General features: G+C 45.8%; 2 protein-coding genes across 2 annotated transcripts; one reads left to right on the forward strand and one right to left on the reverse strand.

Moving 5' to 3' along the window:
* Positions 1 to 4,335: 4,335 nt before the first annotated feature.
* RAD23B (RAD23 homolog B, nucleotide excision repair protein) lies at positions 4,336 to 51,123 on the reverse strand. The gene is made up of 10 exons (XM_044273689.1): positions 50,753 to 51,123; positions 30,948 to 31,029; positions 27,699 to 27,778; positions 21,310 to 21,578; positions 20,741 to 20,796; positions 10,517 to 10,644; positions 9,059 to 9,206; positions 8,739 to 8,866; positions 8,176 to 8,364; positions 4,336 to 5,747 (listed from the first exon to the last, which is right to left on the reverse strand). Exons 1-10 carry the CDS (start codon positions 50,816 to 50,818, stop codon positions 5,634 to 5,636), a joined length of 1,260 nt encoding a protein of 419 aa, XP_044129624.1. The 5' UTR covers positions 50,819 to 51,123; the 3' UTR covers positions 4,336 to 5,633.
* A 17,860-nt stretch (positions 51,124 to 68,983) lies between these two features.
* On the forward strand, positions 68,984 to 71,582 carry LOC122922921. The gene has a single exon (XM_044273690.1). It carries the CDS (start codon positions 69,566 to 69,568, stop codon positions 71,447 to 71,449), a length of 1,884 nt encoding a protein of 627 aa, XP_044129625.1. The 5' UTR covers positions 68,984 to 69,565; the 3' UTR covers positions 71,450 to 71,582.
* The last annotated feature ends 507 nt before the right edge of the window (positions 71,583 to 72,089 follow it).

Raw genomic sequence — 72,089 nt, forward strand, 5'->3', positions numbered from 1 at the left:
ATCAAAAATATTTTTACACACATTTGGCTGTATGTATTATTAAATCAACAATACTAAGGCACATGTACTTAATTTGGGGTGGGAGATAAAGCCAAGTTATATCTGTCCTAGCAATTCCCATTACCTACCTGGCTAACACATTTGGACCCCTAACAATACATTGTGTCCGGTGACGCATGAGTCCATCTAACTGGGTGTTTCAATTCGCAGAATAGGTACTGGCCCATGAAAAATTCTCACACGCTGCACCAACAGCCACTTCTTGATCCAAATATCAGCATCTGTTACAGTTAGGAACTAAAACTACAAACTGAAGTATCGAATGTGTGGTGTTCCTGAATACAAGCCACACAAAGGAAACAAGGTTCGTGGCCCACTCTGTACTATGGAATGGCAATGGTGAATGAAGTGATCTCTAATGCTACAGTTCTGCAGAACCTTTTGAAATGTGTCTCTGCAGGTCAGCCCTAGATGCATGCAACTTTACATCTATACAGGATACATCAGCCACTGAAAGAATCATTTTTTGTAAAGTTATACTGAAAAGTGTAATTGGCTATGCTGTTCAATAATGTTGAGGCAAAGGTACACAGACATATACATGCTAAATGCATGCCAGAACGAAATTTTTTTCCATATAACCATGGACAAAGATTTAGGGCTGATTCAATGTCAGATTGTCTGTAGCTACCTTAACCCAAACAGACTGCATAAACTATGTCTGGGGGATGCAACCGTCAAGTGGACTGCGTTTACTGGACCAAGCACGGTCGTGTGAATCAGCCCTTACACAACTGCGTATACGCCAAACCTGCAGGCAAAATGGTATGTGGAAAAACAAAAGCATTATTTAAGTTTCTACCAGAAAAAGACCCCAATTAGACTGGTAATTCTGTTTCCTTGAATCCACCATGATGGCAACGGAAGAGATTGACCCCCCTTGACCTCTGCAGGAAATACACACAGATAGCATTTAAAAGCCCCCACCCACTCTCACCCCTCAGTGTTTACCAATTACCAAAAGTGGATAGATATAGATTTTTTTTTTTTTTTTTTATAGTATTAGTTTCATAAAACAGAATTACCGGTAAGTGCTTGCCACACTTTTAGGCTAAAAGGCCAAATCCGCGGAAGCAAAAATATTCAGGCGACAGTGTCTTAGAAAAGTATTGATACTAGACCAAGTCGTCGCCTTGCATATCTGGTCAAGAGACAACCTGACTTTCTCTGCCCATGAAGAAGCAATAGCTCTAGTGGAATGGGTCTTTATTCCAGTAGGACAATTTTGACCCATTAGGGAGTAGCAGCAAGAAACAGTTTTTATCCAACGCCCTATGGATGCTTTGGAGAGCTTCTTCCCTTTATTTTTTCCCGCAAACTGTATTAAAAAGGTTATCATCCTTCCTGAAAATTTCTGTGGCCTTTAAGAACTGAATAATTGTCTCCCTTACATCTAGGAGATTACATTTTTCTTCCGTGGGATCTTTTGGGTCACTAGAGAAGGATGGCAATATAATTTCCTAGTCTCTGAAAATTTGAAACTACCTTCGGGAGGAAGCCTGGGTCTAATTCTAATACAATTCTGTCAGGAAAAATGGACAGATAAGGTTCTCTACATGAAAAAGCTTGGATCTCTCCTATGCGTCTAGCAGATGTTATTAAGAAGGCCATCTTAAGAGGTGTTTTAAGGAGATGTCGGTCATTGGGGCAAATGGAGATTTTGTCAACCCATTAAGGACTAAGTTTAGGTCCCATTGAGAAATATTATGTTTTAGTGACCGTCTAAGTCCGGACACAGCTTTTATAAACCTTCTAACCCATCTGTGGCCAGCTAGGTTGGTATCGAAGAAGGCCCCCAGAGCTGATATCTGCACTTCCAAAGTACTTGGCCTAAGGCTAGTCCTCTTTGCAAGAATTCTAAGATCTTTTGTATGCATGGAGAGGTGCATATCTATATCTTCTCCCAACCACGAACAGTACTTTTTCCAGATCTTTAGATAGATGGCAGCAGTAACTTGGCTTTTAAAGTATTGATAACCTTGTCTGAGAGAACTTTACTTTTTAAGATCTCGCTTTCAGGATCCAGGCATAGTTTAAAGAGACCTGTGTTTTTATGTAGGATTGGCCCCTGTGAAAGAATGTCCTCCTGAAAAGGTATCTGCCATGGATCTTCCAGAGCTAAGTTCTTTAGGATGGAGAACCAGCTTCTCTTGGGCCAATATGGGGCTATCAATACTACTGTCTGTTAAGATCTTCTGCAGAACCCTGGGAATTAACACCCAAGGAGGGAACGCATATGCCAGGTTCCAAGTCCATTTTACTGAGAAGGCATCTACTGCCCTAGTATTTTCCCTGGGATCTAGGGAACAAGTGTTTGACCTTTGTTTATTTCTTTTTGAGGCAAATAGGTCTATTTGTGGTTGGCCCATCTGGTTACTATTTTTTTTTTTTAATACCACTGGATTTAATGACCATTCCCTTGAGTCCAGATCTTTTTGTTCAGAAAATCTGCCTCTGAATTTTCTGCTCCTTTCAGATGAATGGCTGTAATAGATAGGACATTTCCTTCTGCCCAAGAAAATATTTCTGTTGCTAGGGATCTCAACTTTTGGGACCTTGTGCCCGCCTTGACGTTTTAGGTAAGCGACAGCTGTCGTGTTGTCAGAGAATATTTTCTGATGTTTTTTGTTTAATACTGATTTAATTTTAAAGTTTCCCAGACCGCTCTTAATTCTTTGCAATTTGATGACTCGTTCCTTATTTCTTCTGGCCACTTTCCTACCAAATTTGAGGAGGCCACTTTTGCTCCCCATCCTTTCGCGCTTGCATGTTACTATTTGTATTTCTGGTTCTTATTGCCAAACCTCTGGCTAGGTTTCTTTCCTTCTTCCACCAATTTAAATCCGATTTTATCAGGAGTGGAATTTTTATTACCTTTTCTAAGGATGACTGTTACTTGTTCCAACTGCTTTATATCCAGGTTTGCATAGCTCTGGTGTGAGCCTGGCGCCATGCAACTGCTGTTATGCAACTGCTAGAATGCTCATGCCGTTCCTGATCGAGCAGCTGTCCTGAGCTTGGAATTTTTCCCTCAATGTCTCTTATTTTTTCCTGAGGCAGCGATGACATTTGTGCTACAGCGTCTAATATCACACTAAGGAATCTCCTGTTGGGTGACGGAATTAGGTACTTTTTTTTTTATTTATCAGCCAACCCAGATCCGAAATCTTTTGTAGGAAGTAATGTGTTTGTGTGGCTGTCTCTGCTTCCGAATTTCCTACTAGGAAGAAATAGTCTAGGTATGGAAATATTACTAGACCTTCTTGCCTGAGGGAAGACAAATTTAATGAAGACTCTTGGTGCCGAGGAAATGCCAAATGGAAGGGCGCAGAAATGAAAATGATGCAATATGTGTTCTGGGCCTTCTAGTGCAAACCAAAGATATTTTAGCGAATTCTGATGGATAGGTACAGGGTAGTAGGCGTCCTTGAGATCCACGGAGATCATGTAGGCCTGCTTTTTTTATTAGGGGAACAATGGACGAGATTGATTCCATTTAGAATTTTTTGTACACAATAGATTTGTTTAGGTCTCTTAGGTTTATGATGGTTCGAGAAGAGCCATCTGGTTTTTGTACCAGGAAAAGCCTTGAGTAATAGCAGTGTCTTTTCTCTGATTCTGGGACCTCTTATTATGCCTGAGATTCTTAAATCCTGTACCCCTTGCCATATCTTTGAAAGAGTGGTGGGACTGTGTGAAGTTATTTAAAACCAGGCCCCCCTGATGTACAGGGACGAGATTCACACGGGACTCCTCAGCCCAGCTTTGGCATAAGCTGCGGGAAGGCTGAGGAAAAGATTGGTAAGCCAATCTTTTACATAATAAACGAAACAAAAATAAGTTTAAAAGAAAAAAATGAAAAGGCATCAGGGAGTCCTCTCTGTGTAGTGCCCAATAGGGACAGGAAAACACTCAGGGGTGAGGGCTTTTAAACTCTGTATTTCCTGTCCCTGCAGAGGTCAAGTGGCCAATCTCATCCGTTGCAGTCATGGTGGATGAAATGGAAATAAGGATTAAAAATAGACAATATGGAGAACACTACTGGAAAATGCTGGCCTGTTTATACTAATGACACTCAAATGTAAAGAGCAATATACTACCACTCTGTAAAGTCCTACCGACAGCCCTTTATAGCATACCCCAATCAAAAAAAAAATCTCAACGCTAATATAGGAAATGCTGAAAGAAGACTTCAAGCTCACAATAACCTCGGTATGTTGTCATTCCACATGATCATACGAAACAAACATCAATGAAAAAGGTGCAAATAAGAAACACTATACAAGGAGTTTTTAATGTTTTGTGCATAACTTTGGGTTATACGTTTGTTTCCGCTGATTGTTCATCTGTCCATTTATCCAATGTATAAGCAGTACATACACAGATATTCTTACAATTCACTTATATGTCATGCCTTCTCTGAAAATAACAGAGGATGTGTTGACCTCTCAAGCCCTGTCATGCCAGCTTCTTCCAAGCATAGAGACTCAATAGTTGAATATTAATTGAATATTATGTTATTGGGGGGATAAATCAAAGTTTAGAGTGCAAAAAAAGAAAAGAAAAAAATCTTGCAATTTGCCTGTCAAGATGCAGCTTGTAATGATCACTGACTGGTTTACAAAGGTTTAAGGGGTGTTAAAATTTGCCAGACAGGTAGAGGAGGGGGGAGAAGGGGGGCTGCTGCACATTCTCAGCCGACATGGAAAACAAGTAATTACTGGGGGGAGAAAATGTTACTTAACACACCAAGTGGGTTTCATCAAAACCAAAAAACATGCAACAATTGTTTTAAAACCTTTACTGCAATGTAAAATTGAAGTAAATGAGCAATTAGAAAGCTATCCGTTTAATTTCCCTAAACGGCAAGGAAACAGAAAAATAAACCTCCTGTGTGCATACGGTTTTCTAAGTCAGAACAGAAAGTGCCCACTTCACACTTATTGATCAGGGTCTCCTTAAATATCACTAAATGTGATTTAATGGAAAGAAAAAAAGAGCTTCAAAAATTCATGTTCACAGCATTTACCAGGCTCCTGTGCACTAATTTACTTTTAATTACTCGTTGAAGCAGCAAATCACCTATTTTTATTTTGGCATTTACATCTCACATATTTCCTCAAGGTTATAATCCAGTGTTACCGGGAAATAAAGGGAAAAAAAATATAATCTCCAGGTAGCACAGGCTATTTGCTATTGCAATGTTTGTTAGACGGAGAATGAAACACAGGGCATTACACTAAATTTCTGGATCTAAGTTTACTAGTGAAGAAGAAATAGTATCTAGAGAAGTCTGCAGAAGGGAATAAATGGCTGCTGAAGCTGGATTTTTGGTTGTAATTTGCTTTCTTTTAGCTTTACCGCAACACACGCTGAACGCTGTAACTGCTTAATTATAGCAGATTGATGCTTTATGTCCTAGCTTGTCTGATATTTCCCTAACCCACCCCACCCTCGACTACCATACACCAAATATTGTGGATATGAGCCCAAATTCATCCCAGTAAATCCAGTGAGCAAAGTTAGTGTAATGCACTGGTGTGAAGTGAGATAAAAAATACAGTCTCTTCTTTTCAATCGTCATCAAAATTCTGTTGTAGGAGAAAGTTGGCCGCAAGATTTTCGTTCTTCTCACATGCAAAATAAGCCTGTACCACAAGTCCTTCAGGGAATCCTAGTGCTTTTAGCTGGAGAGCAAAAACAGAGTGAACGTCAGTTTCAAGCATATGAATATGCATATCCAGTGTGGTGCACAAGTCACAATGTGAAAATATATGTATACATACACACACCAAGTAAAACTGCAACACTATATTAAGGTGTAAGGCAGGGCCTAAGTGGACACTGCATGACTTGGCTATTCAAGATGTTGTCCAAGACTTGACAAAGGTTCTTAGGGGGCTGCTCATTGGGTACAATGAAAAAAAAATACTGAATCCTTCATCTTGTCAAATAATCCTAGTGCAAGCGTTGTGGATCTACAGGCAAGTGAATGCTACTGGCCAATCGAATACCTCAGCAGAGACATTCCACGTAGGAACGCCTCATGACCGCTGGAACCAGGATGCTCTGACAAGGTGTTTCTCTTGTAGACTATGTCCAGTCCCTTGAGAATTTTCTTCTCTGAATCCTTGTGCCATGTCTCTGAGGACCTGTCCTCAATGTTGGATCAATATGGAGAGCCACCCATAAGGACACTTGTTGTGCCTGTATAAACAATGAAGCAGATATGGCTACAGCCTGTTCACTGTGCTCCAATTGGCAAAGGCCTCATTGGTAGGATCCCTCTAGTCAAACTAAAATGGACTATTTACTCTAAAGATATGAATGGTCAATGTATCTGACAGAAGAGGGTACCACCACTCTGACAACCAACTCCGTTTTGCAGTTGCTCTGAATGTAGAGGTGGTCGCATTTGCACAGATCTCTCCGTTTACTTCTCTGGGATTGCAGAAACAGCCAAGCAGATCTTTGGATCCTCATCTTGAACAGACTGTTTTAGTTTCTCCTGACATAACCCCCCTAAGGAAACCTTAAAGGGACACTTTTGTCAAGCTTCAAGCACCTGGGTAGCACTGTCTAATGTCAGTGCACCGGTACTTTCTAGTATTCCTGCACACAAAGGAGGAGGTTTTGTAAGAAGCTGCTAGGTTTTGTAGTGTCAGTGCACCGATACCGTCTAGTATTCCTGCACACACAGGGGGAGGTTTTGTAGCGTCAGTGTACCGGTACGGTCTAGTATTCCTGCACACACAGGGGGAGGTTTGTAAGAAGCTGCTAGGTTTTGTAGTGTCAGTGCACCGGTACCGTCTAGTATTCCTGCACACACAGGAGGAGGTTTTGTAGTGTCAGTGCACCGGTACGGTCTAGTATTCCTGCACACACAGGGGGAGGTTTGTAAGAAGCTCTAGGTTTTGTAGTGTCATTGTACCGGTACTGTCTAGTATTCCTGCACACACAGGAGGAGGTTTTGTAGTGTCTGTGCACTGGTACGGTCTAGTATTCCTGCACACACAGGAGGAGGTTTTGTAGTGTCTGTGCACTGGTACGGTCTAGTATTCCTGCACACACAGGAGGAGGTTTTGTAGTGTCTGTGCACTGGTACTGTCTAGTATTCCTGCACACACAGGAGGAGGTTTTGTAGTGTCGGTGCACTGGTACGGTCTAGTATTCCTGCACACACAGGAGGAGGTTTTGTAGTGTCGGTGCACTGGTACGGTCTAGTATTCCTGCACACACAGGAGGAGGTTTTGTAGTGTCTGTGCACTGGTACTGTCTAGTATTCCTGCACACACAGGAGGAGGTTTTGTAGTGTCGGTGCACTGGTACGGTCTAGTATTCCTGCACACACAGGAGGAGGTTTTGTAGTGTCGGTGCACTGGTACGGTCTAGTATTCCTGCACACACAGGAGGAGGTTTTGTAGTGTCTGTGCACTGGTATTGTCTAGTATTCTTGCACACACAGGAGGAGGTTTTGTAGTGTCTGTGCACTGGTACTGTCTAGTATTCCTGCACACACAGGAGGAGGTTTTGTAGTGTCTTGTGCACTGGTACTGTCTAGTATTCCTGCACACACAGGAGGAGGTTTTGTAGTGTCTGTGCACTGGTACGGTCTAGTATTCCTGCACACACAGAAGGAGATTTTGTAACAAGCTGCTAGGTTTTGCAGTTTCAAGCCCTTTCGTATTGATCTAGGTGTCTACTGAAGTGTATGGGAGTTAAGCCCCGTCCCTCTCAAACTTCCTGTGTGACTAAGTGAACATACACCATAACAGCCTGTCCTTAGCCAAAGATAGAGGGGCAAAGCAGAAAGAGGAACTTGTCTGACTGCAGGAAATCTTCTAAAACTGCTTTCTGTACCAGTTTGAAGATGTCCAAGCAGAAAGAGGTAAATAAACTTTCCTTAGTAGCTTATGCTTTTCTCCTGTCAGGCTTTAGTGTCCCTTTAATTAGAATCAGAATAAAGCATTACATTACACCCATGCCAACCTCATAGGACACAGCTTTTTCCCAACAGTTATAAGTTGTACACAAGAACTACAGAATGTAAAGTTATATTAAGGACAGCCAAAGGTCAAAAAGAATCATGGTAGTCATTGTAAATAATTTACTCACCCTTTCTATAGCTTCTTTTTCCTGAGGTGTAACTTGAATGTAGTTCATATGACCACTTCCAGCCTCAGCTGCTACTCCACCTCCGCCTCCTCCTCCTCCTCCTCCTCCTCTTCCACCCCCCTGTCCGCCCGATTCTGGGACTGGATCATTTAACATCTGAATGAACTGTTCCTGATGTTGACTAATTTGCTGTTATCGAAGAAGACAGATTAAAATATATCTAAATCTACACATCTGTAGAAGTCCATGCTGTAAATGCTAGAAATAAATTTTCTTAATAGGCGACATGCACTGGGAGACATTTATCAGGACTGCCGGTACAGATACCCATCTTGATTTAATTCTGTGCTAAAGTGAGATGCACCTAATTTATCAAGAGGCACAGACCTCTGGCCCTTCATGCGCCCGAGTCAAGTCTACACCAGCTATGAGACGTCGTAGATTTCAGCCATCATTTCTGCCAGTTTCTAGTACAGATAATAGTGCATTTGCTGGACCATGAGAGGCCCTGTGTTCTTTGAGGAAAGGATGAGAGGACAGCATAAATGCAATCAGGACATTACCTGCAGTAATGAGGGATTTTCCCGTCCTATCTGCTGAAGAAGCGCCGGTAATAAAGAGGGATTCTGTTGAATAATTTGCCTCATCTGCTGAAACTGAGGCTGGTTCTGCAAGAAATCAAGGGGATTGCCTAGAAATAAAATAAATATATATTGTACACACATTGCACATCCAATGCCACAAAAAACTGCTGCAGTGTTAATAAAGGCAAGAGCAAGAATAAGCAGGGCTTGTGTTCATGACTTGCGCTGAAAGCCGCATTTCTATCTTGCACATGTATAAGACAACTTACTTGTTCCTGTGATTTGATGCTAAATCTTACCTCCAGCAGAAGGCGTAGAAGGTGTAGTAGAAATTGCGCCAGCCCCTGCTCCAGCTATCGCTACCGCTGGGAGAGGCTGGGTGGGAACACTACTGACAACCTGTGGTGGATCAGCAACTGCTTGCCCTTCTCGGTCACTTGGAATTCCCTGAAATAACAAAAATGATATAGTTAACAATGGATAATTTCACACAGACAAATCTGGAATCTCAGATCCCGATTTCAGAGGGGCTTTACAGTCACTACTCAGGTACTTAAAAGGGGCTTTCTGATAGTCTGTCCTATAGGCCAACAACATGAGATCGGCAGGGTACCAAATCCCGGCACCACTGCTATTAAGCTGTTTGAGGAGGCCAGGGAGCTCCAGCTGAACAGAGCTTTAGTGATAGGTTTAGTTCTGAAGACCTCGACCTTCAAGAAGACATTGGTTAAACAGAATAAAACCCATGAAGAGAGACTTAAAGGGAACCTGTCCCCGGGATTTTGTGTATAGAGCTGAGGACATGGGCTGCTAGATGGCCGCTAGCACTTCCGTAATACCCAGTCCCCATAGCTCTGTGTGCTTTTATTGTGTTAAAAAACAAACAAAAAAAAAACAAAAAAAAAAAAAAGATTTTAGAGATATCTAAGGTTAATTTACATGAGTCCTGTCTCCTCCATGCTTGAGAGATGAGTCCAGCTTTATCTGACTGGGAGCCCAGCCACACCCACTGTGAAGGAGCCCGGCATCGCCCGCATCCTCTAAATCTCCTCCTTGCTCCCTGATGTCACAAAGCTAGAGCGCCGTAATCTCGCGATGCGTGAGCTATCGCATGTGCAGTTCGTTCCCTGAGGCTGATGCCAGCAAAGGGAAGGGAACACTAGGCAGACACTAAGCATGCGCTAGCTCGCACATCACGAGATTACGGCGCTCTAGCTTTGTGACATCGGAGAGCAAGGAGGCGATTCAGAGTATGCGGGGCGGTGCTGGGCTCCTTCACAGTGGGTGTGGCTGGGCTTCGGAAACATTAGTAGCCCGATGGATATTGCGGATGTGCTAGCGGCCATCTAGCAACCCACGTCCTCAGCTCAATACCTAAAATCCAAGTGACAGGTTCTCTTTGAATAGCCACTAACTTGGCATAGCCGAAAAGTACAAGCAACCATAAGAAACTTTAGTTGCAAACCGCAAGAACAGCAGCGGCCATGTGCATGAGCCCTGAAGCCGTGAACTGGCATGTAGAGAGGGGGGAGCAGGAAAAGAGCCTGATAAGAGGAGGAGAAGGAAGTATCTTTCTCTGATAAGACATTACAATGTATTATATTCACTTGTACTATTCATTCATGAAAGGGTTATGAAATTTGCTCAGCGGCAGCAGAGCAATGTATAACGCGGATGTGCCATCCATGTCTTTCTCCGCTTGTGACATCCATAGTTGTCATTTTCTTCCATGTAGTAAAAAGCGAAGGAATGCTTACCATAAGGAGGTACTCGACAGCTCTATCAGGGTTGTTGAAGCTAGCCCTCAGGGCTGCAGTAACTTGCTCTCGTTCATAGCCCATGGACATGATCTCTGTTACCATATTCTCATAGGACTGCCCTGTTACTGAAACAAAGGGAAGCAGAGTCAGAACCCTGCACACAAGTTGTGGTAAAGCCTACAGATCACTCCAGCATTCTTAAGATAAAAACACTTTTTGGCCTAAAGTAAGTGCTGTAAGAATTAAGGCTTCAGCATTTAGGATATTTATGTCTGGCTTTAGTAAAGTTCACCTTTTGTAACTTTTCCAGAAAAATGTTTTACAATGACACAGCTTGATGTGAACAGCACAAGAAAGGCTTGGACTGCGCCCAGCATTCTCCCTTCATAAAAACATACATTAACAAAGGCCTGTATGTCTGGCACACAGTATCAGCCGTGAAATGGAACGACAGTGGGTCGAGGTCTAAAATGGACTGGATATCGCAGTGGCATTACAGGCTATGTACACCTTTGGAGGCAATTTTTTCATGATTGCATTTTACAAATTTTTGGCTAAAATTATATTTTCAATTGACCTTTATTGAAAGTATTGAGACGCTCTGTCACAAAGGGTTAACTGTTTTTCTAGCTGTGCGCATCCTACTTTCACTTTGTCATCTAATTACCCTCATCTCTAAAATAACTAAGAGGTCATAAACACCTATTTAAGGGTACTTTAACACTTGGGGCAGAGGATTGGATGCGGATCAGTCACACAAATGCATTGCAATACCGGATCAGTCTCTCCGGTGTCATCCAGAAAAACTGATACGGGATAATTTTTTTTTGCATGTTCAAAAGGTTGCATGCGCAGACCAGAAAGCCGGGTCAGTTTTGCCGGAACACAAGGCCGGCACTAAAACACTTCAATGTAAATTAATGCCGTGATCAATATTTTTGGCTGGAGAGAAAACTGCAGCATGCTGCGGTATTTTCTCCGTCCAAAAAACGGAAGAGGGGCTGAACTGATGCATCCTGAACAGATTACTCTCCTTTCATAATGCATTAGGATAAAACTGATCAGTTTTTTTCCGGTACCGAGTTCCTGTGACGGAACTCAATACCGGAAAACAGAAACGCTAGTGTGAAACCTAAGCCATATTCTTATCAGTAACATAAGGATTTAGCTCCATGAGTGTTTATAAGGTCTGAGAGCAGAGATAAGGAGTCCGTCAGCTTCCCAGATGACGGAAAAGGCAAAAAAATAAAAAAAATAAAAAGCCAGCTAGTAGAACATAGCTCTGTACAGGAAAAAAAAGGATTCCATATTGTTAATAAAGACCAATTGAAAAAAAGATTTTAGCTCAAAATAAGTACAATGCAATAATAAAAAATTGTCCTTAAATGTGTACATAGCCTTTAATGACTTCAGTTCTTTTAAAAGTCAAACTTTGGTCAGGAACCCAGAAATGAATCGTATACACAGAACAATCTTGTACCAATTAGAAAATTACAATTGGAATCAACAGTGCCCGAACACAGCAGTCATCTGTTGCCAGATGCTTCTGTCTTTGTTCATGAGGGTGCCCGTGGGAGTTGGGCTTCACACCCATATGACAGCAATCTCAATGTATGGCCACACATGGCAGGTCTGCGGAAAACCTAACAGCAAAATCTGCACCAATTGGGACAGATTTCATAGCCGAAATTGTAGAAATGCTGTGGGTTTGCCAAAGGTGCAATCTGCAGCGGATATCTGCAACACAAATTGACATGCTGCAGATTTAAAGGGAATGTGTATTATCCTACACCTTTTTCTGCAGTTAAAAAAAAATCTGTGACTTTTTTTGTAATGTTTTTATTTTCTAAATTGTAGAATTTTTTTTTAATTCTATTTCCTGAACATGATTATGGGGGCTGCCATCTTATCCGAGCTGTTCTTAATAGCATTTAGAGACCATCTTTACAGCAGCCACCATGGGCTATAGAGACAATGGTCTGAAGCTGACCTCATGACTTCCATGGGAGAGTTTTCTAGACATGTTCTGTGACCCGTGCAGAGGTCATTGTACAAGGAAATGCACTTTGACACATCTATATAATCCTGCATGTGATGATAATGAGATGACTGCTAAAGTGATCTGTACATACCAAAAAGTGGTGCCTATTAGGCTTACTGGCCAAAGTTAAAACTGCAGGATTTTAGAATATTTGTATTAAAAAAATTGATATAAACAATAGGTTTATTTCCCGATGACCTATTCCCTTTAAAATCTTCAGCAATTTGTGTGTGGATTTTCTCACAGGAAATGGATATAGAGTGTGGATGAGATATGTGAGAATCCCATCCACTTTGCTGCTACTGTAAACCCATGGATTTTTACATGCAAATCCGCTTTTCTCTGAGGCCAATGATTGGCTTCATGTGAAAGTAGAGGGGTGGCACTCAATTCATTTGTGGTGTATGGAAAACTATATTTATTAAGGGATGGCTTGGTATGCCAACTCGTGTAAAAGACTAAGTTAAATATTGAAAGATATAAGGAATTGGTATATCATCAAAGCAAATAGGTATAAATAATAAATGTGAAAGAACATAATAATATCAATATAAAAAGGCATATAATATGGTAAGAAGGTAAAATGGTATAATAAATGTCAATTTTGTAAAAATCCTGCTGGAGAAAGAAAGCAAGTCTCATAAGCCTGTTGGAAGAAAGGTCCAGTCTTATGTTATGATGTCCAGTAATAAAATGAAGTAACCATGGTGTCCGGTATTGGAATGAGACATCCTGATATAGGCTGAAATGACTCTCTGTATGGGGTGATATAATAAACTCAAAGTTTATGGGGTAAGTATCTCCTTTTAACAGGAATAATTACATCAGATTGTGTTTAACCTCCTCCCGTCACACTAACGCCGAAAGGCGTCATCTCTGCGGCGCTCCCAGGTCACACTAACGCCGATTGGCGTCATCTCGCGTGAGCCGAGATTTCCTGTGAACGCGCGCTCACAGGAGCGTGCGTTCACAGGATTGCGCAGTTCACAAGTTCATCTGCAGCCTGCCGGCCGCGATCATTGGCTGGCAGGCTGTGGATTTTTGAATCGGCCAATGAAATGGTTATGTCAGACGCTATTTTGAAAATAGCGTCTGATATAACTCCTGCCTGGTCCTCTGGTGGTCCCTTTTGCTTGGATCGACCACCAGAGGATACAGGCAGCTCAGTAAGTAGCACCAAACACCACACTACACATTAGATATTACCCTGTCATTTATTTAACCCCTTATTTAGCTCCTGATCACCCATATTAGACACCCTGATCACCCCCTTATCCACCCCCCTGTCATTGATCACCCCCCCTGTTAGGGTCCCTTATCACCGCCAGGTAGTTAGCTACTTGTTAGGTAGTTAGCGCCCACCGCACCGCAGTCACCGATTAGTCGCTGATTAGCGTCATCGCTGTCGCTAATCAGCACTAGTACTATATAGTATCTGTAAGTGATCAATACTGATCGCAATCAGATCTATATAAGTACATTAGGGTCACCTTAGGTTCTACAAAAAACGCAGTGTTCGCCCGATCAGGCCTGATCTTGTGCGCACACTTGCGTTCAGTCCGCCCCACCGCAGTGACAGAATTTTTTTTTTCTGATCACTGCAAAAACCGTAAAATCGCTGCGCCGCTATAAAAGATCACTTTTGAGCTTTTTGGATCTTTATTAGCGATCGCAGCTTTACTTCGCAAGCACTCCTTTTTACTAAGCAGGTTTGCTCTTTTTCCTGGGTAGTCTCAGAGGAATACCCCCTAAATTTAGTGAACCCAAAATGTCAAACAAGGGGTATTCCGCTGAAGAGGCCTACAGGATTCTGACCGTGATGGATGAAAGCGATGGGGACGCCTTATCCGCTGAATCCAGTGGTTCAGAATATGAACCTGTAGACAGCAGTGGCACTCTAACGGCTAGTGAGGATGACGAGGTAGAGGTCCCTGCTACGGCCAGACGTACCCGATCCCATGTAAGAGTTCTGCCTACCCTGCATGATGATCCTCATTTGCAGCAGAGTGGTGCTAGCGCTGATCTTGTTTATGGTGCGGCATACACCAGCAGCGCAGCACAGCCTGGACCTTCTACCAGCACTGCCGTAGTCCCTGGTGAAGTGGCGAGCACCAGAAGGGCAGTTCCAGCTGGTACGGTGGCACGTGCAATAACTCCCCCGTCACAGCCACCGCGTTCACAGGTCCGTAGAACCCTTAGTCTCCCAGAGGTGCTGGCAAATCCTAATTGGCAATCCCCTGATTCCGCCGCACCCGTACTGCCCCCTTTCACCGCCCAGTCTGGAGTTCGCGTGGAGACGGCTCATTTAGGATCGGCCCTTCAGTTTTTTGAGCTGTTCTTCACCGCGGATCTCTATGACCTAGTTGTGGCTGAAACCAACCGCTACGCCACACAGTTTATTACCGCCAATCCGGAAAGCTTCTATGCCCAGCCTTACCGGTGGAAACCAGTCACAGTTTCCGAGTTTAAATTTTTTTGGGCCTTATCCTCAGCATGGGTCTAACAAAAAAAAATGTATTGCGGTCATATTGGTCTAAAGACCCAATACATTTCATGCCCATGTTCTCTGCTGCAATGTCTAGGGCACGTTTTGAGGTCATCATGTGCTTTATGCATTTCGCGGACAATAGCACCTGTCATCCAAGAGGCCACCCTGCTTATGACCGGCTCCACAAAATTCGGCCCCTCATAGACCATTTGTCATCCAGATTTGCAGATGCGTATACCCCTAATCAAAACATCTGCATAGACGAGTCCCTAGTACATTTTACCGGGCGCCTTGGCATAAAACAGTACATCCCCAGCAAGCGCGCCCGGTATGGGGTCAAACTGTATAAGCTCTGTGAAAGGGCCACAGGCTATACATATCGTTTTAGGGTCTATGAGGGAAAAGACTCAAAACTGGAGCCGGTCGGATGTCCTGACTACCTGGGGAGCAGTGGCAAGATTGTCTGGGACTTGGTGTCACCCTTATTCCACAAGGGGTACCACTTATACGTGGACAATTTTTACTCAAGCGTGGCCCTCTTTCGGCACTTACATATAGTCGGAATTCAATGCTGTGGTACCGCGCGACCTAGTCGCCGGGGCTTCCCCCAACGGCTCGTTAGTACCCGACTTGCACGGGGGGAGAGGGCTGCCTTGTGTGACCAAGAACTGCTCGCGGTGAAGTGGAGGGACAAGAGGGACGTTTACCTTCTGTCCACCATTCACGCAGACACGACTGTCCAAATTGAACGGGCAACTGGAGTCATTGTGAAACCCCTCTCTGTCCACGACTATAACCTTCACATGGGAGGGGTGGACTTCAATGACCAGATGTTGGCTCCCTATTTAGTTTCCCGCAGAACCAGACGCTGGTATAAGAAGGTGTCTGTTTATTTGATCCAATTGGCGATGTACAATAGTTTTGTTCTCTACAGTAAGGCTGGGAGAACAGGATCCTTCCTAAAATTCCAGGAAGAGATCATTTCGGAAATCCTGTATCCAGGAGGGTCCGTGCCCCAAGGCCCTGATGTAGTGAGCCGGCTACATGGCAGACACTTCCCGTCTGTCTATCCTGGTACCCCAACTCAACGTTCCACAAGAAAAAGATGTCGTGTCTGTAGCAGGGGTGGAATAAGGCGTGACACCACCTTTTTTTGTCCTGACTGTCCTGACCAGCCTGCCCTATGCATAGGGGAGTGTTTCCGCAAGTTCCACACTCAGGTACACTATTAGCATAGGGATTGCGTACACAGGACAGGCACATAGGGGTCTTAGGCCCCTTTCACACAGAGCTGCCACAAACCTCTCCTTTCACCTGGGACAAAGTGCATAATGCACTTCGCCACATGTTTGGGCGATTTGCGCTTTGCACATTGTCCCATGGGGAAGGAGAGGTTTGTCCAATAAAGGTATAAAAAAAAAAAAAAAAAAAAAAAAAAAAAAGAAAAAATCACCGGTAAGCAAAAAAGTTATTGTTCTGTTTCAAAAGTTTAGAAAAGTTAATGTTCTCTAAAGTTAATGTTAATAAAATTATTGCGTTGCGGCCTGGTTTTTTCTTTTTTGTTTTTTGTTTTTTACCTTCCAGGTGGACCAAGCGATCAAGCAGCTGCAGCACTGATGTGCATTCTGACAGAAGCATTGCGCTGCTGTCAGATTACACGCAAGTCGGTGTATGCGGCGCTGCAAGACGAGATTTCTACTCTGCAGTAACAGATACGTTTGCCGAGGCATACGAGCTGAGGAGGAGGCGGCGTTCCTATGCTTTGGCAAACACTTTGTATGTAAAAAAAAAATAATCCCGGCAATGATTTATTCATCCACATCGATTGATGTGAATGGAGAAATCGGGTTTGCCAGGGCATACGAGCTAAGTGGGTATGGATGTAGGGCGGAGCTCCTATGTCCTGGCAGACGCCTTTCCCCTCCTTTTTTTTTTTGGGCAGAGATTTTTTCATCCACATTGATCGATGCGAATGAAGAAATCTGTGCCGTTCATTTTTTTCTTTCAGCCCAGAGGCTGAACGGAAAAAAAAATCTCATTACCTGTATGCTCAATATAAGGAGAATAGCAGAAACTCCTAATGCTGGCCATACATGTAATGATTGCGGAGACCCTCAAATGCCAGGGCAGTACAAACACCCCACAAATGACCCAATTTTGGAAAGAAGACACCCCAAGGTATTTGCTGAGGGGCATATTGAGTCCATGAAAGATTTAAATTTTTGTCCTAAGTTAGCGGAAAGTGACACTTTGTGAGAAAAAAAACAAAAAAAAAATAATTTTTGCTAAATTATGCCCAAAAAAAATTTCGATGAACTCGCCAGGCCCCTCATTGAATACCTTGGGGTGTCTTCTTTCCAAAGTGGGGTCACATGTGGGGTATTTATACTGCCCTGGCTTTTTAGGGGCCCTAAAGAGCCAGAAGAAGTCTGGGATCCAAATGTCTAAAAATGCCCTCCTAAAAGGAATTTGGGCCGCTTTGCGCATCTAGGCTGCAAAAAAGTGTCACACATGTGGTATTGCCGTACTCAGGAGAAGTTGGGGAATGTGTTTTGGGGTGTCATTTTACATATACCCATGCTGGGTGAGATAAATATCTTGGTCAAATGCCAACTTTGTATAAAAAAAATTGAAAAGTTGTCTTTTGCCAAGATATTTCTCTCACCCAGCATGGGTATATGTAAAATGACACCCCAAAACACATTCCCCAACTTCTCCTGAGTACGGTGATACCAGATGTGTGACACTTTTTTGCAGCCAAGGTGGGCAAAGGGGCACATATTCCAAAGTGCACCTTTCGGATTTCACAGGTCATTTTTTACAGATTTTGATTGCAAAGTACTTCTCACACATTTGGGCCCCTAAATTGCCAGGGCAGTATAACTACGCCACAAGTGACCCCATTTTGGAAAGAAGACACCCCAAGGTATTCCGTGAGGGGCATGGTGAGTTCCTAGAATGTTTTATTTTTTGTCGCAAGTTAGTGGAATATGAGACTTTGAAAGAAAAAAAAAAAAAAGAAAAAAAATCATCATTTTCCGCTAACTTGTGACAAAAAATAAAAAATTCTAGGAACTCGCCGTGCCCCTCACGGAATACCTTGGGGTGTCTTCTTTCCAAAATGGGGTCACTTGTGGCGTAGTTATACTGCCCTGGCAATTTAGGGGCCCAAATGTGTGAGAAGAACTTTGCAATCAAAATGTGTAAAAAATGGCCTGCGAAATCCGAAAGGTGCACTTTGGAATATGTGCCCCTTTGCCCACCTTGGCTGCAAAAAAGTGTGACACATCTGGTATCGCCGTACTCAGGAGAAGTTGGGGAATGTGTTTTGGGGTGTCATTTTACATATACCCATGCTGGGTGAGAGAAATATCTTGGTCAAATGCCAACTTTGTATAGAAAAATTGGAAAAGTTGTCTTTTGCCAAGATATTACTCTCACCCAGCATGGGTATATGTAAAATGACACCCCAAAACACATTCCCCAACTTCTCCTGAGTACGGCGATACCAGATGTGTGACACTTTTTTGCAGCCTAGGTGGGCAAAGGGACCCACATTCCAAAGTGCACCTTTCGGATTTCACCGGTCATTTTTTACAGATTTTGATTGCAAAGTACTTCTCACACATTTGGGCCCCTAAATTGCCAGGGCAGTATAACTACGCCACAAGTGACCCCATTTTGGAAAGAAGACACCCCAAGGTATTCCGTGAGGGGCATGGCGAGTTCCTAGAATTTTTTATTTTTTGTCGCAAGTTAGTGGAATATGAGACATAGTAAGAAAAAAAAAATTAAAAAAAATTCAGCATTTTCTGCTAACTTGTGACAAAAAATAAAAAGTTCTATGAACTCACTATGCCCATCAGCGAATAACTTAGGGTGTCTACTTTCCGAAATGGGGTCATTTGTGGGGTTTTTCTACTGTTTGGGCATTGTAGAACCTCAGGAAACATGACAGGTGCTCAGAAAGTCAGAGCTGCTTCAAAAAGCGGAAATTCACATTTTTGTACCATAGTTTGTAAACGCTATAACTTTGACCCAAACCATTTTTTTTTTACCCAAACATTTTTTTTTTATCAAAGACATGTAGAACAATAAATTTAGTGAAAAATGGATATATGGATGTTGTTTTTTTTGCAAAATTTTACAACTGAAAGTGAAAAATGTCATTTTTTTGCAAAAAAATCGTTAAATTTCGATTAATAACAAAAAAAGTAAAAATGTCAGCAGCAATGAAATACCACCAAATGAAAGCTCTATTAGTGAGAAGAAAAGGAGGTAAAATTCATTTGGGTGGTAAGTTGCATGACCGAGCAATAAACCGCTAAAGTTGTGGAGTGCCGATTTGTAAAAAAAGGGCCTGGTCACTAGGGGGGTATAAACCTGTGGTCCTTAAGTGGTTAAATGGCAAGAACCATGCAGGATTTTTACTAAATTGACATTTATTATACCATTTTACCTTCTTACCATATTATATGCCTTTTTATATTGATACTATTATGTTCTTTCACATTTGATATTTATACCCATTTGCTTTGATGATATACCAATTCCTTATATCTTTTAATATTTAACTTAGTCTTTTACACGAGTTGGCATACCAAGCCATCCCTTAATAAATATAGTTTTCCATACACCACAAATGAATTAAGTGCCACCCCTCTACTTTCACATATATTCCCCCACCACAAGCGTTGGGTACGCTTCGTTTGGATTGAGCACCATTTTCCGTCTTTTCGAGCCATAGAGAGCCGCCCCACTCTTATATTCAATGATTGGCTTCAGCTGTTACCTGCTGTCGACAAGACATCACGGCTGCAGCCAGGAAAATAACAGGCCTGACTGGGAGAAGCAGAGCAGCGTCACTGGATCTGCTAGGCAAGTACTGCTAAATACTTGTTTCAGGGTAATACCCACTGTTACCCAGCTTCTTATGGAAACTGGACAACCTTTTTAAGAGCGGATTCACACACAGGGTTTGTTTTTGGTGGTGTTTTTTACAAACATTTGAGTATTTTTGCACCTGCATTTTTTTTTTTTTACTTTTCTGTAAAGACGCCAATGTTTGCTTAAAGTCAACAGGAAATGCATTTTATTTGGGGGTGAATCTTTTTTCTGCCTGTGGCTTTTTTCTTTTTAAATATAGAAATAGCATGTGAAAAAAAGAAAAAAAAATTATTGCATTTTTTGCAGGCATTTATCCCGTTTCTCTATAGGGGAAAAAAAATCCCACAATTTATTTATTAATTTATTTTATGCACTTATATAGCTACTATAGTCTGCAGCGCTTGACAGACATTAGCATCACACTGTCCCTAATGGAGCTCACAATCTAATTTACACATTTGAATGCAAAAATGCCCCGGAAAAAAACTAATGTTATAAGCAAAAAAAGCTAATTTGTGTGTGAAGGGACCTAACAAACATGTTAGTTGTGCGGAGAACGTGTGTCAGCCACCACAGATACTTCTTCTAAAGCTGCTTAAATATGTATCACGTGCAAGGGAAAACGAAACCCATTTCAATACTGCACCTACCTTGCTGATGCTTTATACAATGCATCCTAACTATAGAGTTAATATTTACATGCGGCATGCGCTTTTTTTTTTTTATTACATTCAGCATTTCTACTAAAATTTTGTTTATTGCTTTTCTTTTACATGAAATCACACACACATTAGGAAAAACCTACCCAGGGCGCTTGTGGCATCCTCAAAAAGGGAAGGTCGAGAAGAATCACTGGGTATGCTAGAGTAAAAACATACATGAAAATTAAATTTAACCTAGAGTAAAACTGAACAGATTGGGATTAAATATAGAAAGGCTTAAGGTGGCCCTCCACCATTTCAATGTGCAGCAGCAAAACTAACCGCTTTATATAGATCACGGTGTGTTCACACATGCCTATTGTTTTTTCACAAATATAGCAGGTTTCATAAAAATTTTGGCAAAAACCCTTGATAAAATGGCACAAGTGAACACAGACATAGATGAAATATAAAAAGTACATAACGTGTACAACTTGTGATAGAGTTTAGATGTTCACATCTGTGTCGGAGACTCAAGATTTTACAGGCATCCACAATGATAACCAATGGATTGTAAGTCAATGGGGTTTGTGGGAACGGGCAGTACTTTATGAACAGAAACCACAACGAAGATGTGGACAGTGCATGAGTCCTAAGTCTTGTATTGTGCTACCAAATAAACACAGATGACAAACATGACTGACTAAACACAAAAAACAAGCCATAAAAGCACCTGCACTCAGTAGAAGGGCTCACTGCTTCCTCAGGGCTTTCCGTTTTCTCTTCGGCTTTCTCCTCCTTAGGAACAGAGGTGGTGGTCGTCTCTGTAGTGAGCGGACTAGGTACGGCGATATTGGGAAGGGGTTGAGGGAGGGATACGGGGGCATTGGTTCGAGCAATAGGCGTGTATGTCAAGGGTGGTGATGCAGGGGCTGTAGTAGCAGTGCTGGCAGGCTGGGATGGTACTGGAGCTGGTGCAGAAGAACAAGTTGCAGCCTTTGGCTAAAATAAAAGACAAAATATAAAAAAACTGTAGCTAAATATATATATATATATATATATATACACACACACACACACACACACACACATAGGTGAAACTCAAAACAATTTGAATATAGTGCAAAGTTCATTTATTTCAGTAATGCAACTTAAAAGGTGAAGCTAACATATGAGATAGACTCATTACATGCAAAGTGAGATATTTCAAGCCTTTATTTGTTATAATTTGGATGATTATGGCTTACAGCTTCTGAAACCCCAAAGTCACAATCTCGGGTAGCCTTTGCTCAGGGGGTATGGATTAATTAGCTGACTAGAGTGTGACACTTTGAGCCTAGAATATTGAACCTTTTCACAAAACTCTAATTTTAAGCTGCATTAATGCAATTCCTTTTAATTTGCATTACTGAAATAAATGGACTTTTGCACAATATTCAAATTTTTCGAGTTTCACAATATATTATATAAAATATATATATATACTCTATATCTCCATACAAAGAGTCTGGCAGCACTCCTTTAAAAACAGGGTGCCCGCGGTGTGTTCACTAAATAAATTGCACATGTTTCATCTTTCAAGGAGTGCTGCAGACTTTTATTGTGTGTGTATATATTTTTTTTTTTACACCCGACATGAAATTCTTCACACCTGCAGTCCTCCCATTGAGAAACTACAACTCCCAAAATGCACTTGCTCAGCTATTCTCAGAACCACGTAAGCGAATAAAGCATGCTGGGAGTTGTAGCTTCACAACAATTGCTGATCCCTGCTATAAGCAATAGCAATATAATTTCTAAATAAAGGAAGGTACCAGTATGAGAACCTTGAAAGACCTGTCCACAGATCACTGATATGAAGTAGTTTTCTACCTTCTGGAAGAGACCCGATTAGCACACTTTTTCCCTATGGCACCTAGTCTGTAATTAAGCCTCTAAGTGCATATAGCACTACTGACACTTTTACACTGCATACAGTAATGGGGTTTTCTGAGGTGTTAAATACCGATAACTAGGGGTGAGCGAATTGTGCTTCGGATCCAAGTTCCAAGTGGATTTGTTCCCCAACTTCTTTTTAATGCGGTCTCCATTCAGCATTAAAATTTATGCGCTGCACATAGGCAAAATTCATTAAAAGGGGTTGTTCAAGGATTTTTTTTTTCTTTGTATGTTTCTAACTAGTCATATGTAAGGGGTTTACAATGCACTTCCTTCATCTGCAGTGACTTTTCTCAGATTCAAGTGTGGTCACTTGAAACCTGTAAGGTCAGCTTCTCTCCCTGCTCTGATAATATCTCCTACACAAGCCTGAGGAGCATGTCTGTGTACCAGTTGTCACTGTGCTGGTTATGCCCCCCTGCACTGGGAGTTGCTGCTGTCTGCCTGTGTCTCCCTTCCACTGTATTCTTCAGGAAAGTTAAACCCCTTCTGCAGCACACACTCGGGGCTGGAGGCTTTGCTGAGCTGCTGCAGGCAGTAAAGACACACAGGATCTTCCCTCCTCATCCTGCTGACAGACTGGAGGAGTTCTGCAGAGCACTGCACAAGAACAAGTAGGAGGGAGATCCTATTGTATCAGCAGTGTCATTGTACAGCTGGGACTTTTAGTCCTACACATACAACATGATGCCAAGTCTCCCAGCAGTCAGATATTTTACTCAGAGAAGCACCTTTATTCACTCCCTTTGCAGAGCAGATATAATATCAAATATTCATGTGGAAAAGAACCAGGGAAATGAGGAAATATAATTATTTTTTTTTGCCTAAAACTTGCTTAGCTTATGTATATAATGCGGACCATAAAATTTACTTAAAATTAACTGGTATAGCAGTTAATTTTAAGGAAAGAAAAAAAAAAAAAAATCGGAAGACTCAGGATAATGTTTTGAAGTTCACAGACCTTGCAAAAGAAGTGGAGAGGACTATGATAAGTCTGAGTGGATAGAAAAAATGACTTTGGATGGCCTGAGGAGGAACAAATCCCATACCACGAGATAAGCCCATCGAACAAAACTACCTAGAAGAGCAGAGAAGATTGACTAAATCTACAAATGGGAGCAAGAAGCTCCCAAGTAAGAAAACCTGAGGGGGCAGACATTGCAGAACCCCACAGAGAAGATAGTAAATGGGGACCCAGGAGGATAAAAAGAACCAACCAGGTGCATGTGAAGCGCGTGTTGCAAAGAATTTCTGTGCGGAGATGTGCCATGGGCAGTCTCCTAGGAAAAGTCAAGTAGATGGTCCAAGATACCTTGGTACAGTGGACCCTGGCAAGAGATAAGGACCAGACAAGTTAAAAACAGGTTGTCAAGAGAAAAACCAGGTGCAGCAATAATAAGGAAAACACTAGCTACTACTGAAGAACCATATCAGGTGCAGTGACCAATGTTGATGCAACCATGTAACGGGTTAATGCATCTGCCTGGAAATACTCTGAAAATATAAGGGAGTAAAGTGGATGCCTGGTGCATGTAACAACTGTGGGAACATGTCCGATACCGCATTCAGCAGTAGAAAAATCACATATTAGGGAGAAAAGTAGATGTCTAGTTTACAAAATAGTCATGTCAGCTTAGAATGTTCAGTAATGATCTAATACTCCACAGTGACAGGAAATAACAAGTCTATGTATCCAAGCTGGATAGAGCATTCAACAGTGAAAAAGGCACGGTGAAAACAAAGCAGAGAGAATCAAGGTACCACTTGGAACCGAACTAGAGTTTCGGTAAATTGTTTTTTTACAGTACAAATTTATTTATGAAGTTATTGCACGAAGTCTCACAAGACTTTGGCTCCTCTGAGCCAATACATTCTAATACTGTACGGAGCCCTGCTCCGTACAATGTTAGAACAAAGTTTTGTCTGAAGTCTGTTCACTCATTCCTAGACCTTATTTAAAAGTTCCAGCACCTTGCCATTGAGATGTTGTACAATCCGTCCAGTCGTGTTGACCTTATCTCTATCTCCCTATCCCCTAAGGCAGTGATCGGCAAACGGCGGCTCCCCAGCTGGTGTAAAACTACAAATACCATCATGCCCTGCTGTAGGCAGACTGGACATACAGGGAGTTGTAGTTTTACAACAGCTGGAGAGCCTCAGTTTGCCAATCCCGGCCCTAAGGTGTTATAGTTGGGCTGCCAAATAAAATATCCATAGATCCGGTACCGTGACCAGGGTTTTATAGGTGGCGACCCTTTTCCTTCCCTAGCGGTGAGGCCTAGTGCCTTTCCCCTTCCTTCTTGTTGTCTTTTGGTGTTCTCCCCTACTACATCCGTGACGAAACCTCTAGTGAATTTGGTAAAAGGATTGAGGAATAGTTTTTAAATATCGCCGCTGGTAATTTCTCCCCCCCCCGGCCTTATTATTAGACATACTACCCACCGCCTCCTCCATTTGTTTTAGCGCAATAGGGGCATCTAGCATATTTCTCTGTTCCGTAGTAAGAGTATGAACTCTCAGCGGTTTGAGAAACGCCTGAGCCTCCACTTCAGATACAGAAGTTTCAGACTCATACAGGGAGGAATAAAACAAGTGCATAATCTCCAGCACCTTTTTTAGGATCTGTACAGAGGTCTCCTTCAGAGTTGCGGAGAGCAGCTATATTGGCTGATTGTTGATGAGCCCTAGAAACCATAGCCAATAATCTACCCGCCCTTTCTCCTTCCTCATAATACGTCTGTTTCTTGCGTTCAGTAGCAAGCGTTCATTCAGACTATGTTGTGCTCCTTGCTATTCTTCCCCTTGTTCAAAAGATGGGTTTACAATATACCTGGCTTCAGCCCTCTCTACATCTAGTAGGAGGCATTTTACTTTGTCCCTAGTCTTGTTTACCTCTGCAATTTAGGAAGGAAAGCCTTCATAGTGTCTCAAACTAGGAGCTGGGATGCCAGGGGGAGATTATGCATAAAGAACTCTTTCAGTTTGTCTCCTATACCCACCACATCAAGCCAGTATGGGTTAAATTTCCACACCATGCATCCCCGTAATACAGGAGGAAGGAAGTTAGCCGTGACAAGCACAGGGGAATGGTCCAATATTCTGAAGGGAAGATATTATACGTCCTGAATTAGTTGTCCCATCACGGTGTTGCCCAGGATTAAAGCCATCCTGGATAGTGACCCATAAGTACTAGAGAGTAGCAAGAGTATTGTTTTATCTGCGGGTTCCTTAACCTGCAATAATCCAGCAGGAGAGCTTACTGCAATAGTTGGTTGGATATTAGGACATCATCTATCTAAAGCCAGGTAACTAAAGCCATTGTTAAAGTCCCCAAATAATATTACCGGGATGTCTGGTAACTCAGCCAGTAAAGAAAGAACACTCCTAATCACCAGGGGTAAATATGGCAGCGGAATATAGATGCCTACTATACTACAGGTGATCGTAAATATTCTGCCTTGCAGAATATCGCTCCTCATCATCTTTTTTGGATATACATTTAAATGCTATGTTCCTATTGATAAGGAGACTTACTCCTCTTGCATAGGTAGAGTAGGTGGCATGATAGCAGTGCCCTGCCTACTGGGGAGCGAGTAAATGGGTCTGGTCCTCCATTCTTGAGAGCAACATATCAGAGGTTGGTATTGTTTCATACTATCCATAATAGCCCTCCTTTTGTTGGCTTTCTTTAACCCCCTGACATTCCAGTTCAAAAGCCTCACCTAGCCATATACATCCCATAGTAACATAAAACACCCCTTGTGTAACTCCACCGAGTCAGTGGCAGGTATACATCCAGCTCTCAGGTTATAGAACGAACCCTTATTCTACTTCTCAAAACCTCATCTCATAGTTGCAGTCTCCCAGGTTGTAAACCAATAATGCCCCCAAACTGTGCCTCTAGAAAGGCAATTTAAAGTGCTGATCTTCCCAGCAGGCCCCCCACTAAGGCACCTAGTTATAGGTCTGTGGGACAGAATAGTACCTGCTGGCAGAGTCAGCTAAGACTGCTTAGCTAACCCACCAGAAAGAGGGTGGCGCTCCTTATACAGATGTCAAAAAAACAGAACAATGCTTATATATAACCACGATTAATGAAGCTGTCTACGCCTTGGCTCCATGCACGTCTCTTGGCAAGCCTTTGAACAAGGCCATCCATTCCTATATACTCCCCGCTGCAATCTGTTATATCCATACTCTCCCTTTACATGACCCTGTCAGCATACCATATTAACCCTACACAACAACCCTCCCGCGCAATCATGTCCACATGCACTCAGTCTCATTGTGTGTGATCATGGTACTTGCGCTTGGATGCAAGTCTGTTTATTTAATCCTCCCGGTTCCTGTCTTCTCTCAACTGGCGTTCATGCCGATCCAGCCATCTCATCGCCTCTTGATTCTTCAAAAAAGCTGGTGGAACCTAGGGCAACCACCCTAAGTTTTGCTGGCTACAGCATGGAATATGGGCTGTTGAGTGCCCTCAAGCGACGCTTTACGTCCACAAATCTCGCTCTTCTCTTCTGTACATCTAGGGCAGTGATGGGTAAACTGCGGCTCTCCAGCTGTTGTAAAACTACAAATCCCATCATGCCCTGCTGTAGGCTGATAGCTGTAAGCAGACTGGGAGTTGTAGCTTTAAAACAGCTGGAGATCCGTAGTTTGCCCATCCCTGCTCTAGGGAATAATCGGGAAAGAGCTACACCTTGTGACCATTGATAAGAGTTGAGGCAAGTCTCTAGCTTTTCTAAGAATAATGTCCCGATCTCAATAATGTAATATCTTCATTAGCACAGGCCGTGGTGGTTCACCCAGTGGTAATGGGCGAGTTGGGACTCTGTGGGTTCTTTCAACAGCAAATAGTGGGATCAAAGTCTCCACTCCAAATTTTTCCTTCAGCAATGTTTCAAAGAATTCCATGAGGTTCGCCTCCTCTACCTTCTCGGGCACCCCTACCATCCGCACATTGTTCCGGCGTAGCCGGTTTTCTAAGTCATCTTGCATGGCTGCCACTGACTCAAACCTTCGTGCATGTTCTACTTTATCCTGAAAGTTCTAAATCTCCTAAACAGCCAAGAGTGCACAGGAGCTCAGCAGACAAGCAGCCGCTCACATCCCTCGCTAGCCCCCCCCCCCCCCCCAGTATTTTATTTTTCAGTTAGCAGGGTGCAGATAGAAACTTACCTTTGTTACCATAACCACTACAAAGTTTTTTTCGTCAATTTTGTATTCTTTTAGCGCCATGTCGTCATTTAGGATTTTTCCTAGAATAAAAAAAATATATATATATATAAATTATTAAATTACTAGACTGTCATCATAATGGATTAACCTACTGTCAGTAGTGATTGGCCACCATGTCACAAATCCTGACCTAGGCCTCTCACCCAGTCACAGGGGCAATCAACCCAAAACAGCTGTCTGCAGATGAGGCGCTGGCTTATTTAATATCATGTCTGAAGGCCTGTTTAAAAGGTGGAACATTGACTTATAGGCTAGCTGCCTTACATCTGGTGGCATCAGAGGTAGAGCTTGTTAATCGCTCGTTTGCATCCCTTTCTTCCCAGAGGAGCATGTATGGCCTATAAGCCTCCGCAAGCCAATTAAGGCAGTAAATTAAGGTCTATAGGCTTGTAAAGTATCGTTTGTAATTGGATTGAAAACTGTCTGAAGGACAGTGTCCAGAGTTGTGGTCAATGATTCCTATTCAGAATGGTCCCAGGTTATAAGTGGTGTACCCCAAGGTTCAGTGCTGGGCCCTTTATTATTTATTAATGATATCGAGGACAGGATTAATAGCACCATATCTATTTTTGCAGATGACACTAAGCTATGTAGAACCGTACAGTCTATGGAAGATGTCCACAAACTACAAGCTGACGAACACTGAGTGATTGGGCATCAACTTGGCAAATGAGGTTCAATGTGGACAAATGTAAAGTTATGCATCTTGGTATTAATAATCTCTGTGCTTTATATGTCCTAGGTGATGTAGCACTGGGAGAGTCACTTATAGAGAAGGATTTGGGTGTCCTTGTGGATGGTAGATTAAATTATAGTATACTATGTCAATCAGCTGCTTCTAAGGCCACCAGGATATTGTCATGCATTAAACGAGGCATGGACTCACGGGGCAGGGATGTAATATTACCACTTTACAAAGTGTTGGTGCAGCCTCATCTGGAATATGCAGTTTAGTTCTGGGCACCAGTACACGGAAAGGACTGGAAAACGTACAGAGGAAAGCGACTAAACTGATAAGGGGAAAGGAGGGTCTTAGTTATGAAGAAAGATTAAAAGAATTGATTTAATCCCTAACCGGGATTTTTTCAAATATCTCCAGATTCGGCACTTGATACAGGACCTGCAGCCATCCGGAGTAAGAATGGACAGATTAGCAAAACTATATCTCACTAGCAATACGAAAGGCTTGAAACCCCTTTATAATTCAGTTCTTCACCCAGGGTCCTTTAAACGCTCGCACATTATGTCAGCATGGGAGAAGGACATGAATCTGTCTATTTCTGAAACGGAATGGATGCAGGCCCTCAGGATGCTACATAAATATTTGAGGTGCGTATCCCACGCGGAATCAGCACTTAAAACAGTATTGCGGTGGTACTACACACCAGACAAACTGGCACGTATGTATGACTCAGTATCGGACCGGTGTTGGAGGGGCTGTGGCTGTAGAGGGTCCTTGTTCCACATATTGTGGCAGTGCCCTCTGATCCAAGGGTACTGGTCTCAGTGTGGGGAACTGCTAGCCAGAATTGTTCCTTATGGGGGGACATGGACACCGCAGTTGGTCCTGTTGTTGATAGGGGTGAACAGTCTTCCTGTCCATATGAGGGCTTTTATCTGTATCTTTTGTGTGACAGCTAAATTATTATTGTTGCGAAGGTGGAAGACCTCTGACCTACCAGACATATCTGAATTGATAGCCACACTTAAAGGGGTTGTCCGGGTTCAGAGCTGAACCCGGACATACCCTTATTTTCACCCCGGCAGCCCTCCTGAGCCTGGCATCGGAGCATCTCATGCTCCGATGCGCTCCCGTGCCCTGCGCTGGATCGCGCAGGGCACAGGCTCTTGTGTTTACAATAACACACTGCCGGGCGGTAACTTCCGCCCAGCAGTGTGTTTGGTGACGTCACCGGCTCTGAGGGGCGGGCTTTAGCTCTGCCCTAGCCGTTTTACTGGCTAGGGCAGAGCCAAATCCCGCCCATCAGTGCCGGTGACGTCACCGGGGTTCCTGTCAGCCCCATAGAGAGCCCCGGTACGTCACCGGAACTCAGAAAAATGCCTTTGCCCTGCGCGATTTAGCGCAGGGCAAAGGAGAGCATCGGAGCATGAACTGCTCCGATGCTCATGTCAGGGGGGCTGCCTGGGTGAAAATGGAGGGATGTCCAGGTTCAGCTCTGAACCTGGACAACCCCTTTAATAATACTTATTCATATGAGAGGATTATTGCTTTGGGAGGAGGAAAATATGATGGGTTCCTCCGAGACTGGAAGATATGGACGAGCTCCCCACTTAGTACTCAGTTTTAGATTCCAAATCCTTAATGTACTACATGGAGTCTCCAGCGCCATATACAGGCTGTTTTTATGCCATACCACATTGGAGAGTAGACGGATCTAACTTTATGGACATTCTGCCATTGGCTTGAGGATGAGACATAGGTAGCCACATATTCCAACTTAATGATTTATGCTGTCAGCAGGCATTTCCAATACTTGTAAACCGCAATATTCTTTTTTTTTTTTTCTTCTTCATGTAGAAGAACTGTTCCTTTTATTAATAATTATTGTTTACCCGTCGGGTCTACCCGATGATATATGTATGTTTTAATTTGTGCTAAACTCAATAAAAAACTATTGTATCAAAAAGAATTGATTTAGTCTTGATAAGAGACGTCTAGGGGGGGGGGGGGGGGGGGGGGGATATGATTAACTGGTACAAGTATATAAATGGGCCATACAAAAATACGACGAAAAGCTGTCCCATGTAAAATGTGCTCAAAAGATAAGGGGGGCACCTGCCTCCGACTGAAGAAGAAAAAGTTCAGTCTCCAGAAGAGTCAAAGCTTCTTTACTGTAAGAACTGTGAATCTGTGGAATTGACTTCCTCAGGACGTGGTCACAGCAGGAACAGTGGACAGTTTCACAAAGGGTTTAGACAAATTCTAAAAAACATTAATGCTTATGAAAACGTGTAGAAATCAGAGTCTCACTACCTTCTGGGATTCGCGTCCCCACCTATCCCTTGGTTGAACTTGATTGACTTCTGTCTTCTTTTAATTGTACCAACTAAGTAACTATATAATCAGACCCAGCAAAGCTTGCACGGCTCCATGCTAAGCACAGGCAGACAGAGGTAGCTGTGCTGGTGTGAACAGAGTTCTACAAGAGTATTTAACCATTCACATACCTGCATAAATTAATTTTTGTCCAGCAACTGGAAATGCATCCTTCCCCTTCTCTTGTTCAATTTTCTCTTTCAAAGCTTTGACCTGTGAAGGGAGGAGATTAGGTTAGAACATATCACAACAGCGTTACATTCACCAGTACAACAGCAGGGTACAATACAGCCGTCCTATCCCTCACACAAAGCAGCAGGGACATACAGAGTAAGAATATGCTTTTTTTCCCTTCTAGTCCATGCTTTGTGTCACTTAGTCCTTAAAGGGTTTCTGTCACCAGAATTAACCCCATTAAACTGCCTGACATTAGCGATGTGCTAATGTCAGCAGACCCCAACTATACTATTTTTATGCTTATGGATGCGCCCCTTACTGCAATTTATGCTAATTAGGGTACTTTCACACTCGCGTCAGATAGGGCTGCAGCTAACGATTATTTGAATAATCGATTAGTTGCCGATTAATTTCTACGATTAATCGGGAAAAACGACAAAATTACAAAACAGAGAGGTTTATATGATCTTACTTGAAAAAGGAGATTTTTGTATAACTTACCAGTTAAATCTCTTTCTCGCTCTTCCTTGGGGGACACAGACCTTGGGTATAGCTCAGCTCCCTAGGAGGCGTGACACTAAGTAAAACTGTTAAGCCCCTCCTCCATCAGCTATACCCTCAGCCTGGAGATAGAGGCTACCAGTTGCGTGTCCAAGTAGTGAAAGGATAACAACCAATAACGGAAACAACCAGCCAGCAACCCAACGGGGCGCCAGACCATAACCCTGTAACAAAACACAGAAGGGTGGGTGCTGTGTCCCCAAGGAAGAGCGAGAAAGAGATTTAACTGGTAAGTTATACAAAAATCTCCTTTTCTCGCCCATTTTCCTTGGGGGACACAGACCTTGGGACGTTCAAGAGCAGTCCAAGAAGGGAGGGACCACAAACCCAAGGCGGACCACCACCGGAGCATCAGGAAACCGCTGCCTGCAAAACCAGGCGGCCCAAAGCAGCATCCGCTGATGCATGCGTATGCACTCTATAGAACCTTGTGAAAGTGTGCAGAGAGGACCAAGTGGCTGCTTTGCACAACTGTTCAGCCGAGGCCCGATGCCTCTGCGCCCAGGAAGCTCCGACTGCTCTGGTGGAATGAGCAGTGACGCTGAAAGGCGGAGCTCTACCCTTGGCTCGATAAGCCTCAGACACCGCCAGTTTAATGAAACGGGCAATAGCCACCTTGGAGACCGCCAAACCCTTGCGCGAACCCTCCGGAACCACAAACAGGGAGTCCGTGCGCCGAAAGGATCCGGTGACCTCCAGATAAATCTTCAACGCCCTGACCACATCCAGACGGTGCAGTTCCCGTTCTCTGGGGTGGGAAGGAGAGGGACAGAGCGACGGAAGGACGATGTCCTCATTGATGTGAAAGGCGGAGACCACCTTTGGCAGGAAGGACGGGACAGGCCGAAGCACAACCTTATCCTGGTGGAAGATCAGGAAAGGTTCGGAGCAAGAAAGAGCCGCTAACTCCGACACCCGTCGGAGAGATGTGATGGCCACAAGAAAAATGACCTTGCAGGACAGAAGGCGAAGGGAGACCTCCCGTAAAGGCTCGAAGGGGGCTGATTGGAGCGCCGAGAGCACCACATTCAGGTCCCAGGATGGAACTGGAGGGCGGTACGGCGGAACAGAGTGAGCCACCCCTTGTAAGAAGGTCTTAATTGGCCCCAGAGGGGCCAGGGGACGCTGGAGAAGAATAGACAGCGCCGAAATCTGTCCCTTCAGAGAACTGAGGCTCAGCCCAGGTCCAGACCCGACTGGAGGAAGGACAGGATCGTGGGAAGAGAAAACCGGAGAGGTGGGATGCTCCGGGACTCACAGAACCCCAGATAGGACCTCCAAACCCGATAGTAGATCCTAGAGGACACGGGCTTACGAGCACGGATCATGGTGCGGACTACGTCCGCGGAGAAACCCCGTCGCGTTAAGACGGCGGTCTCAATAGCCACGCCGTCAAACGTAGCGAGCCTAAATGCTCGTGGAAGATCGGTCCCTGAGAGAGAAGGTCTTCCCTGGAGGGCAGTGGCCACGGTGCGTCTGCCAACAGCAACATTAGGTCGGCGTACCAAGACCGGCGGGGCCAATCCGGGGCGATCAGAATCGCGGGAACGCCCTCTGCCGCGATCCTCCGAAGAACCCGTGGCAGGAGGGGGAAAGGAGGAAAGACGTACAGAAGGGAGAATTCGCGCCACGGAAGGACGAGCGCGTCGGCGCCGTACGCCTTCGGGTCCCGTGCCCTGGCCAGGTATTGGGGGACCTTGTGGTTGAATTTGGAAGCCATGAGGTCCACGTCGGGGCGACCCCAGCGAAGACAAAGGGCTTCGAACACCTCTGGGTGCAGGGACCATTCTCCCGGGTCGATGGTGGACCGGCTCAGGAAATCCGCCGCCCAGTTGTCCACCCCCGGGATGTAAATCGCGGATAAGGCCGGCACATGCGCCTCCGCCCAGAGGAGAATGAGGGTCACCTCTTGCATCGCTGCAGCGCTGCGAGTGCCTCCCTGATGGTTTATGTATGCCACAGCCGTGGCATTGTCCGATTGGATCCGAACAGGGTGGCCCCTCAGTAGATGGGTCCAGTGTCTGAGGGACAGAAGAATCGCCCTCAGTTCCAGAATATTGATTGGAAGTCTGGACTCCGATAGAGACCAAACGCCCTGGACGGACCGGGGAGGGAAAACCCCCCCCCACCCCCGTAAGCTGGCATCGGTGGTAATCACCAGCCAGTTCAGTGGGAGGAAGGACCTCCCCCGTAGAGGGATATGCAACCACCAGCTGAGGGAAGCCCGAGCCAGGGGAGGCAGAAGAAAGGTCCTGTCCAGACTCCTCGGTGATTTGTCCCAGGCCGACAGAATTGCCCTCTGAAAGGTGCGGGATCGGAATTGTGCGAACGGCACCGCTTCGAAACAGGCAACCATCTTCCCCAACAACCGCATGCTGGATCTGAGGGAAGGGCGGTGATGACGGAGGAGACTGCGAACAGACCCGCAAAGGGCCAGACGCTTGTCCGACGGGAGGCGGACCTCCGCCAACTCCGTATCCAGGAGCATCCCCAGGAAGATCAGCCGTCTGGAGGGGGTAAGAGAAGACTTGGGGTGGTTGATGATCCAACCGAACCGCGTCAGGGTCTCCAGAGTGAGTCCCACACTGCCGGATGCCTGAGAGAAGGAGGGTGCCTTGACCAAGATGTCGTCCAAGTAAGGGAGAAGAAAAACACTTCTGGAACGCAGAAGGGCCAAGACAGGGGCCAGGACCTTGGTGAATACTCGAGGAGCCGTCGCCAGACCAAAGGGAAGGGCGACGAATTGGAAGTGATCGTCCCCCACCGCGAAGCGCAGGAAGCGGTGATGACATGGAGCAACCGGAACGTGGAGATATGCATCCTGAACGTCGATTGAGGCCATGAAATCCCCTCTTTCCAGGGAGGCCACTGCGGACCTGAGAGACTCCATCCGGAATCTCTGCAGTCGGAGAAAACGGTTCAGGCGCTTTAGGTCCAAGATCGGTCGCACTGAGCCTTCCTTCTTGGGAACCACAAAGAGGTTCGAGTAGAACCCCCTGAACCTTTCCGTCGGAGGCACGGGGGCGACGACACCCTTGTCCATTAGAGAGCGAATGGCCGTGAAGAAGGCGGCCGCTCGTACGGGATCCCGCGGAGGACGGGACCGGAAGAAACGGTCTGGCGGAATGGACGCAAATTCGATCTTGTATCCGCAAGATACAATCTCGAGCGCCCATGCGTCTGAGATGTGGGCCCGCCATACGTTCCTGAACAGTAGAAGGCGGCCCCCCACCCGAGTGGGTGGGGGCGCACCTTCAGGCAGAGGGCTGCTGGCCTGAGGGAGCCCGTGTGGGCTGGGGCTTGCGCCAGGTAGATTGCGTCCGAAAAAACGGCTTCTTGCGTCTATCCTGGGCTGGGCCAGAGGAAGAAGAACCGGCCGCGGGTCTAGACCCGGTGGGCTTGCGAAAGGACCGAAAACGGGACGAACCAGCGCGACCACGGGGGGCGCCCCTCGGCCTGGACTGGGGGAGGTGAGTACTCTTCCCACCCGTGGCCTCAGATATAAGTTCGTCCAGACGGGTTCCGAACAAGCGGGAACCCGTGAATGGTAGGCCAGCCAAAGAGCGCTTGGAAGCGGCGTCCGCCGCCCAAACCTTCAGCCAGAGTTCCCTCCTGACAGATACTGCCAGGGCAGAGGAACGGGCAATGAGGGCACCCGTATCAAGAGAGGCCTCACAGACAAATTTTCCGGCCTGGACAATTAGTTGGGCTAAGGAACGGAGGTCCTGTAGAGGGACGTCCGACCCTAACTCCCGTTCCAGTTGCAAACCCCATTCAGAGACCGCTTTACCAGCCCAGGCGGAGGCAAATACCGGTCTAAGGGCCGAACCAGAGGCAGTAAATATGGCCTTGGAGAGGGATTCCGTACGACGGTCCTCAGCAGACTGGAGGGAAGATCCGTCTTGTACAGGAATAGTAGTGCTTTTGGACAGGCGAGCCACGGGAGGATCAACCTTAGGCGGGGACGTCCACGTGGTCACAGAATCCGCTGGAAAGGGATAACAAATGTCCAGCTTTTTGGGTGTAACAAAGCGGACGTTAGGCCGGGTCCAAGCCTTGGACACCACAGAAGAAAAATCTGCGTGGATGGGAAAGACCTTGGAGGCCTGTCTGGGGCGAAGAAAGGACACGCCGGCCTGTTCAGAGCTGGGGGGGTCATCGTGTATGTGAAAGGTATCACGGATGCTAGTGATAAGATGCCCCACCGCGGACGCCAATTTGGACGGAAGCTCTGAGTCCATGTCCACGTCCGAATCCGCCAGTTCTCCCTCAGAAAGCGTATCCCTTTGAGAGGATAGACTTGACTGAGCTCGCACGCATGGCGGAGAGAGCGAAGCATCTGGAGAAGATGTGCGCTCAACCCTTGAACGTTTCTGAATATGCCGGGCCCTGGAAGATTCGCTGGGAGGCAGGGAATCAGTGGGGGCGGCAGAAACGGTAGTCCCAGCGGGTGCGACAGGGATTGTGGCAGCCTGCGGGAGAGGCGGTCTATCCACGAGACGGCCCACTACGTGTGTAAGGCTTTCCACCGCCTGAGACAGAGACCTAGCCCAGTCAGGGGGTTCAGAGGCACCGGGGGGCGCAGCGGAAAGCGGGCCCTGCACCGGGGCCTGACATGCAAGGCAATGCGGCTCAGATTGCCCACACGAAAAAAGTTCCTTACAGGCGGTACAGGCATGGTACCAGGGTTTGGGGGCACCCGTGGGATCTGACATGCTGAAAAAGTGGTCGTACCCCAATACAGAGACCACAAGGGATATAGCAGCTATGACCAGGAGGGTTAGGAGAGGGTTAACTGTCCTACCAGTGCCTCAGAAGAACGTCAGGAGTAGAGAGGATCAGCAGCAGCTGCAGCAGCAGCAGCAGCAGCAGGGAGCAGCAAACAGCAGAGAGCCTGCAGATAGCGCCCACAGAAGCCGAGCGATACACCAGGTGCTCAGAGTCCCCCACGTGTCCCAGCTTCCTGTCTAGGAGTGAGGAAACGCGGGAAGAATTCAGCAGAAGCGCGGGGAACAAGCTCCGCCCCCTCCAGCGCTTGAAATGTCTCCTGTGAAGGAGAACCTAACTCCGCCCCCAAAATGGCGCGCGCGCGCGTAAGCCACGCCCCCTGCTGCCGAAAAAACTCGCAGGGCTAAGAAGAAGCAGGATGCCATGAAATAAAGGGCCCGCAGGCCCCAAGAGTGCGGCGATTATTCCCAGGTGGGTGACCTTCTGCCACCATTGTCCCCTGCCCCGCCGATGCCGATATGGTCATGTCGGGCATAAGCCCCGCCCCCCGTTCGGAACGGAGCGGGCGGCGGCGGGAGGGAGAGATCAGCCGTCTTGAAGAGTAGCCTGAAAATGGGGGAAAACGGCGTGGGGGTGCAGGATACACGGAGGGGAGCTGGGGAGGGTCTGCTGGAGCGCTCAGAATGAGCGACCACGGGTGCCCCCCTTACCCAGAGGGGTACATGCTTGCCGATAGGGACGGGGTATGGGCTGGAAAAGCCATCTCACCTGTCTTCACCCTCAGTTCCTTCCAGCAGGGTCGCCCCTTCAGCTACTGGCACCGCAGTGGCAGGAAGCTGGGAGAGGGGCTTTGCGTGCGGGCGACCCCCTAGCTGGCGGGATGTAGGGGAGCCATTGCTGCCCAGATCCTCCTATTGCTTCTGTGGGGGAGGCAGCAGTGCAGATAAGTTGGCACTGGCGCAGCTCACCCCGGGAGAGCAGAGAGGCCCAATGCGTCTCTGGTATCTCTAGGAAAAAACAAAAATAAAATAAAATTACAACAAGGAGAAAACAGCCCTGCAGTAGCAGGGAGTGTCTTGCCTCCTTGGACACTAAGCTAAAACTGGTAGCCTCTATCTCCAGGCTGAGGGTATAGCTGATGGAGGAGGGGCTTAACAGTTTTACTTAGTGTCACGCCTCCTAGGGAGCTGAGCTATACCCAAGGTCTGTGTCCCCCAAGGAAAATGGGCGAGAAAATGATGTTCAAAGGCCATATTAAAACAAATTGTGGACGGCGCAGTTATGGAGAGGGGGGATCTGTGGACGGCGCAGTTATGGAGAGGGGGATCTGTGGACGGCGCAGTTATGGAGAGGGGGATCTGTGGACGGCGCAGTTATGGAGAGGGGGATCTGTGGACGGCGCAGTTATGGAGAGGGGGATCTGTGGACGGCGCAGTTATGGAGAGGGGGATCTGTGGACGGCGCAGTTATGGAGAGGGGGATCTGTGGACGGCGCAGTTATGGAGAGGGGGATCTGTGGACGGCGCAGTTATGGAGAGGGGGATCTGTGGACGGCGCAGTTATGGAGAGGGGGATCTGTGGACGGCGCAGTTATGGAGAGGGGGATCTGTGGACGGCGCAGTTATGGAGAGGGGGATCTGTGGACGGCGCAGTTATGGAGAGGGGGATCTGTGGACGGCGCTGTTATGGAGAGGGGGATCTGTGGGTGGCGCTGTTATGGAGAGGGGGATCTGTGGGTGGCGCTGTTATGGAGAGGGGGATATGTGCACATATGGGCATATGTGCACAGATCCCTTTCCTCATAACAGTGCACAGATCCCCCTTCCCATAGCAGTGCCATACACAGACCCCCCTCCTCCCCATAGCAGTGCTATACACAGACCCCCCTCCCCATAGCAGTGCCATAGACAGATCCTCCCCCCTCCCCATAACAGCCCCGGCCCCGATGCTTATAAGTCGGACTAATCACTGCATCTTTATTTTACCTTTTTACAATGACGCTCCTGTAACAGCCAGGCAGAGCGGACGGCGGCGTAACGTCACTCACTCACGTAACGCACCTGCTCCGCCCACTTCATGAATGAAGGAGGCGGAGCAGGTGCGTCACGTGAGTGAGTGACGTTACGCCGCCGTCCGCTCTGCCTGGCTGTTACAGGAGCGTCATTGTAAAAAGGTAAAATAAAGATGCAGCGACCGCCCGCCCGCATAGCAACGAATCGGCAATTATTCGATAACTGGATTCGTCGACAACGAATCCAGTTATCGAATATAATCGATTAATCGTTGCAGCCCTAGCGTCAGAACGGATCTGACAGGCTGTTCACCCTGTCGGATCCGCCCTGACGCTATTTCGCCATGCCACCACGCTAAAAGTGCTGCATGTCCGACTTTTTATTCCGGCGGCCTCTCACAGCGAACTGCGCCGGAGCTCCGCCCCCCCCGTCCCCATTATAGTCAGAGGGGACGGAGCGGCAGTCCGGATCCGACAGGACGAACAGCCTGTCGGATCAGTCCTGCTGCTAGTGTGAAAGTACCCTTAGCCTCCAGGACCGAAGGGGGGGGGGGGGGGGGGTTTGCACCTGCTCCTAGAGGCTCCGTTCGCCCACCTCTTCCAACTCCCATGTAAACTTGATTGACAGGGCCAGGCTAGAGTTGGTCTCCTCTTGACGGCGAAATCTGGCGCCTGCACCATCCCGTTTAGTATTCGGCGCAGGCAGTGAATGATGCTCGGCATCGCAGAGAAGAGGGAGGAGAGAGCTGTGACGTCGCTGGATCCTCCTATGCAGTAATTATTTGCCTGATTGGGCAGCGCTTTAATCCCACTGATACCACCAATGATCAAGGGGGCATTAGAGGAATAAATATTTTGTAAAAAAAAAAACATTCTGCCAATAATTATATTTTTAACCACTATATCACACCAACTAATCAAATCAATTTGGCCACCAGATAATATATACATCTATATACAGTCCTGATCAAAAGTTTAAGACCACTTGAAAAATGGCAAAAAATCATATTTAGCATCTGTCTGCCTGCCGTGTGCTCTGGTGAAATCTCACGCCGTTCAGTGTTCAGCACAGGCGCGGTGAAAAGGCTGGCAGCCTGCGAGCGTCTTTCCCTCATGGCGCCTGCGCCAAATGCTGAACGGTACGAGATTTAAGACTGATGACCTGTCCTCAGGACAGGTCATTAGTATCTGATCGGTAGAGGTCCGGCACCCCTGCCAATAAGCTGTTCGAGAAGACACCAGCACTTGCAGTAGCGCAGCGGCCTTCTCAGTGCTTACCAAGCACAGCATTCACTTCAATGGGGCTGAGCGCGATACCAAGTTCAGCCGCTATACAATGTACGGCGCGGTGCTTAGTAAGCACGGAGAAGGCTGCGATGCTCACAGGAGCACCGGTGCCTTCTCAAACTGTTGATTGGCGGGGGTCCCAGGTGTCAGACCCCTACCGATCAGATACTGATGAGCTATCATGAGGAAGTCATCAGTATCAAAATCTTGGAAAACCCCTTTAAAGCAAGCAGTGAGTAAAACTCAAAATGTTGTAAACTTTTCTGGAAAATGCTGTGGCAACTTTTGTACATTTGGTAAGTGACCCCCAGTAGATTGTGGATGTCAGGGATCATGGCTTCAGAGGGTGGGGGTTATTTAAACAACCAAGCAGAAAGGATGCAGTTCATTCTAATCTCTACCTTCTAAACCAGTGACCCTGTATAGTCTGCAGCTTAAAGGGCATCAGTCAGCAGATTTCTACCTAGGAAACTGGCTGACCGGTTACATGTGCACTTGGCAGCTGACGACATCTGTGTTGGTCCCAGGTAGGGTTGCAGCTACCGATTATTTTTGTAATCAAGTATTCTACTCTAATAAGAAAAGTAATAAGAATGTTTTCCTTTATAAAAACTTATCAGCCCCCCCCTAATGCAATCATCAGACCCCCCCTCCCACCAGTGCCATCAGGCTCTCCCCAGCTCCCAGTGCCACCATCTCCCTCTCCTAGACAAGTCCCCAGCACTAGTGAAATAAACTACTTACATCTCCTGTAAGGGCTCTGCTCTCTCTGCAACTGCTAACCCTCTCCACTATGATTGAAATGGCCAGTGTGATAATGTTTTCACTGCCTGATCCTGTCAGAGTGTAGAGGGCACAGCAGTTGCAGAGGGTGTAGAGCAGGGGGGCACAAGCTTTTTTTGGTCTAGGGGCCACATTGTCACATCGCACTTCAAGGGACCGGAAAAATAGGTTAATCAGCGCTTGTTTGCATCAGCCTATTACACAGGCTAATGCAAAGTGACTGGGGAGGAATGATCGCTACCACAGTCATTCCTCCCTTACTCACTTCTCACAGTGTAATCAGGAATGTGCTACCGATAATCAATAGATGTGCTGACTATAATTGTACATCTTGCATAATATGCAAATCAGTCGACAAACGAGCGATTCCTTTATCGGCTGATCAGCGGCACGATTATACCGCCAGATATCAGGAATGAGCGTTCCTATGAACACTTGTTCCCAGTAATTGTCCTGAATATCGTGCTGTGTAATAGGGGCTTAGAGATTTCCTGTTCAAAAACATTATTTTTAACACGTTCCTGCAACAGAAGATTCATACTTTCCTGCTCCCCGCCACTCCCGCTGTCTCCATCTTCTGGTTCCAGCGCTGTTTACATTCGGCTGGCTATGGGCATAGTCACTTGTACCTCTCCAGCCAATGACTGGCTTCAGGGGTGATGTGGCCACAAGCAGTGTTTCACTGCTAAACCAGGGGGATGGAGACAGCGAGAGCAGCACGGCGCAGGAAAGTAGGAATCTTCTGTGTCAGGGGCTATGCTGCAGGAACTGGTTATTCCATTTTAACTAGGAAACCCCTTTACATGGCGATGTTTCCTTTCAGCCTCCTATTAACAAATGAGCGCTTTACTTCACTGCAGAGGACGGCGCTCACTGGTTCTTACCGCCTCCTGCACCCCCAGATATACTGTAGGTGCCCTGCAATAACCAGTAAGCACTTTCCTTCACTGCAGAGGACAGCAGTCACTGGTTCTTACCGCCTCCTGCACCCCCAGATATACTGTAGGTGTCCTGCAATAACCAGTAAGCACTTTCCTTCACTGCAGAGGACAGCAGTCACTGGTTCTTACCGCCTCCTGCACCCCCAGATATACTGTAGGTGTCCTGCAATAACCAGTAAGCACTTTCCTTCACTGCAGAGGACGGCGCTCACTGGTTCTTACTGCCTCCTGCACCCCCAGATATACTGTAGGTGCCCTGCAATAACCAGTAAGCACTTTCCTTCACTGCAGAGGACAGCAGTCACTGGTTCTTACCGCCTCCTGCACCCCCAGATATACTGTAGGTGTCCTGCAATAACCAGTAAGCACTTTCCCTGAAGGCTCACGCACACGGCCATGGTTTTAGTCCATATCTGAGCTGCATTTTCTTTATGTGGCTCGAATGCAGACCCATTCACTTCAACGGGGCCGCAAAAGATGCAGACATGTCCGCATCTGTTACTCCATTATGCAAAATGCAGAAAACACATGGCTGGTGTGCTGCGGACCAAAAGAAAAAAAAAGTACGGTCGTGTGTATGAGGCCTTACTAGCTGGGAAAGCACTTATTGGTTAACCCTTAAACCCCTGAAAAGGCCTTAATGACCAGTCACTTTTTTCTCACTTCGGGTACTTTCACACTTGCGGCAGAGGATTCCGGCAGGCAGTTCCGTCGCCGGAACTGCCTGCCGGATCCCGCAATCCGGGCGCAAACGGATGCATTTGTCAGACGGATCCGGATTCGTCTGACAAATGCACTGCAATGCCAGATATGTCTTTCCGGTTGTTATCCGGAAAAACGGATACGGTATTTATCTTTTTCACATTTTTAAAAGATCTGCGCAAGCGCAGACTGCAAAAGTGGATCCGTTTTTCCAAAACACTTGGGGCCATATCCGGCACTAATACACTTCAATGGAAATTAATGCCGGATCTGGCATTCCAGTAAGAGTTCAGGATTTTTGGCCAGAGAGAAAACTGCAGCATGCTGCGGTATTATCTCTGTCCAAAAGACTTAAGAGGGACTGAACTGATGCATCCTGAACAGATTGCTCTCCATTCAGAAGGCATTAGGATAAAACTGAAGCGTTTTTTTTTTTCGGTATTGAGCCCCTAGTACGGAACTCAATACCGGAAAATAAAAACAGTAGTGTGAAAGTACCCTTAGCGCTCGTGGTTCAAACACCTGTAACTTTTTTTTTTTTGTGGACGACCAAAATAAATTTTACAGCTTTTTTTTTTACATAACACAGGACTTAACATATATATTTTTTGTTTTATTAGGGGGGAAACTACAGTTTTAAGTCATTTTTATTCAAACTACAGTTCATTATTTAAATATGCAAATTATTAGAATTAGTTCCTATATGTGTTGGATCGTATTATACTATATTTATAGTTTTACATGAAAGTGGCGATAATTGTAATGGTTTTGGTTCGTGTGGGCGTTTTTTTTCTTTTATGTATTTTACTATTTATTCTTTTTTTTTTTCCTGTTACAAAAAGACCTTTGGGGGACAGACTTTTTTTGCACATTTTCCTTTATTTATTTTTAATTTTTTCATCACTATTATTTATTTTTAAGATATATTTTTGCCACATAATATGACAGCAAACAATTTTATTTTGCACTTTAGAGTTTTCTTTTACTTGCATTTTATTTATATCTTTTTGCTAAAATTTTCTTTTCTTAATATATTTTTGCAGCACTGTATGTCCCCCAAGAGGTCTTTAAAAGACCTGTGGGACACTGACTTGTTTTTATTTTTTCCTTTTATTTGTATTTTTTTAATTTTTTATTGTTTTCAAATTAATACAAGAAAAAATAAAAAATTTTCAAAAGTGATTTTTCCCCCCCAATACTAAAATGCAAGAAAAAAAATATATACATATGTGGTATCGTTGTAATCATACTGACCCAGAGAGTGAAGAGCACAAGTCAGTTTTACCGCATAGTGAACGCCGTAAAAACAAAACCCATAAAACTGTGACGTATGTGCGTTTTCCCCCCCCCCCATCCCATTTGGAATTTTTTTCCAGCTTCCCTCTATACTTTATGCCATATTAAATGGTGGCATTACAAAGAACAACTTTTCCCCCAAAAAACGATCCCTCATATGGCTATGTGAATGGAAAAGCTATGGCTCCGGGAAGGCAGAGTGAAAAACAAAAATGCAGAAACTGAAAAATCGCAGCATCAGGAAAGGGATATAATTATATATATATATATATATATATATATATATATATATATATATATATATATATATACACACACACACAGTACAGACCCCAAAAGTTTGGACACACCTTCTCATTCAGAGGTTTCTTTATTTTCATGACTATGAAAATTGTAGATTCACACTGAAGGCATCAAAACTATGAATTAACACATGTGGAATTATATACATAACAAAAAAAGTGTGAAAATATGTCATATTCTAGGTTCTTCAAAGTAGCCACCTTTTGCTTTGATTGCTGCTTTGCACACTCTTGATTAGCTTCAAGAGGTAGTCACCTGAAATGGTCTTCCAACAGTCTTGGAGTTCCCAGAGATGCTTAGCACTTGTTGGCCCTTTTGCCTTCACTCTGCGGTCCAGCTCACCCCAAACCATCTCAATTGGGTTCAGGTCCGGTGACTCATGAAGGCCTGATTCACACATTCTCCTCTTAACAGTTGTTCTAGAGATGTGTCTGCAGCTAGAACTCGGTGTGGCATTGACCTGGTCTCCAATCTGAGCTGCTGTTAACCTGCGATTTCTGAGGCTGGTGACTCGGATGAACTTTTCCTCCGCAGCGCAGAGGTAACTCTGTCTTCCTTTCCTGCGGCGGTCCGCATGTGAGCCAGTTTCTTTGTAGCGCTTGATGGTTTTTGTGACTGCACTTGGGGACACTTTCAAAGTTTTCCCAATTTTTCAGACTGACTTTCATTTCTTAAAGTAATGATGGCCACTCGTTTTTCTTTACTTAGAATTTGTATTATGGCAAGAAAAAAGCAGCTAACAGTCAACAGTCTATTCAGTAGGACTATCAGCTGTGTATCCACCTGACTTCTCCACAACGCAACTGATGGTCCCAACCCCATTTATAAGGCAAGAAATCCCAGTTATTAAACCTGACAGGGCACACCTGTGAAGTGAAAACCATTTCAGTTGACTATCTCTTGAAGATCATCAAGAGAATGCCAAGAGTGTGCAAAGCAGTAATCAAAAGCAAAAAGGTGGCTACTTTAAAGAACCTAGAATATGACAATTTCAGTTGTTTCACACTTTTTTGTTATGTATACAATTCCAGATGTGTTAATTCATAATTTTGATGCCTTCAGTGTGAATCTACAATTTTCATAGTCATGACAAAAAAAGAAAACTCTTTGAATGAGAAGGTGTGTCCAAACTTTTGGTCTGAGATAGATAGAGATATAGATAGATAGATATATATATTACACACACACACACACACACAGTCCTGATCAAAAGTTTTGGCAAAAAATCCTATTTAGCATGGCTGGATCTTAACAAGGTTCCAAGTAGAGCTTCAACATGCAACAAGAAGCAATGGTAGTGAGAAAACATTTTTTGAGCCTTCAATTTAATGAAAACAACAAATAAACGTAAACCGGCTGTTTTTCAGCTGATCAAAAGTTTAGGACCAGACCTCCAAAAAAAAACAAAAAAAAAAAAAAAAACAAACCCCCCCCCCCCCAAAACAGAAATCCAACTTCCAAAACATGAATTCAGTAATGAGTAGCTCCGCCTTTATTGTTTATCACTTCAAAAATTCAATTCGGCATGCTTGATGCAAGCGTTTCCATATAGTGAGTGGGAACATTTCTCCAAGTGGTGAAGACGGCCGCACGAAGGCCATCTACTGTCTAGAACTGTTGTCCATTTTTGTAAACTTCCCTTGCCATCAATCCCCAAAGGTTCTCAATTGGATTTAAATCAGGGGAACACGCAGGATGGGCCAAAAGAGTGATGTTATTCTCCTGGAAGAAGTCCCTTGTCCTGTGGGCATTGTGTACTGTAGTGTTGTCCTGTTGAAAAACCCAGTCGTTACCACACAGATGAGGGTCCTCAGTCATGAGGAATGCTCTCTGCAACATCTGGACATAGCCAGCGGCCGTTTGACGCCCCTGCACTTCCTGAAGCTCCATTGTTCCACTGAAGGAAAAAGTTCCCCCAGACCATTATGGCGCCCCCTCCACTGTGGCGTGTAGAAAACATCTCAGGTGGGATCTGCTTGTCATGCAAGTAACGTTGGAAATCATCAGGACCATCAAGGTTAAATTTTTTCTCAGAGAATAAAACTTTCTTCCACCTTTGAATGTCCCATGTTTGGTGCTCTCTTGCAAAGTACAAACGAGCAGTTCTGTGGCGTTCAAGGAGACGAGGTCTTTGAAGACGTTTTTTAAGCCCTTCAGTCTCAGAGGCCGTCTGATGGTTACGGGGCTGCAGTCAGCATCAGTAAGGGCCTTAATTTGGGTCGAGGATCGTCCAGTGTCTTGACGGACAGCCAATTGGATCCTCCGGCTCAGTGCTGACAAAAAAAAAAATTGGGTCTTCCACTTTACTTTTTTGTTCCATAACCCTCAGACCTCAGCAGCGATGGCGCGCTGTGAGAGACCCTGCTTATGCAGTTCAACCCGACCACGTTCAAAAAGGGAGAGTTTTTTTGCCTTTGCCATCACAACGTGTGACTACCTGACAGAAAATGACAACGAATCCACATCTTTGCACAGATTTGGCCTTTTAAAGGCATGTGGTCCTAAAATTTGGATCAGCTGAAAAACAGCCTGTTTCAGTTTATTCGTTATTTTCAATTACCGTAATTAAATGCTCAAAAAATGTTTTGTCTCACTCTCATTTCTTCTTGTTGCATGTTGAAGCTCTACTTGGAACCTTGTTAAGATCCAACAATGTAAAATATGATTTTTTGCCATTTTTCTAATGGTCTTAAACTTTTGATCAGAACTGTGTATTTACACTGGAGATTAAAAAATGACAATGAAAACTGTCAATGATGGGTTGAAAAACTCGAAATACATTCTCAAAACACCCCCTGCAACTACTAAAAGTAAGTGACCACCCATCACTGGGCCCAGGCTGCACATAGGGGACCTTTGTCCACTGCTATAGGCCCCACATCAAGTGACGAGCAGCGTTGTAGCAGCAAAGTACACGCAGGTCTGTTCAGTCCTGGATAAATGGTGCAGATGGCAAGGATTTAAAACGCCCGCATGTGCTGCATTGATATAGAGCTTCAGAATAAAAAATAATCAATAAAAAATTTTTTTTGGGGTCGGGCACTAAAAGGGTAAATGAATCAAATTAATTACATTCCTTACCCAGTCCTAGGCCTAAGGCTAGTTTCACAAGTCCAGTGTGAATTCCGTCAGGCTGTTCTGGCAGAGTTGTCCAGACTAAAAACGCAGAGGTTTGTGTGTTTGTGTACTTAATGGGGCTGGTGGGCATTCCATCGGCAGCGCCGGATCCGTAGAATTCTGACGGGTTGTTTTCTGCTGGAACAGCCTGTGAAACTAGCCTGAGGCGTGTGCTTCCTGTTGCCATATTGCGGATCCGCAATACACGGGTGCCATTCCGCATCACGGATGCGGACCCATTTACTTCAATGGGTCCGTAAATCCAGAATGGTGTGGAACGGAACCCTACGGAGTGCTTCCGTGGGGTTTCGTCCCGTACTCCCGTTCTGCAAAAAGATAGAACATGTCCTATCTCTTTGCAGGACGGCCAGATCGCGGACCCATTAAAGTAAATGGGTCCGCGATCCGATGCGGTTGCCCCACGGACTGTGTTCGTGCATTGCGGCCCGCAGAACGACCACAGGGCTCACACGTTAAAGTGCAGGAGGCCTTACAATGATACCAAATTTATGTAGTTTCACTTGCGTTTTAATACTGAAAAAAAGAAATTAAAACCTTTGCAAAAATCAAATCACCCCATTATAAACCCCATAACCTTTTTTTTATAGTTATGTCTATGGAGCTGTGTCAGGGGACGATGTGGAGTTTTTATTGATACCATTTTGGAGTGTGTGTGACTTTTATCAACTTTTTATTACATTTTTGGGGGGAGGTCAAGTGACAAAAAGGGTGAATCAGCGATTTTGATGTTTTTTCCCCCATTACACCATTTGCCGTATGGGATAAATATTTTAGCATGTGCTAGGGCTGTGTCGCAGCGATCAATTATTTAAGTAGTCCGGTATTCTACCGATTAATCGAGTACTCTAATAAGAAAAAAAATATTAAAAATTCTTTCCTTTATAAAAACTCAGCCTCCATGCCATCAGCCCCCCACACCCTCAGCTCCTCCTCCTAGCCATCAGTCCCCTTTCCTGTAGGGGCACTGCCGACCCTCCACAGGTCTGCTTGCCTCTTCACCCGCTGCACTGTCGTCCTGACATAGCACAGCGTCAGGTCATAGTGTGCGCTTACGTGCACTACATCCCGACAAAGTGTGTACGTCAGGATGGTGAAGCGCACGTAGTGGCCACGGAGCGGTGAGTAATAGCAAGCGCTTCACTCACGCTCAGTGGTCACATGGCACATACGAATAATCGATGCAAATTATTTCAACCTTAGTACGGGAGTTTTCAGATGCGGCAATGCTGATGAGGTTTCTTGTTTAATTTTTATTTTGGGGAAAAGCGGTGATTTGAATTTTTATACTTTTTAATAGTTCCCCTAGGCCGTGTTCCTTTAAGGCAGGAGTAGGCAACCACCGACACTCCAGCTGTGGTGAAACTACAACTCCCAACATGCATACCTGTTCTGCTGCTCTCAGAACTCCCACAGAAATGAATGGAGCACGCGCGAATTGAAGTTTCACAAGAGCTGGCGTGCCAAAGGTTGCTGAACCCTGTTATAAGGCCTCATGCACACGGCCGTTAATCTCCTGTTCAGTGTACTGGGGACTGAATGCACTGGCAACATCTGTGCCGATTCCGCAGACGGATCCAGACCCATTCAACTATATTGGGTCCGTCTGCACCGCAAAAAAGTAGTGCAACTTTTTTGCGGTGCAGAGGCATGAACAGAAACCCCACGGAAGCACCTTCCAGACGGCAGACCTATTCAAGTGATTGAGTCCAGATGCGGGGTGCACACGGCCGATTCCCGCATATTGCGGACCCGCTGATTGTCCCCGTCTGCCATTGGCTGCATACACCCCCCCTCCCCCTCGACACCGGGTGTTTTCATCTGCGTGCAGGGAAAAGCAGCACAAGTATATTACCGGTGAGGGGTCCGGCATATGTGTGTGTGGGGGGGGTTTGAGAATTTGGATAACCCCTTTAAATACTCGACTCCAGGGGTAAATGTCACAATGTGCACCAAAATTTTGGCTCAAAGTAAGCTAGGCAAGTGTGGTACAGTTACTGTACAGGCCATTGTTTATTAAAAGATGGACAACCCCTTTACAATAGGTCATCAATATCCAATGTATTGCATTTACCCTCCCGGCACCCTCGCCAATCAACTGTTCGAAGGGGTTGTGGCCTCCATTGGTCGCATGGCCTTTCTGCAGCTCTGACCCACTGAATTAAACGGGACTAAGCCACAATGCCAAGCGCAACCACTATAAAAGGACGGCGGTGTCCTTGGTATACCGTGAAAAGGTTGCAGAAACCATCCTAGATCTGCAGCTGATTAGTGGAGGCACGAATATTCAGCCTTCCACTGATCGGACAGTGAGGGTCAATATCGAATTGCCGGACAATGCCCTGTCGCTCCTCTCTCTGCTCTCCTGAACGCTCATAAAACAGACATCCCTTTTCATTTATTCTATGTGGCTGTAATGATATCAGCGGAGAAGGGCCACAGAAAGAACCGTCAGTGTGCTGCTCTGATTTCACTCTGAACTGACTGAGCAGCCTGCAATGTATGAGAATACATGAAGGCTGCACAAGATCGTTAAAACAAAAAGTGCGCATAGCGTAAAAACTGGCTAACCCTAGGACTGCAGTCCTGGCTTAAGGAGGACCTTTCACCACTCCTGACAGGCCCGCTTAAATAGATTCATGTATTCCCCACGGTGCCAGAACACAGCGGCTGGGATCAGTTGAGTATGATTTCCAGCGCAGGGTCTGTAGAAAAAGTCCCCAGGGATATAAAAAAAATAAAAATGCGTGTTTTAATACCTTCATGCATTTCCCATGTAATAACAATCCTGGAACATCTAGTCTTATGTCTGTATGCTGTGCCATTCCTTTATTATTTCTACCAGAAGTTATGAATGATGTGCTAGCAGTCTGCAGTAAGGGCACAGAGGGGAGGTAACCAGTTGGGGAGGGGGGTGTACCTGCACACTCTGAAAATGACAGCACTGATTGGATAGAGTGAGACTGTGCAGCCCCCCCCCCCCCCCAACTGGTTACCTCCCCTCTGTGCCCTTACTGCAGACTGCTAGCACATCATTCATAACTTCTAGTAGAAATAATAAAGGAATGGCACATCATACAGACATAAGAATAGATGTTCCAGAATTGTTATTACATGGGGAATGCATGAAGCGGCATGTCAGGAGTGGCGACAGGTCCTCTTTAAATGGGGTCTTTCATCCCTGGGGACCTTTTCTACAGATCCGTCAGCGCGGCAGGACCTGCGATAGAAGCTGTACTAAACTGATGCCAGCCGCTGCGTTCTGGCACCGCAGGTCTTGAGTCACTCTACATCAACATCTGGTTTGATGCTGCAGCAGTGACGTATCACCCCTGTGTTGGGTCGAGGGGTGACACAGCATTGCTGCAGTCAGTCAACAAAACCAGGTGATGACGACCGCGGCGGTGCTAGGGAGCCGCCAGATCTCTCTGCATTGCCACACAGCAGTTTGCTTCCAGCCGGTCCTCCACCATAGTTAATGTGGACACACGGCGAGGTTTAAGCTGCTGGATCCCTCGTGCTAGTGTGAAAGGAGCCTAAGAGTCTTCTTATAGTTTTTTGACTAAAAGAAGTTGCATCACCCCTTTAAAGCACACACTATCCACAATTAGCAAGAGGGAGCACCTCTAGTGCCTTGTGTGTCAGAACAGGAACAGCTGCCATCTTCCTAGTGTACATTACTGCTACAGGAGGTCAAACCAGCAGTAATAGCCCTGCCACAAGAGGGCGCTGCCACTTCCTCCCGAAGAGGAACCTCATTCCCCACAGCCGTGCGCGCCACATCACCCATATATACTGCCCTGCAGACCACGTGGTCTCGGGCTCGTCCACGCCCCCTAGTCACATGCCCACAAGCAAACAGGAGCCGAGAACGCGCAATAGTTCCCAAACCCCCCCCCCCCCCCAACTATTAACCCTGTCTTTGCCACGGCACTGAAAATATCCCAAAACCTATTAAGCAGCCTGTTGGTACCGCGGCCTGTGCGGAGGGCGCCCTGTGCCGCAGCCTTACCGTCTCCTCGCTGCTGATCTCTATCTTGAAGGTAAGCTGCTGCAGCGTTTTCATAGTGATCTGCATGGCGGCTGCGCTGTGTGACCCTCCCGGTCCCGCTGTCTCTGTAGGTTCCGGCCTGGTAGAGCTCTGCAGCCGCGAGGTGGCGTCTCCTGGAGGCTAGGCTTCCGATCTCGGTCTCCCCGCCTGTGTAGCAGCGAAGGCTGCTCCGTTACCGTATGATCCTAGTGTCGGGCGGCACGCAGATGCCCGGATAGGCGCTCCTCTAGATGACGGTTATTTCGCTGTCTCATCAGCACGGCCTGTCCGCCGCCATCATGACTCCGCTCACTGCCAGGCGCGAGGGCCGCACGACGCATGCGCACGCTTCGCATGGAGGCGGGGCCGAGTCCCTGGCGTAGGGGCGGAGTCTTTGGAGTGACGTGTCGGTCCGTGCTCTCCACACGGCGAAGCTTGTAGAATGTTCTGACTGGCTGTAGGGAGCGCCCTACCTCAGCCCTGCTCCTAGGGGAGGTTCACACGGGGCTTATGCAGAAAACTCTGTGAACCTACCCTTACACGGTAAGTCATCAGCGTTTATAAGCCAAAATGCAGAAAAGGTACCAATCTTTCCATTAGGCTATGTTCACACAATGGATTTTGCTGAGGCAAAACAGTCTGAATGGCGAGGCCTCGCTATGCAGGGAGCTAAACTGCGACTGGACCACGCGCTGTGGCTTTTCCTGGTGTGTCCTTGGCTTTAAACTGCCAGCAATACAGCCTACCATTAAAAACAATGGAAGGCTGCCGGAATTTTGTTGTGGTGTCGGCGTTAAAGGGGTTGAACCTGGACATTCCTCCATTTTTACCCAGGCACCCCCTCTGACATGAGCATCAGAGCAGCTAAATCGCGCAGGGCAAAGGCATTTTCAGGAGTTCTAGTGACGAACTCCTGGGCTCTACATGGGGCTGCCAGGAATCCCGGTGATGTCACTGGCACTGATGGGTGGGCTTTAGCGCTGCACTTGCCAGTAAGCACTATAAAGCCCGCCCATCAGAGCCGGTGATGTCACCGAACACACCGCCGGCCAGAAGCCTTCGCCCGGCAGTGTGTGATTGCAAACTAAAGAGCCCGTGCCCTTCGCGATCTAGCACAGGGCGAGGGGGCGCATCTCATGCTAACATCAGGGGGGCTGTCTGGGTGAAAATATGGGTATGTCCAGGTTCAGCTCTGAACAACCCCTTTACAACTTTGGTGACAATCTACTTTCTGAATGAACTCTTACACTTTTTATCTGTAGGTTCCACTCCTGGTTTTGGCTTACAAATACTGATATACAGTATAAGGGCTCATGCACACAAGCCTATTTTTTTACGTGTCCGTATCGCTTTTTTGCAGCCCATATGCTGGGCCATAAAAAAACGGAAATGATTCCGTGTGCATTCCGTATGTCTGCAAGTCCGTTCCTATTCTTGTCCATTTTGCGGACAGGCATTGTTATAATGGAATCCCACAAAAAAATGGATGTCGTCCATCAGCAGACTGCAAAATACATGCAGTTGTGTGCGTTAGCCGTAAGGCCCCTTTCACACGAGCGAGTATTCTGCGCGGGTGCAATGCGTGACGTAAACGCATTGCACCCGCACTGAATCCGGACCAATTGATTTCAATGGGGCTGTGTACATGAGCAGTGATTTTCACACATCACTTGTGCGTTGCGTGAAAATCGCTGCATGTTCTATAGTCTGCTTTTTTCAAGCAACGCGGGCCCCATAGAAATGAATGGGGCTGCGTGAAAATCGCATCCTCAAGCAGATGCGGTGCGATTTTCACGCATAGTCGCTAAGGAGACGAGGGTTGAGCGAACCTGGACCCGTTTGCTTTATTATTTTCCATTATAACATGGTGAGCATGATGACGTCAGCGAAGGTCCTTTTGCAGGTCCTTCAAGAAGAACAAAAAAGAGGATCCCGGCTGCGCGATCAAGTGGATGAGGTGAGTTTCGTTTTTATTATTTTTTTAACCCTCAATTTGCATTCGCGCGGAAAAAGGTGAGCAACGGAACGCAATCACAGACAAAACTGACGCACATCTTGCATGATGTATGCAGTCCTGGAACTATATCTTTGTTCAAGATGTGAGCAAATTACCCATTTGGAATCGCTAATCGAGTCTCTAAATGGGCAAGTTGCAACACTGAGAGGCATTGACAATTTGCAAAAGAGTTTGCTTCTCACCGAGCAACCACTCTTTGGGGTAGATGAGGGGGAGGGTGACAGAGAGGGGGCTGAGGAAAGTGAGGTAGCTAGCTGGGTAACAGTTAGAAAGCGGGGTAGAGGGAAGAGTACCAGGGAGGCTAGCCCTGATCTGACACACCCCAACAAGTTTGCACGTTTGGCAGATGAGGGGGATGTCAGTCCAGGGATGGCACTGCCGCAGCCAGACACTTCCTCTGCCAGTCAGGGGAATGCCAGCTCCGGTAAGCAGGGGACCAGGAGAGCAGGGCAGGCCAGACAGGTCCCGGTAGTGGGAGACTCAATTATTAGGGGAACAGATAGGGAAATCTGTCACAAAGACCGTGATCGCCGAACAGTGTGCTGTCTTCCTGGCGCTAGAGTTTGACACATCGCGGATCGGGTTGACAGATTACTGGGAGGGGCTGGAGACGATCCAGCGGTCATGGTCCATATCGGAACCAATGACAAAGTTAGAGGTAGGTGGAGAGTCCTTAAAAATGATTTCAGGGATTTAGATCAAAAGCTGAGGGCAAGGACCTCAAAGGTAGTATTTTTCGAAATACTACCTGTACCACGGGCCACACAAGAGAGGCAGCGGGAGATTAGGGAAATTAACAAGTGGCTCAAGAACTGGTGTAGGAAGGAGGGGTTTGGGTTCCTGGAGAACTGGGCCGACTTCTCTATCGGCTACAGGCTCTATTGTAGGGACGGGCTGCACCTCAATGGGGAAGGGGCAGCTGTGTTGGGGAAGAAGATGGCTAGAAGGTTGGAGGAGTGTTTTAAACTAGGGACTGGGGGGGAGGGTAATTACGTTATAGGACGGGAAGATAGTGCAGATAGAGACCGGGGGCAAGGTAGTGAGACTGGGGGAGGAATGGAAGGAGGGACTAGAACAGTTCAGAAGGAAAGGTGTAGAGTAAAAAATATACATAAACCTCTCAAATGTATGTATACTAATGCCAGAAGCCTGACTAATAAAACTGGTGAACTGGAATTAGCAATGTGTGAGGAGGACTATGACATAGTGGGAATAACTGAGACATGGCTGGATGATGGCTATGACTGGGCAGTTAATGTACAGGGTTACAGCCTGTTTAGAAAGGATCGTCAAAACCGGAGAGGGGGAGGGGTCTGCCTTTATGTAAAGTCTTGTCTAAAGCCCACACTCCGCGAAGATATAAGTGAGGGACATGAACATGTGGAGTCACTGTGGGTAGAGATACATGGAGCTAAAAACAACAATAAATTACTAATACAGGGAGTGCAGAATTATTAGGCAAATGAGTATTTTGACCACATCATCCTCTTTATGCATGTTGTCTTACTCCAAGCTGTATAGGCTCGAAAGCCTACTACCAATTAAGCATAATAGGTGATGTGCATCTCTGTAATGAGAAGGGGTGTGGTCTAATGACATCAACACCCTATATCAGGTGTGCATAATTATTAGGCAACTTCCTTTCCTTTGGCAAAATGGGTCAAAAGAAGGACTTGACAGGCTCAGAAAAGTCAAAAATAGTGAGATATCTTGCAGAGGGATGCAGCACTCTTAAAATTGCAAAGCTTCTGAAGCGCGATCATCGAACAATCAAGCGTTTCATTCAAAATAGTCAACAGGGTCGCAAGAAGCATGTGGAAAGACCAAGGCGCAAAATAACTGCCCATGAACTGAGAAAAGTCAAGCATGCAGCTGCCAAGATGCCACTTGCCACCAGTTTGGCCATATTTCAGAGCTGCAACATCACTGGAGTGCCCAAAAGCACAAGGTGTGCAATACTCAGAGACATGGCCAAGGTAAGAAAGGCTGAAAGACGACCACCACTGAACAAGACACACAAGCTGAAACGTCAAGACTGGGCCAAGAAATATGTCAAGACTGATTTTTCTAAGGTTTTATGGACTGATGAAATGAGAGTCAGTCTTGATGGGCCAGATGGATGGGCCCATGGCTGGATTGGTAAAGGGCAGAGAGCTCCAGTCCGACTCAGACGCCAGCAAGGTGGAGGTGGAGTACTGGTTTGGGCTGGTATCATCAAAGATGAGCTTGTGGGGCCTTTTCGGGTTGAGGATGGAGTCAAGCTCAACTCCCAGTCCTACTGCCAGTTTCTGGAAGACACCTTCTTCAAGCAGTGGTACAGGAAGAAGTCTGCATTCTTCAAGAAAAACATGATTTTCATGCAGGACAATGCTCTATCACACGCGTCCAAGTACTCCACAGCGTGGCTGGCAAGAAAGGGTATAAAAGAAGAAAATCTAATGACATGGCCTCCTTGTTCACCTGATCTGAACCCCATTGAGAACCTGTGGTCCATCATCAAATGTGAGATTTACAAGGAGGGAAAACAGTACACCTCTCTGAACAGTGTCTGGGAGGCTGTGGTTTCTGCTGCACGCAATGTTGATGGTGAACAGATCAAAACACTGACAAAATCCATGGATGGCAGGCTTTTGAGTGTCCTTGCAAAGAAAGGTGGCTATATTGGTCACTGATTTGTTTTTGTTTTGTTTTTGAATGTCAGAAATGTATATTTGTGAATGTTGAGATGTTATATTGGTTTCACTGGTAAAAATAAATAATTGAAATGGGTATATATTTGTTTTTTGTTAAGTTGCCTAATAATTATGCACAGTAATAGTCACCTGCACACACAGATATCCCCCTAAAATAGCTAAAACTAAAAACAAACTAAAAACTACTTCCAAAAATATTCAGCTTTGATATTAATGAGTTTTTTGGGTTCATTGAGAACATGGTTGTTGTTCAATAATAAAATGAATCCTCAAAAATACAACTTGCCTAATAATTCTGCACTCCCTGTAGGAGTTTACTATAAACCACCTAATATACCAGAGTCCACAGAAAATCTACTACTAAACGGGATAGACGAGGCGGCAAATCATAATGAGGTGGTTATTATGGGGGACTTCAACTACCCAGATATAGACTGGGAAACTGAAACTTGTATATCTCATAAAGGAAACAGGTTCTTGGCAATAACCAAAGACAATTACCACTCCCAACTGGTTCAGGACCCGACTAGAGGGACGGCCATACTGGACTTAGTATTAACCAATAGGCCTGACAGAACAACAGACGTGCAGGTTGGTGGACACCTGGGAAATAGTGACCATAAAGTAATAACCTTCCAATTATCATTCAAAAGAGCGTTTCTACAGGGAGGAACAAAAATACCAAACTTCAAAAAAAGCTAAATTTAGCCAACTAAGAGAGGCCATAGGCCTAACTAAATGGGATAAAAATACAGCCACAAAATGGGATATCTTTAAAAGCATCCTAAAATCTCATTGTGAGAGGTACATACCGTATGGTAATAAAAGGTTAAGGAACAAAAAGAAACCAATGTGGATAAACAGAACTGTAAAGGAAGCAATAAATGACAAAAAGAAAGCATATAAATCACTAAAACAGGAAAGTAGCACGGAAGCACTGAAAAACTATAAGGAAAAAAATAGAACATGTAAAAAACAAATAAAAGCGGCCAAACTAGAGACTGAGAGATTAATTGTCAAAGAGAGTAAAACTAACCCTAAAATGTTCTTCAATTATATAAATGTTAAAAAGTATAAATCTGAAGGTGTCGGCCCTTTAAAGAGTAATGAGAGGGGAGTCGCAGAGAGCGACGAGGAGAAAGTAAAGCTGTTAAATATTTTTTTCTCCAATGTGTTCTCTGAGGAAAGTAAACTGTCGGATGACATGCAGAATGCAAAAATAAATTCCCCATTAAAAGTGTCCTGTCTGACCCAGGAAGAAGTACAACAGCGACTTAAAAAGATTAGAATAGACAAATCGCCAGGACCGGATGACATACACCCCCGTATCCTAAGGGAATTAAGTAATGTCATAGCCAGACCCTTATTTCTTATATTTGCGGACTCTATACTGACAGGGAATGTCCCACAGGATTGGCGCATGGCAAATGTGGTGCCAATATTCAAAAAGGGACAAAAAACAGAGCCTGGAAACTATAGGCCGGTAAGTTTAACATCTGTTGTGGGTAAACTGTTTGAAGGTTTTCTGAGAGATGCTATGTTAGAGCATCTCAACAGAAATAAGCAAATAACGCCATATCAGCATGGCTTCGTGAGGGATCGGTCATGTCAGACTAATTGAATCAGTTTCTATGAGGAGGTAAGTTCTAGACTTGACAGCGGCGAATGAATGGATGTCGTATATCTGGACTTCTCCAAAGCATTTGACACTGTACCACATAAAAGGTTAGTATATAAAATGAGAATGCTCGGACTGGGAGAAAACATCTGTAAGTGGGTAAGTAACTGGCTCAGTGATAGAAAACAGAGGGTGGTTATTAACGGTACATACTCAGATTGGGTCACTGTCACTAGTGGGGTACCTCAGGGGTCAGTATTGGGCCCTATTCTCTTCAATATATTTATTAATGATCTTGTAGAAGGATTGCATAGTAAAATATAAATTTTTGCAGATTACACTAAACTGTGTAAAGTAATTAACACTTAGGCTAGGTCTACACGACGACATTTGTCGCGCGACATTTTGTTGCACCAATGTCGCGCGACAATTTTTATAATGGCAGTCTATGGTGTCGCACTGCAACATGCGACATGCTGCGACTGCGACGCAACAGTCGCAGAAAATCCATTCAAGTTGGATTTTTCTGCGACTGTCGCGTCGCAGTCGCAACATGTCGCATGTTGCAGTGCGACACCATAGACTGCCATTATAAAAATTGTCGCGCGACATTGGTGCAACAAAATGTCACGCGACAACTGTTGCGCGACTTTTTGTCGTGCGACAAATGTCGTCGTGTAGACCTAGCCTGAAGCGGACAGTATACTGCTACAGAGCGATCTGGATAGATTGGAAGCTTGGGCAGATAAGTGGCAGATGAGGTTTAACACTGACAAATGTAAGGTTATGCACATTGGAAGGAATAATACAAGTCACCCGTACATACTAAATGGTAAAACACTCAGTAACACTGACATGGAAAAGGACCTAGGAATTTTAATAAACAGCAAACTAAGCTGCAAAAACCAGTGTCAGGCGGCTGCTGCCAAGGCCGATAAGATAATGGGTTGCATCAAAAGGGGCATAGATGCCCGTGATGAGAACATAGTCCTACCACTTTACAAATCGCTAGTCAGACCACACATAGAGTACTGTGTACAGTTCTGGGCTCCTGTGAACAAGGCAGACATAGCAGAGATGGAGAGGGTCCAGAGGAGGGCAACTAAAGTAATAACTGGAATGGGGGGATTACAGTACCCTGAAAGATTATCAACATTAGGGTTATTCACTTTAGAAAAAAGACGCCTGATAGGAGATCTAATTAATATGTATAAATATATCAGGGGTCATTACAGAGATCTCTCCCATCATCTATTTATTCCCAGGACGGTGACTGTGACGAGGGGACATCCTCTGCTTCTGGAGGAAAGAAGGTTTGTACACAAACATAGAAGAGGATTCTTTACGGTAAGAGCAGTGAGACTATGGAACTCTCTGCCTGAGGAGATGGTGATGGTGAGTACAATAAAGGAATTCAAGAGGGGCCTGGATGTATTTCTGGAGCGTAATAATATTACAGGCTATAGCTACTAGAGAGAGATCGTTGATCCAGGGAGTCAGTCTGATTGCCTGATTGGAGTCGGGAAGGAAGTTTTATTCCCCTAAAGTGAGGAAAATTGGCTTCTACCTCACAGGGTTTTTTCTGTCTTCCTCTGGATCAACTTGCAGGATAACAGGCCGAACTGGATGGACAAATGTCTTTTTTTGGCCTTATGTACTATGTTACTAAATTGCGTGCCTACTTGCGCGGGTTTCCCGCAATGCAAACGCGACGCATCCCACCCTCACCCGCGACACCCGTGTGAAAGAGGCCTAAGAATGCATTCACACGACCATATCTGTTTTACGGTCCGCAAGTATGCAAAATATGGCTGAGCTCCATGTGCATCCCACGCTCTTCACAGTCCCCATTGAAAAAATGCCTGTACTCATATGACACTTTCTATACTTTCCTGCTCAGCCACGTGGACAGCACACGGCTGACTTCAGTATACTGTCTGCATTTGTTCCGGCTCCATAGAAATGAATGGTTCCACGTGCGATCCACAAAAGACGCGGACTGAAAATACGGCGATGTGAATGCCCCCTAATACTGAGCCTGTGACAGAAGGTGTCATCAGTACAGTGATGAAGAGGGTAGGTTTGTTCAGGAGCAGCAGCACAGACGGCTTGTAAAGAGCCAGAATGGTGAACACGCAGCAGCTGGGCAGGGGATAGCAGATCCAACGCGGTCCAAGGGCATGTAGAAAAAATGGAGGGCCACAGCAGCGTCTCACCAATAATCTTCTTTATTTAGAATCACACCTCACAACAAGGCATAAAAAATCTTTGCGGCAACGTTTCGGCTAGAGATAACATGCTTGACAAAGGCTAACAATTAAAATCACAGCCTATAAATAGCACATGATAAGACCGCCCACACCGCTGAGCAACCAATGGAGATTAGTATATGTGTAACACACCTGTATGATGAATCCATGAGTGCTGACATAATGAGACAAGTCGGCCAGCTGCAACAAATAGCAATCGTACCTGTGTGGGGCCACCATGCACAGACTTCCTCCGTCCGTCCAGCGCCCCATAATCGGCAATGCGCATGTCCGCATACGTCATCGCATACGTCACCACAAGGCGACATGCGCATGACGTGCCCAACTGAATCCCGATGCATAGTCCGCGCCGGACTATTTGCGTCATCAGGCCGGCAGACGTCACAAGGCCACTCCCACCTGGCGCTCCAGGCTGACGTGTGCATGAGGATTCAATGGAGTTACCAATAGAGGGCGCTCGCACTACTATCAAACTTAAACAGTGTGCAGAGCGCTTACTGATTAGAGCCATAATTAGGTGTTATAGGCGCATTGCACAAATTATTAGCGCAAGGAAAGACCACGGGAACTGTGAAAAGATATGAGCGCCACACAGGTACAGGTGCAGCAGGCATAATACAAAGAAAATAAAAAATCATTGTGTGTTAACAACAGATAACACTCTCATTAGGATCAAATTCTCATTGATAAATCATACACCATATCAAAATATTTGGACAGAAACCCCAATATTCATCGTAGTGCTATAAAGCGGTTTGAATAAGGCATATAATTTAAAAACATAGCAAAATACTATAACAGAGGAGAAATATATGAAAACAGCCACATTGAGAATTTGATTAAATCCAGATTTAGCTGATACCAGCCACATTAAACTCTAGATTTAAACCAAATGGCTGTAAAGATTTCAATGTGTAGATCCATTTGAGCTCCTTCTTCCTTAATATTGCGTCCTTGTCACCCCCTCTCCGTAACGGGCCCACGCTGTCAATGACTCTAAAGCGAAGTTGGTTAACAGAATGCCCCGCCTCCACGAAATGTTTCGCAACGGGCTTATCCATGTTCATCTTGCGTATGGTACTCTTATGTTTGTTAATACGTTCTCTGACTTCCATGGTGGTCTCTCCCACATAGATAAGGCTGCAAGGACATTGGATGGCATAGATCACATCCCGTGACCTGCAGGTGTAATAGCCCTTGATTTTATATTTTTTTCCACTGTAAGGGTGGGAGAAATGATCACCTTTGAGAACGTTACCACAATTACAACAAGATAAACATGGATAAGTCCCGTTTTTGCGCGGTGCAAGTAGTTTTTGTGTCAATGACTGGCCGCCTATGTCGGATTTGACCAGTCTATCACGGAGGCTAGGGTTCTGCCTGTACGCCATCATCGGTGGGGACTTGAATTCTTCTATGTCTGGCAGGGTCTTTTGGCTACGGACCTCTATCGGAAGCCTACTGACCGCAATACTTTACTCATGCATGATAGCTATCACCCACATAGAATGCTTGACTCCCTTCCATGGAGTCAGCTCTTAAGGGTAAAGAGAATAGTTTCCGACGAAGAAATATGTGCACAGAGGATTGACACTATGTGCACACGTTTCTTGGAACGAGGTTACCCGAAACCCCTACTTGTTAGAACTAAACAGAGGGTGAGATTGGTTGACAGATGTACTGCACTACGGAAATCAACAAAAGCGAGCTCTGAGGCTAGGGTTCCGTTTGTGTCCATCTTCGGCCGGGACAGTGGCGATATCGCCCATATCCTTAGAAAGGAATGGCATATACTCCAAAGGGGTTTGCCAGACATAGAAGAATTCAAGTCCCCACCGATGATGGCGTACAGGCAGAACCCTAGCCTCCGTGATAGACTGGTCAAATCCGACATAGGCGGCCAGTCATTGACACAAAAACTACTTGCACCGTGCAAAAACGGGACTTATCCATGTTTATCTTGTTGTAATTGTGGTAACGTTCTCAAAGGTGATCATTTCTCCCACCCTTACAGTGGAAAAAAATATAAAATCAAGGGCTATTACACCTGCAGGTCACGGGATGTGATCTATGCCATCCAATGTCCTTGCAGCCTTATCTATGTGGGAGAGACCACCATGGAAGTCAGAGAACGTATTAACAAACATAAGAGTACCATACGCAAGATGAACATGGATAAGTCCGTTGCGAAACATTTCGTGGAGGCGGGGCACTCTGTTAACCAGCTTCGCTTTAGAGTCATTGACAGCGTGGGTCCGTTACGGAGAGGGGGTGACAAGGACGCAATATTAAGGAAGAAGGAGCTCAAATGGATCTACACATTGAAATCTTTACAGCCATTTGGTTTAAATCTAGAGTTTAATGTGGCTGGCATCAGCTAAATCTGGATTTAATCAAATTCTCAATGTGGCTGTTTTCATATATTTCTCCTCTGTTATAGTATTTTGCTATGTTTTTAAATTATATGCCTTATTCAAACCGCTTTATAGCACTACGATGAATATTGGGGTTTCTGTCCAAATATTTTGATATGGTGTATGATTTATCAATGAGAATTTGAGCCTAATGAGAGTGTTATCTGTTGTTAACACACAATGATTTTTTATTTTCTTTGTATTATGCCTGCTGCACCTGTACCTGTGTGGCGCTCATATCTTTTCACAGTTCCCGTGGTCTTTCCTTGCGCTAATAATTTGTGCAATGCGCCTATAACACCTAATTATGGCTCTAATCAGTAAGCGCTCTGCACACTGTTTAAGTTTGATAGTAGTGCGAGCGCCCTCTATTGGTAACTCCATTGAATCCTCATGCACACGTCAGCCTGGAGCGCCAGGTGGGAGTGGCCTTGTGACGTCTGCCGGCCGCCGCCTGATGACGCAAATAGTCCGGCGCGGACTATGCATCGGGATTCAGTTGGGCACGTCATGCGCATGTCGCCTTGTGGTGACGTATGCGATGACGTATGCGGACATGCGCATTGCCGATTATGGGACGCTGGACGGACGGAGGAAGTCTGTGCATGGTGGCCCCACACAGGTACGATTGCTATTTGTTGCAGCTGGCCGACTTGTCTCATTATGTCAGCACTCATGGATTCATCATACAGGTGTGTTACACATATACTAATCTCCATTGGTTGCTCAGCGGTGTGGGCGGTCTTATCATGTGCTATTTATAGGCTGTGATTTTAATTGTTAACATGCTTGTACAAAGGCTTATCTCTAGCCGAAACGTTGCCGCAAAGATTTTTTATGCCTTGTTGTGAGGTGTGATTCTAAATAAAGAAGATTATTGGTGAGACGCTGCTGTGGCCCTCCATTTTTTCTATCAGTACAGTGATGTCCCTCAGGCTCAGTGGTATTGTGCGGTATGTACGGTGACAGGGAAGGTTCCATGTACACGACTGAAGCTCAGACCAGGTCCTATTGTCCGTATTTTAGGATAAGACTAGCCCTTTTTGTTAAGGCTCATGCACACGACCGTATGTATTTTGTGGTTCGCAAAAAATATGGATGACATCCGTGTGCATTCCGTATTTTTTCAAAACGGAAGAGCTGGCCCCTAATAATAGGACATGTTCATTTATTTTTATTTTTTTTGTGGACCAATTGAAATTAATGGTTCCACATACCAGCCGCAAAAAAAACTGGAATGGACACAGAAAGAAAACACGTTTGTGTGTGCACACAACCTTATTTTGGGTCAGTGTTTAGTCCGCATTTTTTGCTGATTGCACACTGACCTATTCAATTGTTAGGAGTAGGCAACCCCTCACTTTCCATTTCTGTAGGGGGTCATCACCTCTTCCATGTCCATGCCAGGAGAAGGTAGCAATAAAAACCAGTAAGAGGGAACAACTTCACAGAAACCAGACCCCTATCATAAAGTGTGAAGATGTCATGTACCAGCATTATACAGACCAGAACTGTAAGGCTACTTTCACATTCGCGTTTTAGGTGGATCCGTTACAATAATACAACCGCATGCATCCGCCATGAACGGATCCGTTTGTATTATCTGTAACATAACCAAGACAGATCCGTCATGAACTCTATTGAAAGTCAATGGGAGACGGATCCATTTTCTGTTGTGTCAGAGACAACGGATCTGTCCCCATTGCCTTACATTGTGTGCCAGGACAGATCAGTTTGGCTCAGTTTTGTCAGACGGACACCAAAACGCTGTAAGCAGATGTCCGCCTCCAAAACGGAATGGTGACTGATCAGAGGCAAACTGATGCATTCTGAGTGGATCCTTTTCCATTCAGAATGCATTAGGGCAAAACTGATCCGTGTTGGACCGCTTGTGAGAACCCTGAGCGGATCTCAGAAACGGAAAGCCAAAACGCCAGTGTGAAAGTGGCCTTAGAGGGGTCAGGAGAAGGCTAGTGTCCTTTCCACGAGGTCACACATGAAACCCCTATCTTTCAATATACATGGAAGAAATAAGTGGACAAATCCATATTTGAGCCTCGTGCTTCTTCCTGAGAACTCAGGCCATGTATATGCATCCATGGTATCAAAATCAAATAGATCCCAGCTCAGTAACAGGGAGCAGTTAGATAACTCCAGCTATCCTGCCGTTATCTCCGCCATGTTTGGTACGCACGTGTGCGGGACATTCGGACGGAGTGGATGGAAGTATGAAATTGCTGAGGTGAATACCCGGAAAGATATTCCAATACAAAGAGGTTGAGGCAGACTTGGTTTTCAGCAAGCGGTCGTAAAAACCGTCATAAAAGGTCATTACCGTACTCCCTGGCCTCCTCTGACATCACAGGGGCGGGGGTTGTGGGTGGAAGATACTGACCCTTTTTAACACATGCCTGGAGAAAAGCAAACTGCCATTTCTTTATTAGTTTAATGGACTGACCGATATTTCTACTTCACCATCGCGTAACGTATTACGTTCTGTTTTTATCCGTTTTATTTTACCAACTGTTATTTTGCACTGTATGTGTATGTCTATATTTTCTATGATAACCCCATTGTTTGTACGTACTATCCTTTTTTTTTTAATATTAAAACTTGACTTTAATGAAAGCCTTCTTGTGTTCTAATGATTCTATGACCTTAGAAGAAGTGTTACCTATATTGATTTATTAACCCTGTGAATGCCAGCAGTTGTAGAGTGTACTTAGGTGTTATTTAAGGCAAGGTGTCTCGTCTGCCTGATATGACGAGTGGTGGCAGCTAAGATTGATTTGTTTCAGATGTCCGAGTGCTAACAGAGGGAGGTCCAGTGTGACCCTGCAGGCTCTGCCCTCACCGTCTCCAGAGTGTGATAAACACATATCCAATCACATCTGTATCTAATCCTATCCTGTGTGATACAGCCTGCAGAGCAGTGTATCTAATCCAATCACTGACATTGCTAAAATGTGTATCTAATCCCATATTGTATGATCCTGCCTGCTGAGGTGCTTATCTAAACCCTTATGCACACAACCGTATCCATTTTGCGATCCACATTTTTGCAGTCCCATTGAGTCGGATGGATTTGAGGTGCTCGTTTTGAGGACCAGAATAGGACATGTTCTGTTTTTACTGGAACTGACATAGGGATGTAAAAAAAAAAAAAACACACTGAGGACATCAGTGTCAGTTCTGTGAAAGATAGAACATGTCCTATTCTGGTCCTCATAATGCAGATCTAGAACCCATAGAACTTAATTGGACTGCAAAAAAATGTGGATCCGCGACTTGCAGACCGCAAAACAGATACGGTTCTGTGCACGAGCCCTATCGCTTATACTGATCCCCCACAACGGTGTGTCATCCGCAGATCCCCCACAACGGTGTGTCATCCGCAGATCCCCCACAGCGGTGTGTCATCCGCAGATCCCCCACAACGGTGTGTCATCCGCAGATCCCCCACAACGGTGTGTCATCCGCAGATCCCCCACAACGGTGTGTCATCCGCAGATCCCCCACAACGGTGTGTCATCCGCAGATCCCCCACAACGGTGTGTCATCCGCAGATCCCCCACAACAATGACATCCACAGATCCCCCACAACAATGACATCCACAGCGTCCCCAGATAAGTGACCTCCACAGTGCCGCCATAACAGTGCCCCAATAACCGTGACCTCCACAGTGCCCCAATAACCGTGACCTCCACAGTGCCCCAATAACCGTGACCTCCACAGTGCCCCAATAACCGTGACCTCCACAGTGCCCCAATAACCGTGACCTCCACAGTGCCCCCCACTTGTGCCATCCTGCGCCCCCCAACTTGTGCCATCCTGCGCCCCCCCTTGTGCCATCCAGTGCCCCTCTTGTTGCATCCAGTACCCCCTGTGACATGCACAGCATAGCGATTAGCCTCTGTGGCTGATTGCTATGCTGTCACTCCTGCACAGCGCTTACATCGCGCTGTGTAGGAGTCAATACAGGCTTCACATAGAAGCCTGTATGATACAGACGGTGGTACTGCGCACTAGCATTTAGCCTAGTGCGCTGTGTAGACCGCGGGGCGGAGTATTTTCCACCAGGAGGCAGTGACATTAATGACGAACAGTCTCCTGCTAGAGAAAGGAAGAGAGGACAGGGAGACGGACTTCGTCCGGAAGAAGAGAAATGATGGCTAGAGGGACCATGTGATCAAGATCCAGATCGCAAGAACAGCTGCACTGTGGAAGGTAAGTATATTAGTATATTATAACTGCTTACTGAAATGCAGCAGTTATTCCGGCTGTGGGGACAGCTGAAGATATGGGCAGTCACTCCAAACGATGTGGATCCCCAAAATGGCTGACAATTGCCTGTTCCCAAACACCCATTTTTATCCCCCCTCAGCCTCTTTTTCGGTCCGGCCTTCTGGGGCATTGATATTATTCAGGTTTTTGCCCCACCTTCCCACAAGGGGTATAGACTCTCCCCCAAGCCCATGTCAGGCTGAACACAATTATTAGGGTTCTGAGGATGTGGGTGTTATGAGGTCGGAGTTATGGCTTCTGACATTATTTCATTCATCTATTGAATGTGTTAGACCACCCCCTGGTCTAGCAGACAACATGTCTGGGGTTGCTCCGCAATTTTAATATCTCCCTTCCAGGTCTTGATTAGTGTGCTCAAATGGCTTGTAATTAGCATGCCAGTGTTAAATAGAGCTTCCTCTGAGAAGGTGGAGTGTCTCACCTAGTTTTCAGACTGGCCGGCACCTGGAGGTGCAAGTTGCATTTACTTAATAGACCAACAGCCACTGCTATACAATCAGCTATTGATAATACTTTTAGGACAATATGAAATCTATCTATCTATATATCTATTTACCTTGAATTTCGTTACACCTCCCTCTTCAAGACATGGCATGGGATCATTGATTTAGCAATCAATATCACAAGCCATGCTTAGCCCTAACATTTCCTCTACCTCCCTCTTCATGTCCGCTCTCGCCTCTATGGAGACTCGATAGGCCATTTGTCGGCAGATAATCCCCAGTGTCCACGTGGTGAGTGGCCAGCGGAGTCCTTCCAGGTCTCCCTGTAAAAGTGTCAAGAAAGGGGTTAAGTACCCCCCACAGCTGGGATCTCTGAAACTCGGACAGCTGTGAGCTAACTACGGCATCCTCAAGGGAACCTACCTCCTGTGCTGCAGCCACTAAATCCGGCAGGGTGTCACTTTTTCCCTCTTCTGGTAAACTGCTGACCGGCAGGACGGACCTATCCCTGTCATGATGCGCCTTGATCATATTCACATGAAAGACTTTGTGCTTCTTGCGAACATCATCGATCATGACTACATAGTCCACGTCATTTAAGCGTTCATGAATGGGATACAGGCCTTCCCATGCCGCCTGGAGATTTTATTTCAAGACACGGAGGCTCCTATTGCTATAACTCTCTTTACTGACAAAACCACAGCAGCAAAGAAAAAACTTAGGAGATTAGCATATCTCCATGGTAACAAGCTCCTCCCACTTGCTCCCCTATATATAGTCTCTGTTGCAGGAAGCCTTCCTCTTTCTTTGCTGCTGCCACAGCTAAGTACCTCACTGTGCCTAATTTCGAATGTTATATATAATACACTGTATATATATATACATTTCCTTCCTTACAGGGTGCGGTCTTTACCCACTTATTCATTTATTATAGTGGGTGTCATTTTGCAAATGTATTTGTAATTTTTTCTCCACAGGTTGCGCGCCATTTTTTTCATTTCCCTATACCACATTGTTTTCTTTATCAAGTCTTCCCTTCTCTCACTCCGACCCACCCTGTACTCCCCCCTTTGTTCGCCCGTTTTTCCTCTCAGTCCTATAATACCTTGCGCTTCCTCGTCCGGTCGCCATTTTAGCCGCACTGCCCCGAGATCTCGCACGGATCCTTCCGTTCGCGAGAATCTCGGCGGCCATTTTGGATCCCTTCTGGCCACTCCGAAAATCTCACGTTTTCTATCGCGAGATTTTCGGCGGCCATTTTACATTGTAAGCGCGCAATCAGTCAGTCACATCCTCGGTTTATTGCTGCCAGGCTGCGTTTTTCTTCTCTGCACTTCTTCTCTGCGTCTTGTGGGGTAACTCACCCCAATTAAATTATTTGTTCTCTCCATACTACCCTGTTATTAGGTCTATAGATTTAACCCAGATTTATACATTAAATCTCTCAATATTACCTCAGTTACCATGTCACATACCCCATCCAGACATTCTATAGCTGAGGAGTCTGAGGTAGAATTTCACTCCCCTCCTACAGCACCTGAATTTAGTACAGCCCCTTCCACACTAGACCCTAACCAGGTTGATATGTTACAGCGCTCTGTGTCAGAGGCTATTATTGCGGCAATGGGATCTATGTCACAATCCCTTTCCATGACAATTGCAGATGCACTTAAGAGCCAGCCCCCCACACCCTCAGTTGATACCCAAGCAGGTGCTACTTCCCATCCTACCTCCAGAATTGATTTGACTGGTGTGACCATAGCCACCCAAGACGGCGCGCCAAGGTCGCGCAAGAGAGCCTTTTCCCGCCAGGCAGAAAAGGCGAGGAGTTGGAAATGTGCCAGAGCACAACCAGAATCAGTCTCAGGATCCGAATTCGGTTCCGACTATGAGGAGGCTAGATTTGAGGATGAGGAATATCCAGATGCAGACCTGTCTGACTCCCCATATGTTCAACCTACTGACAGTTCCGCTACTGCGGCTATACCGTCTACATCCCAGGCTGCATTGGGTTCATCCGGTCCTTTGACCGACCCCTCTGGAGAGCCATTATTTGATCCTGACTCCTTGCACCACCCAAGGTCAGCTGAGTGGCTACCGCTGGATCACGTAGCCCAATACTTAGAGTCCAGAGTCCGCTGCCCCCTCAGTAAGGAGGCGCGTAAAAAACTCAGGGCTGAATGCCCGCGGCCCTTAATACCAAACAAAGTGTGCGATACACCATCAGTAGACCCTAAGATGGTCCAATTTCTATCTAAATCTGGCTGGAATCCTAGGAGAGGCCTAGATTCTGCTCTTCGAGCATGCCAAGATAAACTGCTGGACATATTTGGGCCCCTAGCAAAAATTTTTGAATTAGCTGAGTCCGCTAAGGCAGCTAATGCGTCTGTGGACCCTGAGGTCCTCCGTGCTTGGGCACAACGTGCCATTTGTATAGCTGGGAATGTCAACACTTCCCTGTCAATAGAAAGACGTAAGGCGATCTTATTTAAGATCGAGCCTAAATTAGCTAATTTAGCTCTGTCAGAATCTGGTAGTGAGGCACAGGGCCTCCTCTTTGGTGACTCATTCATTAAAGACATGAGCAAATTTGTGGGAGCATTCACGGCCCTTGACAAGGCCCAATCCTCCATGAAGAGGGTTTTCCACCCTCGTTTTTCTCACAGGGCCGGCAGCTCCAGGGGCCGTCTGTCCGGCCGCTCCTCTTTCCAGACCCGGGGCTCGGGTCGAGGTTCCTACAGCCACCGATCCTATTCAGATAGATCCTCATTCCAGGACTCCAGACAACCAATGGGTTTCTTCCCATCCCGAGGCGCCCCCAATCGTAGAGGTTTCCGTGGAAACTACGGCTCCCGCCGCCCTTTTGGTAAGTGTACCACCACTTCTTTTTTCTCCACTTTGTGTAGGGGGCAGACTACGACATTTTTCTCGTCCTTGGTCCGCCATCACCACGGACACTTGGGTGCTCTCCACAATCCTTGGTTTCCAGATAGAGTTGGTAAGTTTTCCGTTTCTTCCCAACCCCCCCTACCCTATGGCCACTTCATCAGAGACCCTCTTCCACATAGACAGGGAATTGATGGACCTACACAGAAAGGAGGCGATCGAACGTGCTCCAGATTACTCCGGAGGAGTTCTCAGCACTATCTTTCTGGTGCACAAGAAGGGCGGCCAGATGCGCCCAGTCATCAACCTACGCCCCCTAAACAGGTTTGTGCGATATCGACACTTCAAGATGGAGGGCATCCATCTTCTCAGGGATCTCCTACTAAAAGGAGATTGGATGGTGAAACTCGACTTAAAGGACGCGTACCTCACCGTCCCTGTAGAGGAATCCTCCAGAGACCTGCTTCGCTTCAAATGGAAGGGAGAAATTTGGCGTTTCACTTGCCTCCCCTTCGGTCTTTCATCGGCTCCATGGTGTTTCACCAAACTCATGCGGCCGGTGGTAGCATGGCTCCGCAGTCGAGGAATTCGACTAATTATCTACCTGGACGACATACTTCTGCTGGCCCAGGACAGACAGACCCTTCTCTCACATCTGGAACTCACTTCAAGCCTATTAACCGGATTGGGATTCCTCATCAACTACGACAAGTCCGTTTTGACACCAGCACGGATAATGGAATTCCTAGGGTTTTCCGTGGATTCGGTAACAGAAACCCTCAGTCTTCCGACGACAAAGATCAAGGAGATTCGCAAGGAACTACGCAGAACGCTGGACATGCCCCGGATTTCCCTTCGACATCTGGCTCGAATCATCGGTCTTCTATCGTCCTCCATCCAGGCCGTTTTTCCAGCTCCTTTACACTACCGAGCCCTACAACGCCTGAAGACGGCGCATCTTCACAAAGGAGCCACCTACGCGGATTTTATTTGTCTGGACGACGAAACTCGGGACGAGATCCATTGGTGGATCGGCAATCTTCAAGCCTGGAACGGGAAGGCGATTTGCGGTCCCCGTCCGGATTTCACAGTAGAGTCGGACGCCAGCCTACTTGGTTGGGGGGCCCACTGCGAGGGCATTTCGACCGGGGGTCGTTGGTCAGTAGAAGAGTCTCCTTTACACATCAACGCCTTGGAACTCCTGGCGGGCTCATTCGCTATTCGCAGTTTTGCGAAGGACATGACCAAGGTTTGCATTCGACTATGTATGGACAACGTCTCCGCTGTCCGTTATGTCAATGCCATGGGCGGTACCCATTCTCCCATGCTGTCTCATTTGGCCAGGGATTTCTGGTCTTTCTGTCTGAATCGGGAACTTACAGTGGTGGCGGAATACATCCCAGGACTACACAACGTTCAGGCGGACTGGAGCTCACGCTATCTCAAGGATACCAGCGACTGGAGATTAGATGCGCAGGTGTTTTCTACCATCTCCTCAATCTGGGGTCCTGCTTGCATCGATCTCTTCGCCTCCCGTTTGAACAAACAACTACCGAGGTTCTTCAGTTGGCGCCCGGATCCAGAAGCGGAGGCTGTAGACGCATTCCTTCAAGATTGGTCAGAGGATCTTCACTACGCGTTTCCGCCGTTCTCAATGATTCCGAGAACCCTGAACCAGGTCCGCTCCCAATCAGCGGAGATCATCTTGATCGTTCCGTTCTGGACCACTCAGTCATGGTTTCCCAACCTTCTAGAACTTCTCATCTTCCCTCCTTTTCTTCTACCAGTCTACCCAGATCTCCTCTTAGGTCCGGAAGACGCTCAACATCCTCTCCTTCTGGAGGGTTCTCTCCGATTACTGGCGTGCAGAGTTTCAGGCGTTCCTACCAAGGCTATGTCCTTTCGGAACCAACTTGGAGATTACTGGAAGAGTCTTGGGCTCCTGGCACCAGACGGGCTTATAGAGCGGCCTGGAGATCTTGGTCTAGTTGGTGCGTGGACCGGGGTCTGGATCCCGTTTCGGCCACTGTAACAGACATCTTAAATTTCCTTACTTCCCTATTCGACGATGGTAAGGCTTATCGGACTATTAATCTTTTCAGGTCCGCCATTTCCTCTTTTCATCAAGGTTTTGAAGGCCGTCCTTCAGGCCAACACCCTTTAGTCTGCCGCCTACTTAAAGGCGCCAGGATGTCTCGTCCTCCCAGACCACGCCTTTCCACCACTTGGGATGTTTCTCTGGTCTTAAATCTTTTTTCTTCCTGGCCACCCAATTCGGAACTCTCATTACGCCAATTGTCAGCTAAACTGGTCACTCTGTTCTGTCTAATCTCTTGTAAGAGAGTTTCTGACGTGAGAGCGTTAGATTATAACGCCAGATTTTTCTCTCCTGAAGGAGTCACCTTTGACATTTCTCGTCGGACTAAGACCCAGATTCGTTCTGTGTCTTATCCTTCTTTTCCGGGAACTCCTGCCCTTTGTCCCGTATCTTGCCTACGTGAATACGAGTCTCGAACTTTACCGCATCGTTCCATCGAGCTTCCTCAGTTGTTCCTTTCTTACCGACGTCCGTTTGCCCCAGTTTCCACCACAACTTTGGCTAGATGGGTTAAGTGGCTCATGTCTTTAGCGGGTGTTGATACTTCAATATTCACCGCTCATTCTACTCGAAG

This window comes from Bufo gargarizans, unplaced genomic scaffold (genome assembly GCF_014858855.1).
Source record: "Bufo gargarizans isolate SCDJY-AF-19 unplaced genomic scaffold, ASM1485885v1 original_scaffold_1058_pilon, whole genome shotgun sequence".
NCBI lineage: Eukaryota > Metazoa > Chordata > Amphibia > Anura > Bufonidae > Bufo > Bufo gargarizans.

Bases quoted from the DNA above. Each gene is read 5' to 3' on its own strand.
- RAD23B (XM_044273689.1), bottom strand. From the start codon at position 50,818: ATGCAGATCACTATGAAAACGCTGCAGCAGCTTACCTTCAAGATAGAG. The intron at 31,030-50,752 runs GTAAGGCTGCGG...CTCCCTTCACAG, and splicing joins AGATCAGCAGCGAGGAGACG to GTCAAAGCTTTGAAAGAGAA. The intron at 20,797-21,309 runs GTGCTTTTATGG...TTTTTACTCTAG, and splicing joins AGCCCTTCTACTGAGTGCAG to CATACCCAGTGATTCTTCTC.
- LOC122922921 (XM_044273690.1), top strand. From the start codon at position 69,566: ATGGCCACTTCATCAGAGACCCTCTTCCACATAGACAGGGAATTGATG.